The 56754-nt window shown below is 43.5% G+C and overlaps 1 protein-coding gene and 1 pseudogene across 2 annotated transcripts; one reads left to right on the forward strand and one right to left on the reverse strand.

Annotated features, from left to right (window-relative positions):
- The first annotated feature begins 9776 nt into the window (after positions 1 to 9776).
- On the forward strand, positions 9777 to 52857 carry LOC143473533 (uncharacterized). Of its 2 annotated transcripts, XM_076970570.1 has the most exons (4): positions 9777 to 11071; positions 37861 to 37931; positions 46613 to 47818; positions 50804 to 52857. In XM_076970570.1, exons 3-4 carry the CDS (start codon positions 47447 to 47449, stop codon positions 51959 to 51961), a joined length of 1530 nt encoding a protein of 509 aa, XP_076826685.1. In that variant the 5' UTR covers positions 9777 to 11071; positions 37861 to 37931; positions 46613 to 47446; the 3' UTR covers positions 51962 to 52857. The 2 variants fall into 2 exon arrangements, with proteins under 2 accessions (XP_076826685.1, XP_076826686.1); XM_076970571.1 differs by lacking the exons at positions 9777 to 11071; positions 37861 to 37931 and having other exon boundaries at positions 45319 to 47818.
- Positions 40369 to 40581, reverse strand: LOC143474435 (U2 spliceosomal RNA; annotated as a pseudogene).
- Positions 52858 to 56754: the final 3897 nt, after the last annotated feature.

Raw genomic sequence — 56754 nt, forward strand, 5'->3', positions numbered from 1 at the left:
CACTCAGGAAAGTTAAAACACGCCAAATAGTTAACGCATTGATCCAGTTAATATCTAGGGTGGGTATCCCAAGAGAGGTCTTAACAGACCAGGGAACAAACTTTACATCTAAACTGCTCAGAGACGTTTTCACGCTGTTAGGCATTAAGGGTATAACGACCACCCCATACCATCCTCAGACCGACGGGCTCGTTGAGCGCTTTAATAAAACACTTAAAAGCATGCTCAAGAAGTTTGTTTCAGAGACTGGTGCAGATTGGGACCAGTGGCTGCCATATCTCCTCTTCGCCTATAGAGAGGTACCCCAAGCCTCTACAGGATTTTCACCATTCCAGCTTTTATATTCCAGAGAAGTGAGGGGCCCAATGGATGTCCTGAAAGAAGCTTGGTAAGGACACGATGGAGAGCAGAAGATCAATGTGCTCTCGCACGTGCTTAAGATGAGAGACAAGATGGTTCAGCTGACTGAGATGGCCAGAGACAACATGGAGGGAGCCCAGCGACACCAAAAACAGTGGTATGATATGGTCGCAAAGGACAGAGAATTGCAACCAGGCAATAAAGCACTTGTTCTTCTCCCCACATCTGACACAGGTCTGTTGGCTAAATGGCAGGGACCATACGAAGTACTGCGGAGGATAGGTAAGACTACCTATGAACTACTTCTCCCTGAGAGGAAGAAATCAAGACAAACCTTTCACATTAACATGCTAAGAGTGTGGCGAGAGGGCCAGCTGAATCCAGCGGAACAGTTATGGGTGAGAGCAGTTGGAGAGGAGGAAGAGCATGAAGAGCAGTATTTTCCTAGTATAGGAGTGGCCAGTACCCCTCTTGATCTGTCACACCTCAACACTCAACAACAAGAACAGCTTACGAGCATAATTCCACCAAACCTCTTTAAAGACGAGCCGGGCAGAACAAGCATCATGCAACACAACATCCGTCTGCTGAAACCGGATCCACTCAGACAGACGAACTGCAGAGTGCCAGCACGCCTGATTCCAGACTTAATGAGGGAAGTACAAAGTATGCTAGAGTTGGGAGTGATAGAACCGTCAAAGAGCGAATGGTGTAGTCCTGTGGTGCTGGTACCCAAGAAAGACGGGGGCCTGCGATTCTGCATAGACCTCTCTAAGCTCAACGCCGTGTCTGCTTTTGATCCGTACCCAATGCCAAGAGCAGATGAACTGATTGAAAGGCTAGGGAGAGCAAAATTCCTTACAACACTGGACTTGTGCAAGGGATACTGGCAAGTGCCACTCAGCGATGCAGCCCGTGAACTGACTGCCTTTCGAGTGCCGTCTGGTCTGTACCACTTCGTAGTGATGCCATTCGGTCTGCATGGGGCGGGCGCTACGTTTCAACGCCTCATGGATGAAGTGCTGAAGGGCACCGAAGGGTTTGCGGCTGCCTACATTGATGATGTTGTGATATACAGTACTAGCTGGGACGAGCATGTGCAACATATGCAGGTGGTCCTACAGAAGATTGCAGAGGCAGGTCTGACAGTCAATCCATCTAAGTGCTGTCTAGCAAGAGACACTGTTTCATACCTGGGTTATGTCCTAGGGGGTGGTGTAATACGTCCACAGGTTGACAAGGTGGAGGCGGTCAGGAGTACGCCGGTTCCAACCACAAAGAGGCGGGTGAGATCCTTTTTAGGTCTGGTGGGCTGGTACCGGAGATTCATCCCGGATTTCTCCACTAGGGCGGCGCCACTGACCAACTTGACCAAGAAGGACATGCCTCAGAAGGTAAAATGGACAAAGGAATGTGATATTGCTTTTAACAATCTCAAACAGTGTTTGTGTGCAGAACCAGTTCTGTGCAGCCCCGACTTCGAGAAGCAGTTCGTGGTCCAGACAGATGCATCGGGTCATGGCCTGGGGGCAGTGCTGCTTCAAGGCGATGCTGATGCACGGAGACCAATTCTGTTCATTAGTAGGAAGCTGTTTCCGAGGGAGATGAACTACTCGACAGTGGAGAAAGAGGCTCTAGCCGTGAAGTGGGCCCTCGATTCTCTGAAATACTACCTGATGGGGTCTGATTTCATCTTAGAGACTGATCATCGTGCACTGCAGTGGATGCAGAGGATGAAAGACACCAATGCACGGATTACCCGGTGGTATTTGTCTCTACAACCTTTTAAGTTTCAGGTGCGGTACCGGAAGGGGACTCAAAATGTGCCTGCAGACTTCCTCTCACGTCCCTCTACCGAGTGACTAGCTGAAGGGGGGGGGGTGTGTGATGGGGTCAGAGACTTGACCCATCACATGGACTGCACTCTAGAATATATACATATGTATGCAGATTAATAACTCACCAGCTGTCCTGTGTCTTCAGGGGAGGAGGACCGTCTTCCAGGGCTTCCCTGGTGCTGGCCGGTAGAGCCCACGGTCGGCAGTAGAGGGGGGGAGACGGGTCCTACCGATCCTGTAGGAGGAGGACAGGGGAAGACAGATCATAACCATGTAGAATGTGATGTTCAACAAATAATAGCATACCATGTTCACGCATATGATAGATGTTCCAACAGGCGACGCGTGTGGTCCCGCTCCAAGGTGATGGTACGGTCTAACAAGGTTGGGGGCGGGGCTATCCGTTTAAAAGGCCGAACTGAAGACCTATCGAGAGGACTTCCCGGAGGGGTAGCGAGTGTGCCCCGACATATTGCCAGAGACTTTTTATTGCACAGCATTTTACTGATGTTTTATTGGATCCAAGGGGTTATGTTCACATTTGTTGCACTAATTAAAATCTCGGGTGAAGTCTACTACGGAGTCAAGCCTGATCTTTTCGGGGAGAACCCTGGCCTCTCAGAGTGTAGATCGTGGAGTCGCGTCTACCCCAAGGCACATCCCCACAGTCACACAGCAGTTACGTGAGTTGATAGGGGAACTTGGAAGTCAGATTGGTGAGACTATTGCGAATAGAATACTGTCCAGTCAAAGTCCAGTTACTCCTACCTCCCCTGGATCATCCAGTAAGGATGGCTTTGACGTTGTTAACACCTCTCCAGACGCCTCTAGGGTCAGTGTGGTAGTTAGGTCAGACATTAAGGAACCACCTGTGTTTAGGGGCGACGAGAGTGACAAATACACTGTCCAGGAGTGGATAGATGTAATGGAGCTATATTTAAAGAAAAGTTGCTGCCCTGATACAGAGAAAGCAAACACAATTCTGAGCCATCTCTTAGGCAGAGCTAAGAACATCGTGAAAGTAGGTCTAAAGAGTAATTCTTCGTCTAACACAGTTGTGAGTCCCGACAAAATGTATGATGTGCTGAGGCGTTACTTTAGTGACAGCCCTGTGTCGTGCCTGCCTTTAGCCGATTTCTATGCCACACAACCAGAGTGCAAAGAAAGTCCAGTTGATTACTGGGTGCGCCTGAACTCCGCAGCAGAACGTGCTAATAGTCATTTACTGTGCAGTGGGAGTAGGATGGGGAATATGAATGCTGAAGTAGCTATGATGTTCATTCGGAACTGCCCTAGTCCTGACCTGTCCAGCGTATTTAAGTGCAAGCCAATGACTAAATGGTCATTTGAAGAGGTTCAGGAGGCCATAGATGAGCATCAGAGGGAACATTGGTCACGCAAAACTCCCAGTGTCCCAAAGCCTCGCACACTCCAAGTCGCTACGGCTACAGCTGTTGCTAGCCCAGAGGAGACCACTGAAGCAGGATGCACAGTTCTTAATGCTACACAGTGTATCCCCAATAACATCTCTAAACGCAACGATAATGTGGCATCTGACTCTAATACATTAGAGCGTGTGCTCAGCATGTTGGAAAGGGTGCTTGAACGTACCAACCAGCCAGTTCGCAACTCTTCAGGGCCCCATGCGACGTCATGGACTCGCGGGTTAGTCTGTCGTGTTTGTAGTGACGCTTCCCATACCACTCGCTCACATTGTATGAGAGAGAAGCGATGTTTAACCTGCTTCGAAGTAGGACATCAGCGTAAGGATTGCCCCAACATGGTTTTACCAGCTCCCCAGCTTAACTCTGTGTCACATAACCAGGGAAACTAGCACACTCACGCCTAGGGGGGAACAGCGTGGGTGATAAAGATGAAACCCTCGATTGTGGAGATGACATGTCACTGTATGAAAGTTGCTGCAAATCTGCATCTGATAAAAGTGAAATTCTGTTCCAAAATGTGATGAAGTTAGAAAAAGCTGACAGTCTGTTTTACACCGATGTGCTTGTGAAAGGTCAAGTCACATTGCGAGCTCTACTAGATAGTGGATCTATGGCATGTACCATGAATGAAGAAGCGGAGCACAAGCTCAAGAGCTCAGGGATTGCACTAGAATTCAGTGAAGTGGATTCTGACGTCACACTTGTAGGCTGTGGTGGAGTTCAAGTACGCCCAAAGTGCATCTATCAGATAGAGATGGAAGTTTATGGATATACAGTCAGTGTACCTACATTAGTTGTTCCTGGGCAGCGTGATCATGTCATTCTGGGCACTAACGTTATTAAGTACATCCTCAGTAATCTCAAGGAAACTCCCAACTACTGGCGTGTTCTCAGCTTGGCCGAAAGTTCAGGAGAACCTGAAATCGAACGTTTCTTAAACATGTTGTCTGGACTGCACAGGTGGAAGGGCAGAGAAATTCCTGACACCCTAGGTACGGCTAAACTTACACAAGCTGTCACTCTTCTACCTCGACAGGAGCATCTAGTATGGGCCAAGCTACCCTCAATCGCCCCGGTTTCTGTGGGAAGTGCTGTCCTCGTCGAACCACCCAAGTCACAACCGCACAGGAAAGATATCATGGTTGGTAGGGTAGTGGCCTCAATGAATGCTGATAGGTGGGTGCCGGTTAAGATCCTAAACCCAAGTGATAGGCCAGTCACCTTAAAGAGAAACTCGAAGGTGGCTGATGTATCTCCATGCTTGGCTCTCGAGGATCTTGATGTGAAGTATAACCAGTCTGACCGTAGTGAAGTAATAGTGTCAAACCAGAGGGTGGATGGTTCCATGGCCGACAAAACTCAACCTGCTTCTAGTTTTCATGACAGACTGAGCCAGTTCGGTTTAGGTGATCTCGATGTTGACTCGTGCGAGGTGTCTACATGCTGGAAGGAACGGCTAGTGCAGCTGATACGCAAATATGAAGGTGTGTTTTCAAAGGACAAACTGGATTGTGGCAAAGCCAAAGATTTTCTCCATCGCATACGTCTGTCAGATGACCGGCCGTTCAGACTCCCTTACCGTCGTGTGCCTCCTGGACATTACCATAAGCTCAGACAGGTGCTCTCAGAAATGGAGGAGCGTGAAATCATCCGTAAGTCTTCCAGTGAGTGGGCCTCGCCGCTTGTGCTGGTTTGGAAAAAAAGTGGAGACCTACGTATCTGTGTAGATTATCGGTGGCTGAACACCCGCACCGTGAAAGACGCTCATCCCTTACCACACCAAGCCGATTGTCTAGCCGCTTTGGGGGGCAATGCAATATTCAGTGCGATGGACCTCACTTCTGGGTTCTATAACATTGAGATGGCTGAAGAGGATAAAAAATTCACCGCTTTCACGACCCCTATGGGATTGTTCGAGTTTAACAGATTACCGCAAGGTCTGTGTAATAGCCCGGCAAGCTTCATGAGGCTCATGATGGGTGTATTTGGTGATCAGAATTTCCTCACCCTTCTCTGTTATTTGGATGACCTTCTTGTATTCGCACCTAATGAAGACGAGGCTTTGAGACGGCTCGAAATGGTCTTTGCCAGGTTGAGTGCCCATGGACTTAAGTTAGCTCCTAAAAAGTGCCACTTGTTGAGGAGAAGTGTGAGGTTCCTGGGGCATGTTATAGATGAAAATGGAGTGGCAACGGATCCTGACAAAGTCAGGGCTATTACTGCCATGACAGAGGCTGATCTCATGATGGAGGATGGAGCTAGCCCGTCACAAAGGAAAATCAAGGCATTTTTAGGTATGATAATGTACTACCAGCGGTTCATACCAAATTGCTCTGGCATAGCAAAACCACTGTTTTCACTGACTGCTGCACCGAAGGGTCAGAAGATCCACAGGAAGGGGGCTGCTGCTTTCAAGAAGTTGAGTCCGAATGATTGGAAGCAAGAACATAGCCAGTCCTTTGAACAATTGAAATCTGCGCTATTGGAATCTGTAGTGCTCGCACACCCCGATTTCAGTCGACCATTCATTCTGTCTACAGATGCTTCATTGGACGGCTTGGGTGCTGTGCTGTCTCAGGTGACTGAGGGAGAAACAAAAGCCCGTCCCATTGCTTTTGCCAGTAAGGCCCTCACCCGTGCCCAGTGTAACTACCCTGCTCACCGTCTAGAGTTTCTGGCTCTAAAGTGGTCCGTCTGTGACAAGTTCAGTCACTGGTTAAAAGGCCACTCTTTTACTGTCTGGATGGACAACAATCCGTTAACCTACATCTTAACGAAGCCGAAACTCGATGCGTGTGAGCAGAGGTGGGTTGCTAAATTGGCTCCGTACAATTTCAGCATCCAGTATATCCCTGGCAGTAAGAATGTGGTGGCGGACGCCTTGAGTAGACAGCCCTTTACACGTAGCCGCGTCAGCCAGAGGTTGGTTGTTGAGCCCTATAATGTGCTCTTGGACGAAGCAGAGCATTACAAAGAGGATGTGGTCCAACGCACCTTTCTGGTCAGTACGCAGTGCCAGGTGGTTAAACCTCCATCTCCCTGCCAGGAGTTAACCTGTTGCTCGCTCTCAAGTGATGAGGTGTCGGCTATCCTGAATGGCCAAACTGGGTGGAGCACAGGGCCCAAGGAGAGAGTTGCGCTATGGTTGTCTCAGGATGTGCACAGTCTCCTACCATCAGACCAAGGCGCTTTGTCAGTATTTTCACTGAAGGAGCTTCAGGATAAACAGCAGCAGGATCCTGTTTTGTCTCAAGTTCTTTCGTATGTCACACGTGGTACAAGGCCATCAAGACGAGAGAGGGCAAAAGAGACCTTTAGGACGTTGAAGACTCTGAAACAGTGGGATAAGTTGAAAATGCTAGATGGAATCCTGTATCGCTTATGCAAAGACCCCCTGTCGGGCAAAAAACGCCACCAATATGTCGTTCCAGCCTCCCTCGTTAGTCAGGTTCTGCAGGGTGTTCATAACGACGCTGGTCACCAGGGCCAGAGTAGAACACTCTATTTGGCCAGGCAGAGATTCTTCTGGGTCGACATGGAACGAGAGATTCGGGAGTATGTCAAGCACTGTAAACGGTGTGTGGTGAGCAAGACCCCCGAACCAGAAGGACGAGCCCCACTTGAGAGTGTGCGAACTACACGACCCTTAGAATTGGTGTGTATTGACTTCTGGTCTGCTGAGGACTCTCATGGCAAATCTGTAGACGTTCTCGTGGTCACTGACCATTTTACCAAAATGGCCCATTCATTTGTTTGTCGTGATCAGTCCGCTAAGCAAGTAGCACGTCAGCTGTGGGACAGGGTGTTTTGCTTGTATGGGTTCCCTGAGCGCATCCATGCAGATCAGGGTGCAAATTTTGAAAGCCACCTAATCCAAGAATTGCTACAGATTGCTGGAGTAAAAAAATCAAGAACAACTGCCTACCACCCGATGGGCAATGGCCACGTTGAGCGATTTAATCGCACGTTGGGAGGTATGATCAGGGCTTTGCCCCCGAGAGCTAAGCAGAAGTGGCCACAAATGTTACAGACTTTGACCTTTATGTATAATTGTACAGCACATGAATCTACTGGCCATGCCCCATTTTTCCTGATGTTTGGGAGAATCCCTCGTCTGCCAGTCGATGTAGTGTTTCACAATGTAGGAAGGGACAATGACATTGTTGACTATGATGGCTACATCAACAGTATTCGTGCTGACCTCCGGGAGGCTGCAGCTCTTGCCCAAGCCAGTGCAGATACCAGTCGACAGCGCCAGACAGAGCTTTATAACAGGAGGATGAAAGGCTGTGACATTGAGGAAGGCGATCGCATATTGCTGGCCAATAAGGGTGAGCGAGGACGACGGAAACTGGCGGACAGGTGGGAGTCCACACCTTACCTGGTAGTCTCGAGAGATCCTAAGTGCCACACTTATCGGGTGAGAAACATCAACACTGGCCAAGAAAAAGTGGTCCATCGGAACTTGATGCTGCAGGTCAATTTCCTGCCCTTTGACACAGAGGTTGAAATAGAGCCATCTTTCGGAGACTCAGAGTCAAGTCATGAACAGGCTCAAGGATCTTCTAGATCGTCCATGGTGTCAGAAGATGCCTCTGATAAGGGAGAAAGGACTGCTAGTTGGATAGCAACACTAGGTGACACTAACCCCTCTGAGTGTCCATGCACACCTGAATGTGGAGAGATGGAACGTCACCCCAGTAGTATGGACTTAGAATCCACTTCCAGTCACTTTCAGATTAGTGAGGATGATAGCCAAGGCATTAGGCCTGCTGAGGTCGCTGAGGCTAGTGCTGAGGAGAATCCAGGAAAGACCAGCATGATATCCACAGATAATGCTGCTTCATCTGTTACTGGAATAGTGACCCAGGTTAAGACACGGGCTGGTAGGCTGGTGAGACCCGTGAATAGGCTGATACAGAATATGACGCAGAAAGCAGTGCACAGATCAGCCAGAGATTTAGCAAAATCTTTATTGATTTAGGGGGCTCCCAAGAAAAATAAGTGAAAAGAGTGATGGTTTCCTTGTGTGGGGAAAAAAAGAAGGAGAAAGTCATTTGAGTCATACCAGTGGGTGGTGTACAAGGCATCCCCTTAGTGAGGTGGCATTAACGAGTCTGATCAACTCTTTATTGCCCCTTTCCCTAGTAGTTGGGACACACGTGTTGCGTAATGGTATTTTGTGGTTGTAGAATAATGACTTTTCTTAGTTATCCTTCTAATTTGTGTGGTATGTAACCTGTTCTGTGCAAGCTTTGTGAAGTTCAGGGGGGAGTATGTAGCCGTGGTAATATTTTTGAATATGTGAATGTCTATTTTTTTTTTTATGAACTTCACCAAGCTTTGTTTTACAATCTCGATGTTAGGTTAAAACTTTAAAAGAAAAAAAAGGTTTTTGTATATGGTTCCCTTTGGGGGTTCCCCCTTGTTTGTTTTATGTGGGGCGGCAATTAGTGCGACACGCCTGAGCTATCCGGTGCTTTCGCGGCAAAATCGCCAGTAGCATTGTGAATGCTGAACTGGTAAGCAGGTGTTTTGCGCTCTCCCATAAATTTCACAATTTAAAAGTGTAGAAACATATCTTTTAAGTTTAAGAGATAAACTACGCTGTGAGAAGTTATATCGCTAGTTGCCTCTCTTTCTAAACTCTTAAGTTAAACCGAGTTAGACGATGCTTTTAACATTGGAGTCGAGTCATCCATTGTTTTATGCCTCGTGCAGGCGGGAGAGAGAGCGAGGGAGAAGCAAAGCCTGTGTGTGTGTGCGTGTGCGCGTGCTGATTCTGCCCCATGTCTCACTCAGGTATGTTTTCCTGTCGAGAAAAAAATGGAAAAATTTGGAACTCTTTAAAATATGTTTATATTGTGACTGTGTATTAACACTGCTGGTTTATATTAGTAAGTTATATATAGGGCCTTTTCTCCTTTCGGCTGTATATGTAAAAAAAAAAAAAAAAGAAAAACGGTAGTAGCATTGTGAATGCTGAACTGGCGGGAGAGAGAGTGAGGGAGAAGCAAAGCCTGTGTGTGTGTGCGTGTGCGCGTGCTGATTCTGCCCCATGTCTCACTCAGAGAGAAGCTGAATCGAATAAACAACGCAGAGTACCGTATCCCAGTGTGTTGTGACTTCTTCGCCCGCCCGGAGCCCATCGTCCGGTTAATGTCTGCTACACATGCTCATGTGTAGGGCCCAATACGGCCTGTACCAGGTTAAAAGAATCAAGGGTTAAAAAGGAGGGTTAAAAAGTCCTTTACCAGTGGCTTATCGGGACAACATACATGTATATTAAAATCTCCAACGATAAGAACATGATCATAGTTAATCATAATCCCAGCAAGAAACTCTGAGAAGTCATTTAGGAAGTCCTTGTTATATTTGGGGGGGCGGTACATGACAGCACAGAACACTGGGTTACCGTGTCTCATCTCAAATGATGTAAGCTCAAAACTGGAGAATGAGGACTGTTGGAAACATTGTTTACAGTTATAGTTCTGTTACTTCTGTTACTTTAATATTGAGTTACTTCAACACCTAGTTCTGCTTTACAGATCGGCATGTCCATTTTACTTACTAAAACACATCTAATAGTTCGTGGGTTATATCCTGGTTTAATCCGCATCGTAATCAGTACTCTGTTTAGATTTCACGTTAACTGTTTACAGTTTTCGACTTTAAATTAATTCATCATCAAATCCGTCAGGTCTGCCGGCGGTGGGGGCAGTCTTCAGGAGGAAGGCAGAATACTAACTCTTTATTGCCCCTTTCCCTAGTAGTTGGGACACACGTGTTGCGTAATGGTATTTTGTGGTTGTAGAATAATGACTTTTCTTAGTTATCCTTCTAATTTGTGTGGTATGTAACCTGTTCTGTGCAAGCTTTGTGAAGTTCAGGGGGGAGTATGTAGCCGTGGTAATATTTTTGAATATGTGAATGTCTATTTTTTTTTTTATGAACTTCACCAAGCTTTGTTTTACAATCTCGATGTTAGGTTAAAACTTTAAAAGAAAAAAAAGAGGTTTTTGTATATGGTTCCCTTTGGGGGTTCCCCCTTGTTTGTTTTATGTGGGGCGGCAATTAGTGCGACACACGCCTGAGCTATCCGGTGCTTTCGCGGCAAAATCGCCAGTAGCATTGTGAATGCTGAACTGGTAAGCAGGTGTTTTGCACTCTCCCATAAATTTCACAATTTAAAAGTGTAGAAACATATCTTTTAAGTTTAAGAGATAAACTACGCTGTGAGAAGTTATATCGCTAGTTGCCTCTCTTTCTAAACTCTTAAGTTAAACCGAGTTAGACGATGCTTTTAACATTGGAGTCGAGTCATCCATTGTTTTATGCCTCGTGCAGGCGGGAGAGAGAGCGAGGGAGAAGCAAAGCCTGTGTGTGTGTGCGTGTGCGCGTGCTGATTCTGCCCCATGTCTCACTCAGGTATGTTTTCCTGTCGAGAAAAAAATGGAAAAATTTGGAACTCTTTAAAATATGTTTATATTGTGACTGTGTATTAACACTGCTGGTTTATATTAGTAAGTTATATATAGGGCCTTTTCTCCTTTCGGCTGTATATGTAAAAAAAAAAAAAAGAAAAACGGTAGTAGCATTGTGAATGCTGAACTGGCGGGAGAGAGAGCGAGGGAGAAGCAAAGCCTGTGTGTGTGTGCGTGTGCGCGTGCTGATTCTGCCCCATGTCTCACTCAGAGAGAAGCTGAATCGAATAAACAACGCAGAGTACCGTATCCCAGTGTGTTGTGACTTCTTCGCCCGCCCGGAGCCCATCGTCCGGTTAATGTCTGCTACACATGCTCATGTGTAGGGCCCAATACGGCCTGTACCAGGTTAAAAGAATCAAGGGTTAAAAAGGAGGGTTAAAAAGTCCTTTACCAGTGGCTTATCGGGACAACATACATGTATATTAAAATCTCCAACGATAAGAACATGATAATAGTTAATCATAATCCCAGCAAGAAACTCTGAGAAGTCATTTAGGAAGTCCTTGTTATATTTGGGGGGGCGGTACACGACAGCACAGAACACTGGGTTACCGTGTCTCATCTCAAATGATGTAAGCTCAAAACTGGAGAATGAGGACTGTTGGAAACATTGTTTACAGTTATAGTTCTGTTACTTCTGTTACTTTAATATTGAGTTACTTCAACACCTAGTTCTGCTTTACAGATCGGCATGTCCATTTTACTTACTAAAACACATCTAATAGTTCGTGGGTTATATCCTGGTTTAATCCGCATCGTAATCAGTACTCTGTTTAGATTTCACGTTAACTGTTTACAGTTTTCGACTTTAAATTAATTCATCATCAAATCCGTCAGGTCTGCCGGCGGTGGGGGCAGTCTTCAGGAGGAAGGCAGAATACTAACTTTAAATTCATATTAATTAATTAAGCTTGTGATCAATGGGTATTTGTATGCATCAGAAACCAATAGGATTTATATGATTTATGGACTGTAGTCAACAAATGCATTGTCATCAACTTTTTGTATACCAAGAACATTTTCTGGAGAAATGGTTCTTTATGCCACCCTACCTCTTTCTTCATTGTGCAGACTAGAGGAGACTGTTGTTCCATGCAAGGAGGGACCTAATCTGCAAGGCTGTGTAGGCATTCCCTCTCTGGAATGTTCTCTCCCATCTCTTTTCATAAATGAACATTTGGTTTCCATTTAATTTGAATACAAGGTCCCATATTAAGTTTTTGGTTTTATACAAGAACGAACAATTACTAATGCACATCAAATGCAGAATGCCTACATGTGCAAACACTATTACTTACATTTAAAATCATTTAAACATTTCATAAAAACATTTCATAAAAATCATAACATTTCATAGCATCAAGACAATAGGTACACCATTTAAATGTATTTATATTTAATAGTATTGTATGGTTCGCTAAAGCGAAAACATAGGACTAAATGCTATCCTGATTTAAGTAACCAACTATAGCACAAAACAATTACAATAACAAAAGCTAAAAGCAAAAAACACAAATATATTATGTATCACTAATTTTATTATCTTTGACAAACAAAGACAACTTCAACAACAGACCCTTTTCTCTACTTGTTTTAGCAATGACCTCCTGCTTCAAAAAAGCAATCCTGGTAACAGAAGTCCAGCCAGTCCACAGTGGAATAAAATCCCTGCACTTCTCCTCGTTTGCCTCTTCCCCCGTAACCTGGTGGATATGCCTTGAAGAGGGACTTGCAATTCAGGCATTCAGAGATGCTGTAGTTTACTCTGTATTCCTTGCAAAATTCTCTGGAGATTTTTTTCCAGTTGACAATGCCTGTAGTAGATGATAGCAGTAAAGTAGAGGTAGATGTTTCATGCGAGTTAATATCACGTATTGTTTTGATTACATTATAAAATCTACATTCATTGCACTTACTATCCAGCCAGGAAAAGTGGGCCTCTCGCTTAAATCCGGCGTCACCAACAACATCCCTGAATCTTTTGCACATCAAAAAGTTTCATGTATGCAGAATCACCCTCTGCCAGGATCACCTCTTACAGTATCTCTGACAAAATCTCAACAGGGACCTAGAGCCGAGAGCAGAAGAGAGAGGGAACATGAATTTGCACATACATACAGGTACAGCTTCATAAATTAGAATTTCATTGACAAGTTATTACAGTAATTCAGCTGAATGTGAAACTCATGTAGATTCATTACAGAGTCTATGCCAAGTGTTTATTTCATCAACACAAAGTAATTTATTAACTACCACCATGGTAAACACATCGACCATTGTGAGACTCAACGTCCTGCGTAGCAGTAATGAAATCTGAAGGTGTAAAAACCTTAGTCGCACAAATTGGACAGTGATAGAGAGAGAATTTACTGCACTGCCCATCCAACACAATACTTTCAGTTGTTTTTGTAATACTCGCGTGACTCTGTAGATAAGAAAACAAACATGCACACATCGACATTAACCTAAACCGCTCATACGTTTAACATATAAACAAACAAGGCTAACATTACCATTTCATCTTGGCGAACACCGCAATGTGGCTTGTACAATATTGTGAACTAAATGCAACAATTAACTGTATGTGACAAAAACAAAGACATACACAGCAATGAAAAATACATTAAACTTTGGAGACATTTTGTTTTACTTACGACCATCTTGTCCGGCAAGCAAATGACTTGCAAACAACTGTCGGAATACAATGGCCTGCCACAAATCATACCGCAAAAACCTCCAAATCTGAATATGACCAATAACAATGGATTTAAGAGAAGGCACACCCATTTGGAGTTAAGGTAGACCTATTTGGAGTTTAGTCCCTCCTATTTGGAGCTGATCCAGCCTGCAGGAATACGTACTTGGTCAGGGCTGGCTTGGATGCTGTTTCCCCCAGCCGTTGCTAGGGGCACCAGAGTCAGTCCCAGGCTAAACAGGCATAACCGTATGTTCTCAGCCAGTCTCTGCTTTCTCTGTGATTGCTTCTCGTTTGAAGTTGTCTCGCCACCTCTCATGATTTCTCTTTACTTATTCGAGTATCTATCTCCTGCGTCACTTCCTGACCCATCTCAAGTTTTCCGAATCCTGTATTTCTTCCTATACGTTTTGCCTTTATTTTTGGGAAGGGTTTCATTTTGCTGCGGTGTTTTTTGCCTGCTGCCAGTTACATCCCCGGTTTTGTTTTCGTGTTGCATTTATCCGTGTTTTTTAGTTACTATTGTCATTTTGTTTCTTTTTCCCATCTCTCTACGGTTGAGTGTTTATTGTTTTGTTTCTATTTACTTCATGCCCTCATGGTTTTGGTTTCTATTTCTATCTTTTGTGCGTTTAGTCTTCCGCGTTGTTTTGTTTGTTCTGGGTCACTGTGCACGTTTCCCTCTCGCTAATACATTTGACAAATGACATTTGACGCTAATACAAGTGTCAAGCGTCTTGCTCTTGCAAGCCGGCACTTGGGTCCACCCTTCTCCATTATTTCATGCGGTGTGTACGTTCCCGCCTTGCACACGAGCTACATTGTCAAGTTCGGTCTTCCCTGGCATTCGGTAAAAACCAAAATGAACCCATATTTTTGCCTTAAACAAAGACTGGACAGGTTGAATCTCTTTCCTCCATTTGTTTTGAAACTTTTCCACGCATGAGTGTGTCCCAGAACCTGCTGCGTGAGGTCTCGTGTAATTTTGTAATTACGTAATGCGAGACTTCACCACGACTTAATAACTATTTTATAAAACTAGTCTTTATAATTTGTAAATCATTTAGCAGCATCTAAAAAAGTTAAAATGGTTTCTAGCATAAGCTACATTAAGAACAATTAATATTTATTTTTCTCTTAAGTATGCCTGATATACTCTTATTACACATAATTAGCATTATCACAGAATTATCTATCTATCTCTGAATTATGCTTTAAAGTTAATAAGTGAATAAAAACAATGATCAATGTCTTACCTCACTTTCAAATTGCATATTTGGTGTTGTCCGACGTACGTCAGCAAAGTAGATTTTATATGGCCCTATTTTTGCTAGGAGTACATACGCATCTTTGCCTTCCCATACCTCTTGTATCTGTAAAATTGAAAGTAAATAATGCATTTCCATTTAAATGGTTTAACACAAAGCAAAGAAAATGAAAAACGCTATCATGAATTCTTGGTGAATTTTATATACATAAATGCATGTTTGTACTGAAACTATTAATTTATCAGGATTGGCTTCTAATGAGATGGGAGCTGCAGCGCCGGGAGAGACAGCAGGGGCTGCGGCGTCTAGAGAGATGACTGTTGATACTATGGGGCCTGCAGTGGCCAGCCACTTTCTGCAGCTCATGTGGAATACGTGGAGTCTCCTCCTGATGATGCCGCAAATGATCAGTATTAATTTTAGGAATTGTACGACTACTGCAATCCTCAAGGTCTGCACTTTCTATTCAAGTGCTGTGATGTATGAACCCAAGTAGTTTAGGTCCAGCTTGCCTCCTTTTCTCTGCTGGCTTCATACATTCAGCCTCCACACCTTGTCCCTCACACTACATTTGGGAAGCGATGACTTCTGCTGCCTTTTCTTAAACTTTTTCATGGCTTTTCTCCAAGTTTCCCTTTACATTGGACAGAATGTCATTTAGCTTTAGGGCTAAATGACCTCTTCAGAGCCCACTACCTCTTCAACAGTGCTGTCAATCTGAAAAAATATTTTACATTTAGCAATTACATTTAAATGTAATATTACAGTGTGCTTTTTTTGGTATCAATATTTAATTTTAATTTAAAAAATGTGAGACATGTCTAACACTGTAATGTTCGGGGATCTCTGAAGGATATCGGGCCTCTCTCCCAAACATAAGAAAGTAAGGAGAGCACTTTGTTGTCATTTGCTTTTTTGTTCTTATTCTGAACATCACTGCATCACGGTTCTTGTCTCAGCCGTTTGGTTTCTTCACCACCAATTTGCAAAGGGCTTTAAAGAGATCAAATTGAACAAAGGTTAACCATGTCTTGTACAACAGTTTTTTTATATGTTTTTGTATTTTATGTTTGTTATAACCATACCTCTTTCTTTCCACAAATACCAAACAAGATAATTTTACAATAAATATGAACTTGCACCCAGTAAAAAATGTAATATGCATCTGTATCGTTTGATTTAAAAGATGCACATCATACCTCTGAATTACTCCATTCATTCTTTCCACTAAACCATTAGTCTGTGGATGATATGGAGCACAGAGGCTCCTTTTGATTTGTAGAATTTTACACACGTTTGTTGACCTGAAAATGCCAGTTACAGAGGTAATAATCATGTAACAAATTATATCTGATAATGCAGAATACAGCAATATATATACATTTAAATTTTTAATAAATACATTGTTCCAATTACTGATTGACATATAGAACACTTACATCATTAACAAACTCTTTCCCCTGGTCAGTGAGCACTCTTTTAGGCGTCTCAAACTGGTACACAAATTTCAGCAAGCAGTCAGTGACCTCTCTAGCTGATTTGGATTTGTTGGGGTATGCTTGTAGCCATTTGGTCAAATAGTCAATGATGACACATATTTGTTGCCACTGTCAGTCACTGTAAATGAGTGGAGAATTTAGAGTATTTGAGTGCATTTATATGGTAAATGTAGCTGATCAAATCAAATCAAAGTTTATTTGTATAGCGCTTTTCACAACACGTCACAAAGCGCTTTACAGGATTTACAAGGTTAACAATACTATGGGTCCAGAACCCTAATGAGCAAGCCTAAGGCGACAGTGGCGAGGAAAAACTCCCTATGATGGTGGGGAATAGGAAGAAACCTCGGGAGAACCAAGACTCAAAAGGGAACCATCCTCCATCCTCACACACATCACACAATCAGACTAAGTAAAGGTAAAAATGAAAGTTCTGGGTTTTGATATTGTCACTGTAAATGTCTTGATGAATGCCAGGCTTTCATTCCATGTCGGAGCAGCGATGCTGGTATTGTAGGCTCCGACTGCAATGTTACTCTCCAGGTGAACCTCGGAGAAAAGATATGAGATGTAGTAAATATGTAACAGATTAATCAAAGGCCAAACTAAACAGATGAGTCTTTAATCGAGTTTTAAACATTGAGACTGTGTCTGAGTCCCGAATAGAGGCAGGAAGATTATTCCACAATTGTGGAGCTTTAAAAGAAAAGGCTCTTCCACCTGCTGTGATCTTTTTGATCCTAGGAACAGTTAATAACCCTGCATCCTGCGAGCGAAGTGAACGCGCTGGGTTATATTGTTCAATAAGTTCACTAAGATAGTCTGGAGCTTAGCCATGCAGCGTTTTATATGTTAATAAAAGTATCTTAGTCAATGCGGAATCTAATTGGCAGCCAGTGTAATGACGATAGTACGGGACTAATGTGATCAAACTTTTTAGTTTTTGTTAAAACTCGTGCTGCTGCGTTCTGCACCAGCTGGAGTTTGTTTATCGATTTACCAGAACATCCAGTTAGGAGACTGTTGCAATAATCTAAACGATATGAATGCATGGATTAGTTTTTCTGCATCACTAGTATTTAATATGTTTCTAATGTTGCGCAAGTGAAAGAATGCTACCCTAGTTATATTATTATGTTTATCGAACAAGAGATCTGGGTCTATTGTGACGCCCAAGTTCTTTACCTCTGCGCTGGGGGTTATAGTAAAAGAATGTAGATTCAATGCTACATTATGTATCTTGTCTCTCACAGCCCTAGACCCAACTATTATTAATTCTGTTTTATCGGGATTTAGTGCTAGAAAGTTACACGCCATCCAATGTTTTATCTCTTCTACACATTTCTCAACTTTACTATTTGCGCCTAAATCATCGGGTTTTGCCGGTAAATATAGCTGAGTGTCGTCTGCGTAGGAATGGAAACTGATGTCGTGCTTATGCATAATCTCGCCTAAGGGTAACGTACAGTGTGAATAGAAGTGGTCCTAGGACTGTCCCTTGTGGGACACCATATTTAACCTGCACAGATTTAGGTTTTATTATAATAATAATAATCTTTATTTGTATAGCACCTTTCATACATACATGTAACTCAGTGCTTTACAGTATAAATAAAAGAAACATTAAAAGGAGATAAGACAAAAAGAAAATGTTAAAAGAAATTAAAGATAAAAATATTAAAATAACAAAAAGTAAAAAGTAAAGTAAGTAAGATAAAACTATTAAGATAGAGTTTCTTAACTAAAAGCGGATCTAAACGGGAATGTTTTGAGACTGCTCTTAAAACTATGCAGGGATGAAATGCCTCTGAGCTCTTCAGGAAGAGAATTCCAGAGCTTTGGGCCATAGTGGCTAAAAGCACCCTCGCCAATCTTTAATCGGCTTTTAGGAATCACCAGTAGATTACTGTTTGACGACCTGAGAGACCTGACTGGAACATATCTAACCATCATTTCACTTAGGTAAAGAGGGGCAAGACCATGAAGACATTTAAAAACCATGACTAGAGCCTTAAAATCTATTCTAAAGCTGACAGGTAACCAGTGCAGTGAGTGGAGTGCAGGTGTAATATGATCTCTCTTTCTCCTGCGGGTCAGAACCCTTGCAGCCGCGTTCTGAACTCGCTGTAGGTGCGAAATAGAGCTCTTTGGAAGAGCAGATAGAACAGTGTTACAATAATCTAGCCTTGATGTGATAAATGCATGGACAAGTTTTTCACTGTCAGCAGGAGAGAGCATATCTCGGACCTTAGCGATGTTTTGAAGATGAAAGTAAGCTGTCTTGCATGTAGTCATGATGTGTGATTTGAAGCTGAGCTCATTATCAAAGGTGACGCCCAGGTTCTTAACACATTGTCTGGCTTTCAGATTCATTTGATTTAAATAAGTCTGGACATCATTCCTTTGTGAATCACTGCCAAGAACAAGAACCTCTGTCTTCTGTTTATTTAACTGCAGAAAATTGTCAGACATCCATGTCTGTATATCATCTATGCAGTCAAACAGTGAGCAAATTGATTTTAGGGCTTTAGGTTCTAGCGAAATATAAAGTTGAGTGTCATCTGCATATTGATGATAACTAATACCATGTTTATTAATGATGTGTGGTAACGGAAGCATATATAGGTTGAATAGTAACGGCCCAAGAATTGATCCTTGGGGGACGCCCCCCAAGTTATTTTTTGACGTGTGGAGGAAGAGGTACCTAATGCTACATAGTAATCACGCCCAGTTAGGTACGATCTAAACCAGTCTAAGACTAAGCCACTAAGGCCTACCCAGCTCTGTAGTCGATCAAGAAGTATTTCATGATCAACGGTGTCAAAAGCGGCGCTTAAATCTAGCAGAAAAAGGACTGAGTTTGCCTGCATCCTTATTCAATCTCAAGTCATTTACTACATTAACTAGGGCTGTTTCAGTGCTGTGGAGAGCTCTGAAACCAGATTGAAAAGTGTCATTTATTTGATTTACTTTGACATAGTCATTCAACTGGATTGACACTACTTTTTCAATGATTTTGCTAAGAAAGGAAAGGTTAGATATAGGTCGATAATTATTAACACTTACACATTGGAAGCGGTCAGTCAAATATGATCTAAACCAGGAGAGTGGGACTCCTTTAATACCTACTGTGTTTTCTAGTCTATCCAGCAAAATGTTGTGGTCTACAGTATCAAAAGCTGCACTAAGATCTAACAGTATAAGGAACGAGACGAGCACATTATCGGCCGATATTAGTAAATCATTCACTACCCTGAGTAAAGCTGTTTCAGTGCTGTGGTTTGGTCTAAATCCTGATTGGAACTTTTCATGGATACTATTTGATTGGAGATAATGGTTTAACTGATTGGAAACTGCTTTTTCTAGAATTTTAGAGATAAATGGGAGATTAGAAATAGGTCTATAGTTATATAAATAGGTCTGTTTTTTAATCAAGGGTCTAATTACGGCGCATTTTAATTGTTTGGGCATGTACCCTAGGTTAAGGGAGGAGTTAATCATATTAAGTAAGGGCCCTGCAATGGCTGGGAGTAGGTCTTTGTAACGTTGCATGCGCAACGGAGCGAGGAGACGGACACAATCGCTGAGATGAGCGAGATTTAATACAGGGAATACCATAATCGGAGTCGATGGAACAGGCAGGGGTCATAACAGGCAAGTAATCCAGACACGAAACACGAACTGACATCTTGAGACAAGAACAGGGAAGACTTACGGACTAGGGATCAAACAGGCTGACAGAACAACGCACGAACCGACGGAATGACAAAATAAACAAAGCACGGAGAAACAGCATGGACAAAGTAGACAAAATCACGAATACCAGACTGGGGAATGACGGGACTTATATACAATGACATTAAACGAGGGGCAGGTGACGGTAATAACGAGGGGCGTGGTAATAAACAAGGAAACACGAAGACAAACGAGCGGGGCGGGATAACGGGCAAGGAATAACAGAAAACACGAGGAACAGACATTGGAGTGACAGCGGGGAGAGGGGGGCGTAGCCCTACGTGACAGTCTTTAAATAGATGGGTTGGAACTGGGTCGAATATACATGATGTAGGCTTAGACGAATTAATCAGTGTTGTGAGCTCTTTTTGCGATATAGGATCGAAGACATTTAGCTCAGTAATATTTTTGGATGCATAGTTACTAATAACTAAACTACTGGGGTTGGATTGGAGGTTAGGCTGCGATGTATTATGACTCTGTAGTCGGATATTATCTATTTTATTATTTAAAAAGTTTAAAAATTCATCGCTAGTGTGTGTAAGTGCTGTATTAGAACTAGTGTCGTTGATAACAGCCAAGTAGGCAGCGTCGCGGGCGGCCTCGAGCATGGTCTTCTCCTGGGTGAGCTCCGCTTGCTTCTCCAGAAGACGCTGGATCTGCCGACCCAACTTGTCCAGCTCCGAGCCGAGCTTGACGAGAGCCCGTTCCTCAGCGGTAGCCATGAAAAACAAGGGAGACAAAACAGAGGGAGAAAGAAAGAAACAGGGGGAGAAAACAAAGGGAGAAAGAAAGAAACGGGGAGAAAACAGAAACGAGATAAAATAATTAATGTCGGTAAGTGTATTACACTGATTTAGAATTGTAGTGTTTAATGTAAGTGTATTAGGCTATAGCTAAGCTATGCTAATGTGATACGTGAATCCGCGTTTGCGTGCGAGCGTGCTGCCGTGCGCCGGTGAAACAGGAAACAGGAGTGTCGTCACAGGTGATCCGAACAGAACAGATGGCCCGAACAGAACCTGATAAAATGATACAACGTTTGTAGATATGTTACGAGTACTTCATAGTGTACTTCATAGTCAAGGACGGATTAAGGATAGTCTGGGCCCCTGGGCAAAGAGTTGCACAGGACCACCTCCACCCCCGTCATCCACTAATTCATCAAAATTAAGCTGTCTGACCAAATCTGATTCAATGGCCAGAAGTGAGTTCAGGCGGTTTTGGCACATCCTAATCCTGAGTTCATTCTTAATACGAGCCAGTTTGAAGAATGAACGCTCCCCTTCACAATTTGTGATGGGCACAGTAAAAAAAAAGTGCTATGTAGACATTTGGAAAGGTTGACTGTAAATTCAAATGTATCATGGTTTTGAGCATTTTACTAGGATGTTTTTCTTTTTCTGTTATGAATTATTTCTTTTGTATCAATTCATCAGCCAAGCTCATATTCAGATCTGAAGGATATGCTGCAGCGAGTGAGTTAGTCTTTAAAGTGAGCTCACTGTTGGACATATTGTCAGGCATGAAAAGAACATCAAATAGCTCAGTTAAGTGTGTGTATGCATTCACGGTGGTTGAGACAGGACACAAGTTTGTCAATGACAACATTGAAAGTTTTGATCCGAAACTTGTTCTTTCCATTAAATGCTATGTTAAATGTAGCTGTACATATGTCAATATCATGCTTCTGCAGCTGCAGGCTTGTGGCTTTGAACCTCTGTAGTATTGTGTCCCAGAAGTATGCCATGAAGGCCATCTCCAACGTGTCCAATTTGTCACAGAGTGCAGAGGCTTCACTTCGAGTTATACATTTCTCCTCTATATCTTTAGACATATCATTCAATGCCTCTCTCAGTTGTGCGTAATATTTCCAAAGAGCCTAGGTTGACTCAGCTCGTGCACTCCATCGAGTACCTGACAGTGATTTCAGTGTGAGTTTGATATCAGTATCACAGAAAACCTTTCCCCACCTGTGTGTAGATGATGCACAAAATGTGTACATTGCCTGTACAAAGTAAAAAAAACATCCAGCTTCTGGGCTACTGTCAACAGCATTGACACCAACTAAATTCAATGAATGTGCTGCACAGGGGACATAACAAATCAAAGGGTTTCTTTGTTTAAGATGAGTTTGAACTCCATTGTACTTTCCCGACATGTTACTTGCATTATCATATGACTGGCCCCTACAGTTGGATAAGTGTAGGCCCAGATTCTCCACCATAGCAACGACACACTCTGCCAAACTGTCCCCAACTATGGTTTTCAATAGGCTACATGTCCGTCATTATTACTAAACCTGAAAATAAAAGTAAGTTGGTCCACATGAGCAAGGTCTGGAGTGGAGTCAACTATAACAGAGAAGTATTTTGAATCTTTGATCTCATTAACAATTGTCTGCTTTGTTCTCTGTCCCATCAAATGGATAAATTCTTCACACACTGTTGATGATAAGTAGGACACAGAACCTTTTCCCTTACCTCCAAACCTTTGGAGGTTCTCAGCTAGGAATGGGTCAAATTTGGCTAAGAGTTCTATGATGCCCAAAAATTTACCATTGTGGGCTGATCCTAATAGCTCCTCATCTCCCCTGAAAGCAAGTCCCCTCTCCCCCAAAAACTGGATGACTGCAACAACTCTTTTCAAAACTTCCTGCCAGTATTGTCTTTCTGCATCAATTTGTTTGACAATATCAGAAACAATTGTTACTGTGCCTCTGGAGCGATTATATAATGCTAGCATGCAAGCCCTATGCTCCACACTCCCCTCATGCTCACCAATCCGCTCTGAATGTTTCCAGTCAGAAAATCCATGAACAAAAGTATTGTGCTTACTGGAAAACAGTTTGCAAGCAAAACAATACACACAGCCAGTTGAAGGAGAGTAAAGTAGCCACTGCCTAGTCACAGTTTGCCCATTGGGTAGAGAGCAACTGAGTAGAGCATTTGTAAAGCTCTTACTGGTACCCTCAATGCCTCTATCCCTGACTGAGGCTGGGTACTTAGCACTTCTGTTTTGAAATGCAGTTTCTCCTCTATTAACAAGAATCGACTTGGCTTGGTCGGTAATGGTGCAGGGCCATAAAGCAGGGTCGTTGACCGTTTCACACCAGGAGTTGGGGTCCTTGCCCTCCTCATTTGAAAAACGACACTCATACGATGCAGCTGGCTGGTCTGATTGTGGGTCTGACACACCTGCAACTTTCCTTTTATGGTTTTTCTGCTGCTGGTCTGTGGTAGCCTGGCAGGGCTGGCATTCCTGCTCTGCACCTGACTGGGTCTGCAAAGGTACATAGTCACTGACAGGTGACACTAAGCCAGTGGTGATCACATCTTCATTGCTAGAACTCTGATCACTGCTAACATTAGCAATACTTGTCTCACTCGTATCCAGCGGTTTCTCAAAGAAGTTTGAGGTCAAAAGGTACGCTTTTCAGGAAATCTGCCTGATTTGCTTCCTTAATCTTTTTTGCTTTTCTTTTTGAGGCACCACTTTTTTGTTTGGGATCCATGTTATTAATGGCAAGTGTTTGCAGTCAGAAATATTGATCATTCAATGAACACAGAAAGGTCAGATTTTGGCAAAATCTGTAGATCTCCTGCACCCCTGTTTATTTGGGTCACACTCTGGCGATGTGCAGTCCGCATCTGCTTCACATCCACCTTAATGTCTGACCACTTTTTTTTTTTTTTTTTAAACACTCTTATTTCTGACCCCACAGCATTTACAGCATACACGCTGTCCCACTCAGACCTTTTGCGCTTTGCCGTTATGCCGGAGGACAGCGTGCCAAACAAATATTTTTTCCACGCCTCTACCTCATTAAGCAGCGTCTCCACATCACATTTGTTGAAGTTTCTCTTCTTTCCCCATTTAGACATAGTTCATGATGGATCAGAGAGGAAACTCCACCGGTGCAGGGCAAATTTAAATGAATTTGCACATTTATAGGGGGGCGTGTCACAGGAGGAGTTGGCCACTTTTTTGATTGGGATGTACAAAAGAAATGTGCATGGATTCTGGCATACGCAGTTTGATACATCCGCCCCCTCAGGCGAAGTGTCCCGCCCCCTTAATAATAAGACCCAATTATTCAGGGTTCAGGGTTTATTTACCTCTGATCTATATTTATGATTCAATTGCAAACAGCAAGCGAAAAGGTCACACCATAACATGACCTGTGACATGCACACACCACACACGCCTTGTGAACACGGCCCTTCCACAAAATTACTCCATACTGCAGGTTAAAGAACGTAACCGGCCAAAATACAGAACATCATGCTATTAAAGTGACCTCAACAGCATCTTGTATGTCTGATCACGGAATCCCTGTGATCGTGGTACTTGGGCATAGTGTGAGTCAAGAAAGTATTTCTCTCTCAGCTGGCATAAACCACTGTGCCTAGACTGTACCTAGTTTTGTACTGTGTCTAGTTCAAAACAGTAATTTCCAATCTGAAAAAGGAAAAAAACATGTATATACTGTGGTAAACATTCAGTTGAGTCCACTCACGGTAGACTCCATGTCTTGGGACAAGCCTGAGGTCAGAATGTCTCCCCTTGTCAAACAGGTTTTTCCAATCCTGACTATGAGCTCATTTGCTGGCCTTTCAGAGTCCAGGACATAGGACAGCTGAACACACAAAAATGTATTAGTGCATGTTTGCAACCTCTGTTTCAATTATTAACCAGAGGAAGTTAAATTTACCCATACCAGTTTCTCTTGATTTGGGTGATTTCCCAGTGTCCATGAGCTTCTACAGGCTTTTATGTTGCCAAATTTTGAGGGCTGTCCACACTGGACATTTTCTGATGGTGCAGCAATATAATTAATCACAATGTTTAACATAAGAACACATTTAAAATATAAAAAGAAAACTAATTCATCAAAAAAATACTATTGCATACCCATGTCAGACGAAGACCAAAAAGATCTTTCCTGCAGCACATCAGTGGAGCAATGACCAATAGATGACCCAAAGTGTCAAGAGACAAAAATATATAGTAGCACTATATCATATGCTGCCACTGTATAATAAACTAAATAAACAATGTTATACTCACTCAACACAGCTTGTCCTACATTCAGGACAATGTTGTTCATGTAGTGGACTTGAAGGCCTTTTTGCAGTTGCTGCTCCAAAAGTTGCTTGTTTGTACCAGTGTTTTGATGTTGAATTATGTTCCTCATCATAAAAACGTGTAATGGTGCGATGTTGTTTAGAAAATAGTTGTTCCTCCAAAAAGCTGCTCAACCACCTGACTGTTTAGCGATCCCTGCAGATCTGGTACGAGGTTAATTCTTCTCAGTATATCCCGTTGATCCTTGGTGTTGGTTTCATGAAATTTATCACAGAGCAAAATGGCAGGAGGATCCAGTTGTAGGATGGCTTTCAGGGTCTGGATTCACTTTCTTTTCAAGTAACCATGACAGGATTACTTCGAGTTTTCCTTTTTGAGCTGTTGTGATATTCTCAGGGTTACATTCTGCCAGTCTCCCTTTGTTTGGCTGAAAGGGCATTATATCAGGAAACCGAAAGTTGGTATGAGTGGTGAAACCACGGGCAAAGTCATACACTGATATGTTAGGAAGGTGCTTCCATGTCATGAGAAGATCAGTAAAGTCCCGAGGAGAAACTGCCCTCAAATAGAATTTTAGGCTGTATACAATGCCATGGGGGCATGCAAAAACAGCCCAGCCACCTTTAAAAATAAAACAAAAAAAAGATATTAGTTTATTTTTTATTTTTACATATCACACTATAAATAAATTAAACCGTTACACGAGGTACCCCAGATTTTCTGGAAGACTGTCATAGGTGTGTCTATTTTTCATTTCATGACTGAGTCTCAAAATAAGGTCATCACGGGATCCCTTCAAATCAACGTTGCATGCTTTGCACAGCTTTCGGACAATGCCGACCTTTAACAAATTAAACGTTAATCCAAAATTAAGTACATTATGTATTTTGACATTGTCGCACACATGTAAAAATAAAAAAAAATGGAAAAATACCTTTTCTCAGTTTTCTCAATTCATCCACAAACCGCTCCTCAGTTACCATAACCAATTCACTTTCTACTGTGGATTTGGCAGAGGACAATTTCTGGTATTCAGTGTTCAGTACTATGTCAGACTTCCTTGTATGTCTTCCAATCCATGGAGACCATCTATCAAAACTAGGATGGATGGCTAGCTGATTTTTTTGAAGTGAAAATGCATTAAATGTCATTACTTTGTACAAATCCACATGCAATCATTTCTAAATTAACTGAGTCCCTACATTAACTCTTCAATGTTCTCCTTTAAACTGCTCAGGAGGATCCTTGATGTCACTTACTGCAACAAGAAAAAAAAAGAATATTACACAAGCTTGTTTTATTCATCTACATATTATTTTGTGTTCCAAGGTAACACTTCTGTGCAAGTGGCATATCAGATAATGTGTAAGAGAACCAAATGAAGATTTAATTTTACCAGCCATGCTGAATGCTCCTTTTTTTGTGGAGGTCCATGATCACAACAGGTGGATAATAGCCACAGTTGACACATGAATATACATAAACATGGCTTGTCATGGCCTCAGACTGGCAGTATGCATGAAGAATGGTGTACCTTGAAGGAAGCCTTACTTCGCGTAATCCTTCCAATGAATTTATGGCCCGTGAAACAGATACATGATTGTAAAAACAAGAAAAATGGCAGTGAAGTACACAAAATATAAATTAAGACACATTCATCTCTCGGATTAAAAATAAATAAGACATGCAAATTGTGTGGAAGGTAGATGCACAACTCTAAAGTTAGAACAGTATGGTCATTAAAATTGTGCAGTCCTGCCTGCCACTCCTAATATTGGTATACCATGTGACACTGAGGGCATGTCCTAAAAAAGGTTGACGCATGTAAAGAAGAATATGATAAAAAGAGAAATCATGATTAACTCATCTGCATTTAAATAATTATTTAGATGTAAAATTTCACCTACTGTCAACGATTCCACCAAGGTCCACTATTCTGGCCTGAACTGTAATCACTGGGTTTTTCCAAACTGGGATGTTCTCTGCAAAATATACATCTTGTTTCACTGGAATTAGCTCTGTGGGATACTCAGGCAGTGGTTTTATCTCAAAAGGTCCGCTGGAAGAGGTGCTGGAATCTTCTCTTTGTAAATGTACTGCACAACACGTTCCAAGTTGGTCTTGATTGGTGGATAGACTGATCCTGATGTTTCATGCAGGGAAGCTGCACTTGTACTCTTGAATAAGTCTTTTTTTGTTTTGCCATTTCCTAATGCTTTTGTGGATACACAAAACTCTTGGTTTGGCACATGGACAATGCCAAGTGTTGGCATCTGTGTTATAGGTAGGGTTGCAACGTTTTGAGTTGAAAGGCATCCTTCTAAAGGTGGCACACAAACAGCTGATCCAAAAGCCAAGATATGCATGCGAGAAGATGTCTAATTGCTGGTGCATCCCTAAAAGAAGCTTTCGTGAACACACAACATGTTCTGCTTATGTACGAAGACAAAAAGCCAACAACCAAAAAGCTTTTGAAATTACTAGAAGCTTCTCCTTCCACTCAAGCAGAAAACCAGAGTTGTCTTTTCCTGAAACAGTACATCAGGGGATTGGATGATATTGGTCTGAGAAGGATGCTAAGGTTCATGACAGGATCTGATGTTGTCTGCGTTGACAAGATTGACATCATGTTCACATCTGCAAATGGACTTGCACACCGGCCTGTAGCACACACCTGTGGCCCAGTTCTGGAACTGCCATGGACATATGCCTACTATCCTGAACTTTGCATCGAATTTGACAGCATACTGATCAATAATACCTCATATGAATTTAGCATTATGTAAGTTTACTATGATAGTTATCTCAACTGATAGTAACAGAAGGAGGAGGTATTCGGGTATGTATGTTTGAACATCTGAACAGAAATGGTTTAAAAGTTAACAGTTCTATCAGCATTTTACTGTAATTTTTTTTACTGTTATAGTGATGCCAGTCATAAAGTGTCTTATCGGCTTGAGAGCTGTTGTTGAACACATTTTTAGACACTGGAGCAGAGCATTTTATCATCTGTCAAATTTAAACAAAGCAAGCCTGTTGCCTTATGTTCATGAGTATTGTATGTTACTACAAAAGTAAATTGGACTGACTTATATACAGTCTCATTTTTTCATTGATTAGTGACAGACCCTAATACTATATGCTGAGAAACACAACAGCTTTTTGTGCCTAGGTTTATTTCACTTTTATGAACACAAAAAAGTGATGAGGTTGATGGAAGCAAACACAAAAATAAACCTCCATGTTATGTTGATGCATACCCCCTTGTGCTGAGAAACATAACATAACCTTGATTCGAACACTACCATGTTAAACAATGCCCTATCACCTATACATTTGACTATTTACCTGTCTAACAACACTTTGTAACAACGGTGGGTAGGGACAAACACATCGCGTTAGAGAGAGCAAGGGAGAGGTGGAACCAAGTGCCACAAAACGACAGAACTAAAAGGAGCACCTAAATAGACGCGGACTTCTCAATGCGCAAAAGAAAACAAAGTAAACCAAGGACGCCAGGGGAAGTAGCTGGCTGATAGCAATAAAAGCTGCTCAAACAAAAAACCCTTCCCACACAAAACAGCAACGGGATAGGAAGGCCCGAGACCCCGCGGGCCCAGAGCGACAGCCCTGTCACGACGGAAGTCGCAAATAAGAGAGCGGTCGACAACACGAGAGGCGGGGACCCAGGATCGTTCCTCGGGACCGTAACCCGTTTTTACGTTCGCATTGGCGATTATCAAGCCGTACCGTCAGGCTGATCAACGCTTCAAGATCAGACGGAGGGTCGCGGAGAGCTAATTCGTCTTTCAACTCCTCAGTCAGCCCTTCCTGAAACACGGACATGAGGGAGTCCGAACCCCAACCGCTTTCAGATGCCAACGTACAGAACTCTATGGAGTATTCTGCTACGGACCGTTTTCCCTGCCTGAGACGCAGAAGTCGCTGGCCGACAACCCCGCCTAATGAGGGATGGTAGAAGGCACCTTTCATGGCCTGGGAGAAGCTCTCGTAAGTAGCACACACTTCACTTTGTTTTTCCCCATACGGGGGTTCCCCAAGCCAGGGCTTTGTCTGTGAGTAGGGCTACTACGTAGGCTATTTTGGTGTGCTCGGTAGGGAAGCGTAATGGTTGTTGCTCGAATACAAGCGAACATTGTAGAAGGAAACCTCTACACCCTTCGGGATCCCCTGAATAGCGAGCCGGGGCGGGGAGAGCAGGCTCGAAGTGACGCGGGACTGCTGCGGGTTCGGCTGGGCTTGCGGGAGGCTGATCCCGGTGAGCGGGAGACGGGTTCCTCAAAGCCCGAATGGCAGTGGTCACGTTGTTGAGCTGGTCCATGATCTGGCGGAGTACCTGGTCATGGCTGCCCAACAACTGACCCTGCTGGGAGAGGGCCACTCTTAGTTCTGCTGCTTGCCTAGAAGCGGCTGGTTCCATGTCAAGGCTGATTCGTGCTGTAACGACGGTGGGTAGGGACAAACACACCGCGTTAGAGAGAGCAAGGGAGAGGTGGAACCAAGTGCCACAATACGACAGGATTAAAATGAGCACCTAAATAGACACGGACTTCTCAATGCGCAAAAGAAAACAAAGTAAACCAAGGACGCCAGGGGAAGTAGCTGGCTGATAGCAATAAAAGCTGCTCAAACAAAAAACCCTTCCCACACAAAACAGCAACGGGATAGGAAGGGAAACAGGTTGAGGAAAACTTGAGGGAGGTCAGTAAGCGACGCAGGAGATAGAAACTCGAAAAAGAACAGGGAAAACAGACAGGAGAGATAGGTGACGGGACACCTAAAGACGCAAACGTAGCAACAGAAAACAGGGAGAGGCTGAGAACGCAACGGCATAACCAAAACGAATCAGCAATTATCCGTCTCCACAAGCTTCCTTAAGAAGCCATGGCAACAGGTGAGACAGATCATTGCTGATTGCGTTGCTGGAGCCTAGAGCCAGCCCTGACTCGGGTGCCCCTTGTGGAGGTAGATGGTACGGCATCCGAGCCAGCCCTGACTCGGGTGCCCCTTGTGGAGGTAGATGGTACGGCATCCAAGCCAGCCCTGACACACTTATTTCATATATGTATTCAGGTCACAGCACTGCATGCACAATATATCATATGCAACAGTATTTAATACTAGAGACATGTCAAGTATTTTAACTGCAGATTTAGGGCAGGAATTCATGAAAGAATTTATCAAGTAAAGAACAAACACATGATTATTGTGCTTTAGATGTTCACCATTCATTATTCTTAGCACCAGGGTATCTGCACATTTTTAAATCTCAAATTCAATGACTTTTAAGACCTTTTTAATACCTCTCACAAGAAAAAATAATACTATTACTGGGGATGCAGGTGTGTTCCACATCGTTGACGGGAGGGTGGCGAATGAAAATTGTTGAGGGGGGGGTGCGGTTGGCGAACGAAAATTGTTGACGTTGTTGAGGCCGTATACTCCAGCGCTAGGAATCTAGCACTAGGACCCTGGAGCGGTTATTTTCTGCATGGTCCTAGCGCTAGATTCGGCAAAGTTCACATCGCGCCAGAACAACTGAACAACACACACTTATAATAATTTAATGCCTCCCCTCATAAAATTCCAGACATTTTAAGACATTTTTAGGCCTTGAATATGGAAAACTAAATTTAAGACATTTTAAGACTTTTTAAGGACCCGCGGGTACCCTGTTAGCACTAAAGATACAGCTATCATGGGATAATGTCCAAGTCTTTAAGGATGCATGCTCTAAGGAAAAGATACAGCTCTATAGCTTCATCAGCTGTGGTAGGTGAGTGTAAGAAGTTCTCTGCCATTATAAGGCAGCACATGTCAAACATGGTTTCATCACAAGGACACTGGCCTCTCTGTTGGCATTCTTCTTTGAAAGCCTCCACGGCTTCCTGGGGGACCTGTTTCAAGTAATCTTGTCCTCCAAATAGATGAGAATCGGATGTCCGCTTGGAGCTATTGCATTCCTGCTCTTTTGGATGACATGGGTATTCCACAACTGTGCAACTTGCTGCAGTTCCTCCTATTAAAAAACAATATGGAAATTATTACTTACAGTATAATATTGACAGCTTTTTGAAATCCCACGATTTGTCTATTCAACAAAGCACAATCCCAAAATCATTAGGCCTACTGGTTATATAAACGTGTATTTTAGATAGGCCCATATTTTCTATTTTCTCTTTCTAAAGCATTCAATGACAGGCCAATGCAGGCCTTCTTTTGATTGATGTTATGCTGCTTCCTGTAATAGTAAATGATGATGACTTTTATGATTATTATTATTATTATTGATGTTATTATTAGTATTATTACTATTATTATTAAGTTGAACATCAAATCAGCAAAACACACCTGGATGATGGACAGGCAAGTAAACAAGATAAGCTGCTTGTCCAAGAAGTCTCCAGAGAAACAGTCTTTATCCTTAAGTTCCTGAAAACGATTCATCCAGTACTGGGCATGATGACTTCTTAAAAACGCCCACCAGCTTTCAATCCGCTGATTGTGATTACTGGACCCAGCGATATAACAGTTTCTGCGATTGCATGCGACTGCGACCATGCTGCGATTGGTACTCGCTTTAGTTTATCATAAGAATCAACATGCCACATATAATTAGGCCCAGGGTTTATGTACACGCGTCACATCAAGCGATTTCTTCGTCTTCTTTCAACACCATTGGGGTCGAGAAACTTTAGCAAATGTCTCACCGTACTTTGTGTGACAACATATCCAGCTTGGATGCAGTTGAGATGGTGGAACTTGTATCCGTTCAGCCTCCCGTGTCCACCCTGTTGATCAATGAGAAATGATGCAACATCTAGAGTGTCGGATTAATTCTTTCTTCGGTACAACCCCATGCTTTTCAAAATCCTTCGGAGAGTACGCATACTGACAACAATACCATCTACAGTGCTCAACAACTGTAGAATTTCACCATGCCTTAAGCCAGTGGTTCCCAAAGTGGGGGGCGCGCCCCCTAGGTGGGGCGCGGAGCTATTGCAGGGGGGGCGCGGAGCTTGAAAGTAACTGTGCGTTCACACCGAAAGCGATAAAATCGCTCTCCGTCGCCGAGTCGCCAGCATCGCGTCGCGTGGGGGCGTGTCCAACAAACATCACGCCGGTATGCAGCACGTGACAGATATGCAAATCACGTTTTTAAAGCAGGACGCAGTATTTATGTTAATCTATTGATTACAGGACACACGATTATAAAGGAGTGCGTGTATAAAACATAGTGTGTGTATAAAACACATATAGTATATAAACCTAAAATGTTTATGTATTTTTTTACTTTTTACCCCAGACCCGAAAATCAAACAGGAATTTAAAAAATCATAACCAATAATCGGGTATACGCGAATTTATTGCAGATGTTTTTTTAACAAATGAACAGTATTCCCTCCAAAAATAAACATTTTGTACTGTAAATAAACAGGGACACATCGTAAAGTACGGGACATCCAGAGACAGCCACTATTAATCTCTCCTCCATTTTGCAATCGGAACAAATAATCAGTAGGAACCAAAGTCAGAGGTGCGGTTTCGGAGGAGGGTGCAAACATACTTTCTGATTGGTAGTCGCCGCCGCGCGTCACTGCTCATTTGCATAAAGTTGAGCCAAGCTCAACTTGTTCGCGTCGCTCGAATCGCTCACTTCGCGTCGCGCCGCGTCGCGTCGCTGGGTGTCGCTCACTCTCATTGAAAATGAATGACTTCCGGTCGCCGTGTCGCTCTCGTCGCAAAAATATTCTCATCTACTAAAGGGGGGCACGGCAGAAAAAGTTTGGGAACCACTGCCTTAAGCCAAGCTTGAAATAGAACTGAATTAAGTCATGCAGACGAGCCATGTTCCTTGACCTAACTTGTTGAAGTGTTGAAGTGCTGAATGGCCTAATATCATGAAATAACATGATAAATGTTTAAAAGTATACAGGAAGTCTCTGAAATTGCCCCTCTGATCCATTTCACCTGTGCGCACAACTGCATGTGTCATGTTTCCAGTTAGATTTGAGGGCTAAAATGATGTCGAGCCAGGCCAAAATTTTATTAATATTATTTTATTAGTAATACCAAAGTAATATTTACCACTGAAAGCAAGTAAATTTAACAAAGCATATATTCAAGTAATATTTATTCATAATTGTCAGTGTATTTAACTACAAATGTTTCAGTAAATGTTACTTTGCAACACATTATGTACATGAATTATACAATTAGATTTTACTCAGTGTACTTTAGTAGATTTTACTACAACAATGTAGCACCACATTCTGTATTGGCTTTTTTATTATTTACGTAATAGGACTCATTTTTGAAGTTCTTTAATAATGCTTAACTGCCATATATTTTTATTACAGTATTAATTTCTGATATAAAACCAGCAATAAAATGTTACATGACGGTTTTAGCAAAGCATTGTGCAACATTTTGTAAAGAAGCAAGAAAAATTGCTTCTTTTATTGCAACAACACCAGCTCAAACAAGCAGTGCATCAAATTTTTTTTTGACATAGTTTATTGTTACTCAAACATGATTTACATCACATATCATGTATGAACATAGAAATTTTTTTCCATCACATTTGTACATGTTTTGTCTTCACACACCACATGGGCACCAATATAACCATACATTTTCTGTCTTTCTTTTAGAGGTCTTCCTCCCCTTGGCTGGGGAGGTAGCAAGACGGCCCCACCGGATGACATCATCATCTTCCCCTCCCGCCCACATGACCTCCACAACATGGGGATGGCCGACTGCATGCCCATCATACAAACAATAAAATACATGGTGGATAAAATTAATAAATAGATGAATAAAAGAACAAATAAATAGGTGAAAACATGATTGAGTGTATGCATAAAACATGAACAATAAAAAATCCTACTAATAAAACATGCTTCATTTGTCTTGCTTAAAACACAATCATAGTTCTGCCAGGGAGTACTTTTTAAAAGAATTTTCCTCCTGCAACGACCTGCTAAAAGAGATAAAACATGAACATTCATTAATCTGTTTAACAACTTCCTCCCCCCATCGCGTCCAATCACTAGGGTAGCCCAGAGAGTGCTGGAGATGCAGTCCCCCGCTCTGTCAGCCTGCTGGCCCAGCGGAGATCCTCCCCTGGCCTGCTGTCCCTTTCCAGAACCCAGTTTCCTCAAGGAACGTCGGCGGGGTCCGGGCCTGACTCGGGGTGAAGGGAACCTCCCTACGTGTAGCCTCGGCCCCCTCCTCCGAATGACTACGCCCGGCGACCCCCACAGCGTCGATGTTACCCCTTTGCAGTAGAGCGTGCGGGGGCACCGTAACGCGTTTCCCCACCAGCAGGTTTCTTGAGGTCCACAGTGCGGTCTTTGCGCAATTTAGGGTGAGCCAGAGTGCTGCAAATTCTTTTTTTGGTAACTTCTCCACCCCTTGGCCCACCCCGTGCACCGCTAGCCGGGCACCTTGCAGGTGGACCTCACCTGCTGGTAAGCTCGGGCATGACAGGAGGCCGAACTTGGCCCACAGGTCCCTCGCCACCCCACACTCCCAGAAGACGTGCCCCACTGTCTCCAGTCTGCCGCAACCCGGACATGGACAGATGGCAGAGGCCGCCATGCCCCGGGAGTGCATGACCGCCCGGACTGGGAGGATCTCATGGGCAGCCATCCATGCCAAATCCTTTTCCTTGTTCTGCAGAGCGGGGTGTGCCACGTTCCTCCACACCCTCTGAGCTTCCTCTCGGGTGAGGCCTGGGATCTGGCTCACGTCCTGCCGTTCCTGCACACAGGCAACAAAAGCTTTTGCATTTAATAAAATTTCTTCCCCCACTGTTTCCATGTCATGTTGCTTTAAAAATTTCTTTATAAAATTGTATTCCCTTGGCATCTTAAAAGCTACTGGTGTCCTTAAGTCAACTTTTAAAAGTTTTAAATGTCTGAGGTATGACCCCATCCAGAACCACACTAATTGTGCTGCTGGAGATGGTTTTGGTGTGGTCAAGGCATATCGCATATGTAAAGCCACGAAGTTACTCCCAAAGAACAGCTGTGGGTCTGGTAGTCCTTTGCCTCCCTTCTCCGGCTTCTTCTTCACCACATCCCGTCTCAGCCTCTCCCACTTTGACCCCCATAAAAAATAAAAAATGGCACGATCCATGTCCAGCAGGAACGACCTAGATGGGCTAAAAACAGAACATAATAACGTCAGGGGTAAAATCACTGCTTTTATGGTTAAAATCTTCCCTTGTATTGTCAACTGTCTCTGTCCCCAGAACCCTAGCCTCTGTCTTACTTTCCCTATCATGCCCGTCCAGTTTCCTTTCCCACCCCCGTCTCTGTCAAATTTTATGCCTAAAACCTTCATTTCTGTGTCCTTAAAATCAACCCCTAGTTCTGGTCTTACTGTCCCCCATGGCCCAAAGAGTTGTGCTTCTGACTTTTTTCGGTTCAGTCTGGCTCCAAATGCCTTGCCATACCAGTCTGCCAAGTCAAGGGCTCTCTGGGCTGATACTGCATCTGTGCACAGAAGTGTCACATCATCCATATACAAAGTACAAGTCACATTCAACCCTCCCGGTAATGCCAGTCCTTTGATCCAGGAGTCCCTTCTCAAGGCCTGTGCAAGCGGCTCTATACTGGTCACGAACAGGAGCGGGGATAAAGGACACCCTTGACGGACTGCCGAGCGAACTCTTATCGCATTTGTCAAATGTCCATTTATCATTATCCTGCTCTCAATGTCATTGTACAGCAGACCAACCCACTTAAGAAACCTCCCCGAGACTCGGTCAAATGCTTTTTCAAAATCTAAATTTAAGACTAAGCCGAAAATTTCTCTCTCTCGCATAACAGATGGAGTCTCGTATCAAGATCAGGCTGTCCGTGATCCTCCTCCCCGGCACTGCACAGGCTTGATCCAGGTGGATCACGTCCTCTAAAACAGTCGTCATTCTAAAAGCTAAAATTTAGCTTAAAAGCTTACAATCACTGTTTAAAAGAGTGATAGGTCGCCAATTCCTTATGTCTTTTTTGTCCCCTTTTTTATATAGCAATGAAACTGTCCCTAGTCTAAAACTATTTGGTAATCTGTCTAGGTCAGTGAATTCATTAAAAACCACTAAAAGATCGTCTACTAAAATGTCCCAAAAAGTAACATAAAACTCCACCGGGAGCCCATCAGCTCCCGGTGACTTACCTTTGTTGGATACCTTGATGCTTTTATCTAATTCTGCCCTTGTAAAATCCTTCACTAAAACCTCCTGACTTTTTACTTTATTTTCAATAAAACCCAATAAAATCTCCATTGCTTCTTCTTGTGTGTCTTTACAGCCATACAACTCCCCATAAAAGTTCTCCACTATAGCATTTATCCCATCCCACCGTTTTTCTGTTTTGTCTCTGCCAGATACTGTACTGCTCCCTATAGGCCACAACAATATCCTCCTCCGCCAGCACGGAGCAGTTCAGACTCCACAGTCCTCCTCCTATTGTCGCATCAGTGGGGAGTGACAGGGTGCAGGTCAGCATGACGTGATCGGAAAAAAACATGGGGGTTAATGTCGCATCTCTGGGTGGGCAATCTCTTGTTAAAATATAATCAATTCGAGAGGCTCTGGTACCATCACCACTAAACCAGGTGAAGCCCTCCTCTCTCGGATGCATCTGATTAAAACAGTCCACTAATTTAAAATCCTATATCAAATCACTAAACCTCGTGGACGAAATGTCTAATTTAAAATTCTCCCCTGCATTTTTCCTATCTTTCTTTTTTAAAATGCAATTAAAATCTCCCCCCACCACTAACGGCACCCTCCCCAGCATGTGGGGCTGCAGTTTTTCCCACAAGTCCACTCTTTCATGTTTATCATTTGAACCATACACATTTAAAACATTAAATTCCGTCCCCATAAAAGTCAAATGTACTAAAAGGGCCCGCCCACTTTCCACCACTGTGTGACCCTTCACCTGTACACCAGCATTTTTTATTAAAACCACCACTCCATCTGCCTTGTTGTGGTTCAAGCCGCTCCATATAGATGGTCTTCTCTCCCACTTTTCTTCCCAGACCTTGTAAGACTTTAAAAAAGGTAATGCACATTCCTGCAGTAAAATCACATCATCCTCTCTAGTTGCTAAAAACCTTAAAATGCTCTCTGCCCTCACCTGTGATCTCACACTTCTTACATTTATAGTGGATATTTTAAGAGTCATTAAAAGGTATAAAATTGAGCATATCAGTAACCCTGCGTGCATTAATTGTGGCAATTTATAAGGACATGTTAAACCTAAAAGAGGGTAAATGACAAATCTAACGATAAAATCCGAATTCATTCTCTTTTTAAGACAGGGGGTCATCGCTCTCCCTCCCAATCCTTAACCCTTTCCCCCTTTCTTCTCCCCTGTCTCAACACTCTCACTTACCTGATCTTTCTGTTTAGGTGTGGATGTTGTCACTTTGACGTGGAGGAAGGAGACCTCGTGTGGAGATCCAGTGGCCCACCTACTTGAGGTATGATCTCCTGATGAAACCATCTGGCCCCTCCCCACTCTGGTCTTCTTCTCTCTTTGCTCTAGTGGTGATTCTGCACTCCGCTTCACCACTCTAGTCCGCCCGCGTCTTCACTGGTTTCTGATTCTGAGACAGTCTGAAGCTCGTTTGAAAACTCAACAATCATGTCAGACATTCCAGACCCAGTCATCCCCTCTCTCTCACTCAGCGCCTCCCTACTTCTCTGTCTTTTCCCACCTAAATCCTCCCCATTACTCTCACTCACCCCCTTCTCTCCACCTCCACCAGCAGTGCTAAAAACTTCTCTTAAAAGCCCATCCAGAGCACTTAAGTTTCCTTCCCCCCTTATCTCCCCCCCACCTGCCTTTTCCCCTCCCTCTTTCTCCCCTACAACCACCAGCAGTGCATCAATTTTTTTTTTTTTTTTTTTTTTTTTTCAATACTTTATTCGTCATTTCACAATCCAAACAATACAATAACCATGAAATGTTTCCATTAAAATGTGACATTTAAAATACACAACAACTCAGACACATAAAACATCAATATCAAAAGGTGAATACATTGAAATGGCTAAGATCACATCAATTCTGTGGATTTTAAAACTTACTGTCATAAAATATAAATTTCAATGTTGTCCCCATATGGGGGCCTATCAGACATCAAAATCCGATAACATGAGATTATCTAAAACATTTCCCACTGTAAGACATCGGGGTGCTGGAACTGGCACCCCCCTCAATTCATCCCCCAAGCTCACTCGTCCATGGATACCGGGATCCTCCTCTTCTTGGGAGGAGGCGGCCCCTTCCTCATCTATGTAGATGGAGTCCTCAGACACCAAGTCCACCAACGCAATCCTTTGGACCTGGGTCCTCTTCTTTTTCTTTGGGGGAGAGGGGGGGGAAGGAAAGCCGTCGTCATCCGTCCGGGCAAGTTCCCCCCCTGGGGTACCGCCTACCTCCCAGGTCCCTTTACCCAGCATGCTCCTCGGTGAGCTACTCCTCGGGGGGGGGGTGAGGGGGGGGTGCTGGACGCCGCCTTCACACTGGGGGGGCTGGCCCCCCTCTCCTTGGTGTGTTGCTGCTCCATAGTAGGGGTCAAGCCCGTCTGTCCCTTCGGCTTGGGGGTGCCAGGGGGAGCTATCCCGGACTGCCCGGTCGGCCTGGACCTTTCTCTCTGGGGAGGGGGAGCACACAACAAATGAGTGGTTCTCGGTGGTATTCTTACCTCCCCCTCCACACGCTGTTCCTCTTCACCCGGGACTGCAGTTTTCTTTGCCCTTCTCTTCTTCCGTCCCTTCGCTGGTCGTGGCCCGGCCGGGGCCCCTCCGGATGGCCCTGCAGCATCCTCCTGTTCTCTTGGCGGCTGTGGCCCAACCGGGGCCCCTCTGGAAGGTGCCGGAGCCGCCTCTTGTTCCCTCAGTGGCTGCGGCCCGGCCGGGGTCCCCCCGGTGGGTGCCGCGGCGGCCTCTTTGCCCCTACCCTCAATCACCGCTGTTGCATAGGATATTCCTCTCTGAGGGCAGGAGCGCTCCACATGTCCCTCGCCGCGGCACTGCCTACACCTCTGGGGGCCTCTGCAGTCCCGGGCCATATGTCCCGGGTCCAGGCACTTAAAGCACTTCAAGTCCGGGCAGTCCTCCATTTTGTGTCCATGAGCCTGGCACCCCCGACAGTATAACGGCTGACCCCTGTAGAACAGATAACCATTGTTCTTAGTCAAGGAGAAGAGAGCTGGTGGATGCAAGAGCCCCCCCTTACCGTCCGTTTTAAAGGTCACCATAAACTGGCGGCGCCCGTTCCACACCCCGAGCTCGTCCCGTACGTACTTCTCCCCCGGGTGGACCTCCCCGTAGGCCTGGAGGAACCTGCGGATTTGCTCCGTGGGGACATACGGGTTGAACATGTGAGTGGTGACCAGACATCGGCCTTCCACCCACAGAGGCTCAACCACGAAATGCCTCCCCACGGGATGTCCCTTCAGCTCATCCCTCCGCTCCAGGACACGCTGGTACACCTCAGCAGAGGAGAAGGTGACCTCAAAGTAGGCCAGGGGCCCGTTGCGCTGGGCACAGATCAGATCTCCAGTCGTGGTCCCCAGGGCGTCCAGCAGCACCTCCCGGATGAAGGGGATCCTCTCCACGAAAGGCATCCCCTCCTCCCCAGGGACCCAGCGGAACCTGGCCGTGTTGAGCAGGCCTCCGCCTGCTCCCCAGCCAGGTCCCTCCGAGAAGGCTGCCGTCGACCCCGAGGCCCCGACCGGCTGACCGCCGCCCAGCCCCGGTCCCTCAGGCCCCCCCTCGGCCATCCTCCTCTACTCTGCCGAGAGACCCGGAGCAGAGAGAGCCCGCAGTTCCTCCGCCGATCACCGGGGGAATGTTCAGAAGTCCACCCGGGATCCTTGAAGCCGGCGAGATGAGCCTAAAAACAGGAGGAGGAGCTGGGCGGTTCCCAAGCGGTGGTCGGTGGGCAATGCCACCAGACCAATTGCTCATTAGGTTCCGCCCAGACTCCTCCTGTTAAAACACAAGCAGAAAAACACAATTAGTAAAACAGCATTAAAATCCACAGGTATTAAACATGTAAAGCATAAAATCTGATAAGAACAGATACTACACTTGATCTTAGCCAAAAGGCCGAGAAGCGATGCATCAATATCGCACGAGAGAAAAACTTTTCACTCTTACAAACACCTATATAAGGCACAACCTCACTCACCTCTAAATTCTAGCTACTAGACACGGTAACGGTGCCTTAGATGAACTCAAGTGGCATTCTGGGTAAGTGAATGCCCCGCCCCCTACTAAACAACAATAACTTCAGCAGCTAAACTACATAACTAAGATGTTAACACGGCGAAGCCTTTCCAAATACACACTTGAATCTAAAGTACATTCAAATTATTATATGTACACTGTTAATACTTTAATGGTGACCATCTGTATTTCTGAATGTAAATTCCTAATCCCAGTTAGCATAAGTTACCAAGCTAACTACTTCTGCCAGGCAGGTAAATAACCCGAACTGGAAATAAACCAGTGCCGGCGCCAGGACATATACAGTGAGGGGACGTCAGAAAATTTGGAGGTGGCGAACGTAAGTTGTTGAGCGCTTGGGTGGCGGCGTGTGACAATTGTCGAGTGGGCGAGTGGGCGCCGTGCAGCCATTGTAGTAAAATGTAAAATAAATGGATCTTATTATTTACGTTGAGGGGGCGGGACACCTCGCCTGATGGGGCAACGCCCCCTTCCCCCCCCCCCCCCCCACCCCCCCGTGGCGCCGGCCCTGAAATAAACTAACATTGCCTCAGTTAAGCTAATCGGTTGGTTCATTAACAAGGCAGTCACATCTCACATAGGTTAAATCTCCGCTGTGCTCTGCTGAAAAACGTTTGACTTGCTGATGTCACTGTGCATGCGTGGATCCTGCAAGTGACCTTTTACTTGCTGTTTTCAGTTTAGCTTCTCACAAAAAGAAAAAATTACAAAAACGTAAATTTTACTTTGCTATTTAGACAAAAATTTACAAATGTATTTGAAGACAAACGATTACAAAGAAACACCAAGTATTGCATATAATTTTATGTGAAATTCTTAACACTAGAAGTCCCAGAGAAGGGTCTTTCAACACTTCTACTATCGGAACCCAGAGAAGGGTCGAGAGAACTGAAGGATTTTAGCTAACACCCTATTATCAGCTGTAAGCAGGCACTTTTGTTCTGTAAATAAGGCCATTACTGGCGCACCACAGGAGGGGGCATGCTTCAGCTCACAACTAATTGTTGTTTTTCATTGAGTTTAGCCATTTAGTTTCTAGTTAGTTCTATTCAGTTTATTGTATTTTATAATATAAAGGTTATATATATTGTATTTAGTTTAGTTTTATCTGAGCAACAAAGCACAAACAATAAATTATTTTTTTATATATTAAATAGAAAATTAGAAATTTTATAGCCAGGTACATGTGAGTAATTACCAGAAGCATTTGTGTCTAAGTCAGGAGGACTGAAATTTCAGCATGAGAAACATACAAAAGAACAACTGTTATGTTTCCATGCTTTTTTATGTTCCATGCTTTTTATTATTGCCATAAAATTATACAAAAAATACAAGGAATAAAACAATTCCACACATATTTACAATAGGCTGCAGTGCAGGGCTGTGTGTTTGTGTGTGTGTGTGTGTGTGTGTGTGTGTGTGAGTGGCATGTCCTTCTTGTGTGACTAGCACTTCAGCAGTCACTCAGCAGTCTGTCAGAACATGCCTGGCACTGCCAGGGTATCTCCCTGGTACATTTGCCACACGTGTATCTGTAGCAGTCGACACATCTCACATTTGCACAATTGTTCATGAGTGTTCTCATCAGAGCATTCACATACAACTATCTACCCAGTCTGCCAGTCCCTCATTTGGGGAGAAAGCTACAGTATTGTGGCTATTCCCACTTTAGTGACCCCATTTTGTTTCTCTTTCACTCAGACAATAAAATATCCCAATACAGTGAGGACATGCACCTAAGACGAAAATTTCAGACCCCTCCATGATTAAAAATTGTCTAAATTGTCTAAAGTGGGGAATAGCCACAATAGTGTAGCTTTCTCCCCAAATGAGGGAGTGGCAGACTGAGTGGATAATTGTATGTGAGTGCTCTGTTGAGAACATTTCAACTTTATTGTATATATTTCTAAACTTACATCATGTCCTCTGTAGCTGCTGCTCTCAGCAAGGCCCTCTGACTGCCTCTCTCACCTTATGCATGTCCCCTGCACAACAATGCAGCTGGGGGATGGGCAGACACACTCAGGACCAGCTTACAGACTTTTGCATGACCTTGTTTGAGGTGGATCAACACAATTAATTTGGTAATTTTTTTCAAAAATTGTTATTTTGAAACCACTTATCTTTTTTAGAAGAAAAACATTACTAACATTACTACATTTCTACCTGAGCCTGCCAAAAGCCAGTGCTGAGGTATTTTGGATCATGAGGCCATCCTTTGTCATGCAGCCACTTCTAGGTAGACGGGGGGATGGGTGATAGTGTGAGCTATGTTGATCCATTGACTCAGACGGAGAAGAAAAGACCCTTTCAGAGAAATCTGAACTTTAGCTATTTTGACCAATAATCATGTCACCTTTTGCAGTGAGAAAAAAAATCCAAAATTAGTACAAAGGAGGCAGACTTGAGATGTTTTGGAATTATAGTTCAAATAATGTCTGTGTCAGTTTTATAATAAAGAGAAAGATGACTGTAGCCACCTACATGTGGATGAAAATTCATGTCACCACACATTTCACTTACTCTGTTGACTGAGAAGCAAGGATAGCAAAGGTTTCCAGTACACAGCAGGCTTTGGACATGATCCTGGAGGGGCCGTGGGTGGGTGGGGTTCCCTGGTCTTTCTCTGCCTGCCTCTGGCCTCTGGGGCCTTGCTAATAAGTACATTCTGTACATTTATCCTATGTTGCACTTACATAAACACACACACACACACACACACACACACACACACACACACACACACACACACACACACACATACATCAGTCATTTGTGCTGTATGTCTTACTTTCTGCTCTTCATTTAGTAGCAGCAGTTTTTCTGCTCTTCTGTCTTTTCCCTTTTTACTTACTCTCCCCCTCTTTTCTCTCCTGTCCTGTATGGTTCACCTAACCCCAATTGTTTTTATCACTATTGTACTGTATTATACAGAATTGTTTTCTTTTGATCCTTACATGAAAACAAAGTTGTCCTCCAAAGGTGAAAGGGTGGAGGTGGGCCAAAAAAAAAAGTTTGAAAAGCCCATATGAAGCAATTTTCAAGCCTAGGGTCACAAACGTCACACACAACACACGGGGGGGGGGGACTTTTTCAAAAGCCGGTTTTGGTCCGCCCCAGTTTTTACGGTTAAAACCAAATATTTAAATAGCGACGAATCCATGCCCCCCCCCCCCCCCCCCCCCCAAAATTATGTCCGTGTGTGGTGGGCAGGTGCGGGATTAAAACAAACGATTTTTTGGCCGGTGCGGGCGAGAGCGGTACTAAAACAAGCAGGAGCGGGCGGTTGCGGCATTAAAACAAGCGATTTTTTGGCAGGAGCAGGATTAAAAAAGCAATCCCACTTTAAAGATAAGGTGATAAAAAAATAAAACTGGGAAACTGATATATGAGACTATATGGTAATTCTACTATAAATATTACTGATTATACTGCATATTTGCTCTGACTAGCAATATATAAGTATGCCATTAAAAAAATGCAAATAGTAATGCATAAACAAAAATGAAAACAGATTGTAAAGTTCTAAGTTCCGAGTTGCTGATGAACAGTGGCCAGTGGAAATGACTTTTCAATATTGCTATGAGTGAATAATTTAAATTAAATTAATAAAAAAATCTAAAAAGAACCTGTCAGGGCAGGCCCCAGCACTGCCCCGCCCATGACCACCAGAGGGCACTCGCGGTCTACGTCACGTAGACGCAATCAGCGGAGATGACACTCAGGGTCGTCGGTTCGATTCCCAGACCTGAGGCCATGACTGAGGTGCCCTTGAGCAAGGCACCTAAACCAAACTGCTCCCCGAGCGCCGGGCTAGGGCTGCCCACCGCTCTGGGCACGTGCGATCCACAGCCCCCTAGTAATCACTAGTGTGTGTGTGTGTGTTCTAACTGCACAGATGGGTTAAAAGCGGAGGACAAATTTCGATTGCGGTGTAAAAATCACAATTGACAAAATTCGGCACACACATACTGATGGTTGCCCGTATTTCATCTGAAATTATTGTTTTTCTTGCTGTCCCACCCCTTCTTCCTCCTCTTCCCCTTACTCTGCCTCTCTGACTCTGCCTCTGTTTCTATCCATAGTGAAATATCTATCAGGCCTCCTTGTACTGGTTTATAGTGGGTTATTCACATCATTAGCCACATGTGTGATCAATTAAGAGTGACTGTGTTTAAGTTGTGACACTTGTGCTTTATTTGAATTTCACTTTTGCTACCTGTGCTTACCATTGTGCAACCCAAGTGCATTACAGTGCAAAATGTGTTTTAGTTTGTGAAAATACGTTTGTAAATTGTCTTAATAGGTGAAAAGTGCTTAAGAGTCACAACAGGTTGACCCTTTTGTCAGAACAACTAGGTGAAATGTGCTTATGGTTCTGCGAAATTTCAGGAAATGGGTTTAGGACAGTGTTTAGAACTTTTGTTCAGACAACAGAGTTTTGCGTTTTAGCAACTGCCCTGTTTTATAAGAATATTCCAGTGGATATAATAATAATAATAATAATAATAATAACAATAATATAAAAAATAAAAAACCCACCAAAAACAAGGTGCTTGTGATTTGTGAGCAAATAATATATTTTTCTTAATTGCTTTGTAAGTACTTTTCTTCAGATCCATTATGCATTGTGAATTTTGTTGATTTGTTCTTTTTTCACACAAAAAGCCACAAAAAGGGTGAACAAATTTTTTTCAATCACTAAGTGAAAAACAAGTCAGCATGGTTGAGAATCAGGATAGTGCACCCAAATGCAGTATGTGGAAATTGACATGTTTTCTGAATCTAGTAGCACGGAGATTGATGACGATGCTGAGAGTTACCAAAATGATTTACTAAGCTGTTTAATTGACTGGGCTGTGCAGTTCAGCATTCCTCTTGTTGCGTTGGGTGCTTTGTTGTCCATTCTGTGAGTCAATCATCCATCCCTACCGAACGATCCAAGACCACTTACAACATTGAAACACTTGCTGGAGGGTCATTTTATTACTTTGGCATTAAGGCTGGGCGATATGGAGCAAAAATAATATCTCGATATTTTTTAGCTGAATGGCAATATACGATATATATCTCGATATTCTTTCTTCCCAAAAGGTAATAACAAAGAGGCAGTAATAAGTCAAATCTACGTCCCAAATGAGTTGCGCGAAGAAGAGAGGCAGGACAGGGCGGAAGTTGTTAAAAGAGAAACTCAAGTAAATTCACTATTCACAGTGTTGTGCGTGAGTTCAAAAGGACGCGTTCATTGAACACGCTCATTTTTTCGTGAACGTTGAACTGAACGAAACACATTTTTTAATAACTTGAACGTGAATTAGTTCACATTATGTGTCATGAACGGTAGACAACACTGTAAATGAACGTTGGAATTTGTTTCCATTGAAAACTGAGTGACATCTGTTTTCTCTTTTGAAACGCAACAAGAGAACTTTCCTCCCTCTTGTATTCTCGCTTGTGCCGCTTAAATCATGCATCACCAGACAGAAATGGTTTTGACGGTGTGTGCGCAATGCATTGTGGGCAACGTAGTGTCCGCATGAGAATAGTTAACATACTGGCTAGTTAATAACATACTGGCTTCCGCACGACGTTACCCGTGATGAATTGCAGCAGAGCGGGGTAGGCATAGCACGTATAAGAACGTATAGTGATTTCTAGCTTGTACTTGTCACGTCTGGCTCCGCCCCCTTCTAGTCTCGTTGTTTTTATGTTTTCCTTGTTCTTGTTACGACCCTCTGTTTCAGCCGTGTTAGCTCGTCAAGTTTTACAAGTGTGTGTGTGTGTGTATTGCCTATGTCCAGACTATACTTTGAGGGATCATTGTCGTTTCTTTAGCTCCTAGTTGGTGTGTATATGTCCAGACTATACCTTCAGGGATCATTGTCGTTTCTTTATCTCCTAGTTGGTTGGTGTGTATATGTCCAGACTATACCGCTTCTCGGCCTTTTGGCTAAGATCAAAAGACGAGACGGGGATCGACCTTTGAGGCAGAAGCCGTTTTACGGCGGAAGGCTTCAAAGGAAATTTATTTTCTACACTACGAGTGTGTTTATTCTAAAGGTCAACTACAAGGTAAGTCGGTTCCTTTTAACAGTTTTAGAGAGACCTTTTATTGTAGGGTTATCTGAAATCTGTTCTTAAATCATTCTTAGACTTGTTTTTGATCTATTTTACAACCTTTTTTAGTCTGTTTTTAGCTATTTATTAGACTTTTATCAGAGCCACATTGTAAAAGTTAAGCAGAGGCACCACAGCGTGCGTTTTCATTTAAAAATGGGAGGAGAAGAAAGAGAACGAGTTTCACGGCTAGATTTCTCACGAAAGTACATGCAAAAGATTTTGGGGTTTAGCCCAAATGCTTTTAATTGTATCATTGCATTGCCCCAGAACAAGGGGTTTGACGTGAGCTTTTGTTCAGGAGCCCTGCTAAATGATTTTTGGGTAAGATGGGAAAATGCAAAGGAAAAATTTGACTTGTTTGAGATTGAAAAATTAACTGACCACACAAGGAAGGTGGTAATAGTAAGAATGTTTAATGAAACTGTGTGTGCCGAGGATATTTGTGCATGGTTGAGCAGGTTTTGTACTGTGATGGGAGATGCTGTGAAGGTGGTGGACGATGACGGCGTTTGGACCTGTGCCTGGAGGATCCCCATAAAACAATGGGAGCTCAAATCAGGTTATATGGGTTTGAAACACTTGCCACAAACAATTGTCTTGGGTGAAAACAGGGGATATGTTTTCTATCAGGGAATGCCAAAGACGTGTAGACGGTGTGGGGAGATGGGGCATTTTGCTGATGCATGTGACAAATTATTTTGTGGGAAGTGTAGAGAAATTGGGCATACTTTTGAGAAATGTCCCAATGGCAGAATGTGCAACCTCTGTGGAAGCTCAGACCACCTCTACAGGGATTGCCCAGACTCTTTTGCCAACAAGCTTAAGTCCCAAGATGGCCGCCAAGCATGGCAAACAGGGAAACAAAATGGCCGGGGAGAAGGAGCAGGAAGTGGAGGAGGAGCCGGAGGAGGAGCCAGAGGCGGGGCCAAGTGGAGTGAGGAGTAACCCCCAGCCTCCCCAGCAGGGGGCAGATCAAGTGGTAAGTGAGGTAAGAGAGGTAAGTGAGGTGAGTATAGGAAAGGGAGGTACAGGAAATAAAAATAAAGAGGGGGAGGGGGAAGAACAGGCTCAGGGAGGAGATGATGGGGAGGAGGAAGGGGAGAAGGAGGTGGAAACTGTAAATGAAACTATGGAGACAGTGTCAGAAGAGAGCAGTGGAGAAACAAATATTCTGGTTTCTCTCCCAAGTACACAGCCCTCAAAGCGGCCTGCTGAATCCCCTTTATCGGTTTTAAATGAGAAAAAGCACAGAGAGGCGACCCATATGGACGATTCGAGTCGATCATGGTCTGGAGGGTCCTTTTTAGAGATTCACCTGAAATCCTCCACACCACGCACACGACAGGAAGTATCATCAGAGGAGTCGGAAGTAGGAAATGCTGATTTATTCAGACTCTCTAAAGTTTTAGCGATAAAGGAGGAGGACATCTCCCAAGAAATTGGTTGAGGTATTTTAAAGTTTGAATAGAGTGTAAATGTCTGAAATGTGTATGAGGGCAAGCATAGTGGGTGTAATGTTTTTAATTTACCTCTTGCTCATGGAGCTGACCATCTCCACAATCAATGTGAGAAGCGTGCGAGCTCCACTTAGAGCACAGAGTATCCTGTCCTTTTTAAATAATATGAAAGCAGATGTTTTATTACTACAGGAGTGCGCACTCCCTTTTTTGAGCTCATATAGAGATTGGGAGCAGCGATGGGCTGCGGGTCCCTCTCTCTGGAGCGGGTCGCAATACAGCAGGGTAGATGGAGTGGCGATTTTAATAAGAAACCCTAGGATACTAGTGAAGGGCAGCACGGTGGTGAGAGATGGGCGGGCACTTTTAGCCCACTTGACCTTTTTAGGGGTGGATTTTACTGTTTTAAATGTGTATGGTTATAATGATAAACAGGAGAGGGTGGGACTGTGGGAGGATTTGCAGCCCCATTTGTGTGGGAGGGGTCCCCTGATTTTAGGGGGGGATTTTAATTGTGTTTTATCCAGTCGGGATAGAAAGAGGAGAGATAACAGTTTTAAATTAGATATTTCTTCTAATAGATTAAAAGACCTGATAAGTGATCTTAAATTAGTGGACTGTTTTAAGAAACTGCATCCAAGGGAGGAGGGCTTCACCTGGAGTAGTGGTGATGGTACCAGAGCCTCCCGAATAGATTTTTTGTTTACAAGAAAATGCCCGCCCACGGATGCAACATTGGCCCCCATGTTTTTTTCTGATCACCAAATGTTAATGTGCACTGTAAGTTTCCCCACTGATTTGACGATAGGGGGAGGGTTGTGGAGGCTGAACTGCTCCCTGTTGGAGGATGAGCACATACTGGAAGCCTATAGGGAGCAGTATAGCCTCTGGCAAACACTCCAAGACTTATACGACACACGGGCACAATGGTGGGAGATGGTGAAGGGACGGACCCAGACATTTTTTAAGAGAAAAGGGAAGGAAAAGAAAGACAAACAAAATAGACGTATGAAGGGGCTGCAAAAAAGGTTACAAAGGTATTTTAATCTTTTAAATCAGGGTTTTGATTATACAGAAGATGTAAACGAAGTAAAGGAAGAAATGAAGCTTTTAAGTGAGTTAAAGAGTAGGGGTTTTATTGCAAGGTGTAAAGAAAAAGAGATAGAGTTAGGGGAGAAATGCACCAGATATTTTTTTAAGAAAATAGTGGCACGAAGCGAAGGCTTTACTGAGTTGAAGGAAGACGGGTTAATTGCAAAGACAAATGAAGAAATTATAGGGGTGGTGGAGAGTTTTTATACTCAGCTATATGGGGAAAAAGTGACAAACATGGATGTCAGGAGGGAGGTGGTGGGTTTTTTAAATAACACAATACAAGACCCAGGGGTTTTAGAACAAAATTTTACTAGAGAAGACTTAGACAACAGTCTTAAAGGTTTTAAAGTAGGTAAATCCCCAGGGGAAGATGGACTCCCGGTGGAATTTTATAAAACCTTTTGGAATGTTTTAGCAGAAGATATTTTAGTGGTTTTTAATGAATTTTCAAACTTGTCCATTTTACCCAAGAGTTTTAGAGCAGGGACAGTCTCACTTTTATACAAAAAAGGGGATAGGACTGACATCAGAAACTGGCGACCAATCACATTATTAAACTGTGACTGCAAAATTTTTAGCAAGCTTTTAGCTCTTAGGATGTCGACAGTTTTACCTGACGTGATCCACCCGGATCAAGCCTGCGCGGTTCCAGGGCGTCGAATCACGGACAACCTAGTACTGATCCGGGACTCCATCTGTTTTGCGAGAGACAGAAACATTCGATTGTTAGTCTTAAATTTAGATTTCGAAAAAGCCTTTGATCGGGTCTCGCACCAGTACCTCTTTGAGGTGCTGCAAAAAATGGGTTTCCCTGGGAGATTTTTAAAGTGGGTGGGCCTGCTGTATAAAGGCATTACCAGCAGATTCATTGTAAATGGGCACATGTCAAAAGCAGTGAATATATGCTCAGGAGTGCGGCAGGGTTGCCCCTTATCCCCCTTGTTGTTTGTGGCAGGCATTGAACCGCTTGCAGAGATCTTGAGAAGGGACAAATGGATCAAAGGACTGGACCTACCAGGAGGACTGACCGCGACATGCTCTCTTTATATGGACGATGTGACACTTTTGTGTAGGGATGTTTTATCGGCACAGAGAGCGCTAGAGCTGACAGAATGGTACGGTAGAGCCGCAGGCGCCCGTTTAAATAGAAATAAATCAGAAGCACAACTGTTTGGGCCATGGCAAGGGGAACATGTGGATTTAGAGGTGGATTTTAAGGTTACGGGTTTTAAAATTTTAGGAGTACATTTTGACAAGGACGGACTGGGGAAAGATAACTGGACAGACCTGCTAGGGAAAGCAAGGAAAAAATTGGGGTTTTGGGGGTTAAGAAAACTGACCATGGAAGGAAAGATACTAATAATCAAAGCCGTGATTTTACCACTGTTTTTATTGACATGTTCTGTTTTCCCCCCTCCTAGACATTTTTTGCTAGGTCTGGATCGGGCGGTCTTTTATTTCTTGTGGGGGTCGAAATGAGAGAGGTAGTGAAGAAAAGTAAAGAGAAGGGAGGAAAAGGCCTCCCGGATCCTCACCTGTTCCTAGGCAGCCAATTCATCTGGCTCCATGTGAAGTATGCACTGCTGACTGAATGGAGAAAAAACAAAGCGGCGGCAACGTCAAGGTTTTGGATAGGGTCTTACCTGAGGAGCCTAGGCCTGCTTGCCTTGGACCTAAAGACCCCAGTAGCTTTTAAAATGTCACAAACACATGTTTTTATTCAAAAGTTTTTAAGGAAATATAACATAGAGCAATCGGGTGAGAAGGTGTTGACTAATGCAAAGGAAATTGTGGGTTGTGTGCAGGAACGAGAGGAGGTGAGCCGGATTCCAGGGCTCACACAGCGGGAGGCTCAGAGGGTGTGGCGGAACGCAGCACACCCATCCCTGCCCAACAGAAATAAAGACCTGTCGTGGCTCGCAGCCCATGAGGTTCTCCCAGTCCGGGCGGTCATGCACTCCCGGGGTATGGCGACAACAGCAACGTGCCCGCGGCCTGGGTGTGGCGAGCCTGAGACCGTGCGGCACGCACTCTGGGAGTGCAGGGTGGCGAGGGACCTGTGGGCCACTGTCGGCCCCCTGAAATGCCCAAGCCTGCCAGCAGGGGAGGTCCACGCACGAGACTATCGGTTAGCGATAAGCTGGGTGGGTCAGGGTGTAGACACGTTACCAGCCAAGGAATTTGAAACACTCTGGCTCACCCATAACAGTGTGAAAAGTGCCTCATGGACCTCCCGCAACCTGCTGGTAGGGAAGCGAGTGACGGTGCCCCTGCACGCTATGCAAGCGCTGGTAACATCGTCGCTGCAGGGTGCACCGGGCGAGTCTATTTGGAGGAGGGGGCCGAGGCTCCACGCAGGGGGGTCCCCGTCACCCCCAGCCGGGGCCCCTGCCGACGCCCCTGGAGGGAACAGTTTGCCTGATCAGGGACAGCAGGCTAGGGGAGGACCTCCGCTGGGTGCAAGGGGTGGGGTGCGTGCACCGGGCTTTGTGACACCCGGGCCTCCCCCCTCTGTCTCCTCGTCAATTAGTGCGGCTCAGAGAGGGGATTTGATGAACAGAGACCTACCCACACGTTGATTGCTGGTTTTATGTTGTATTGTGCCTTGCATGTAATGTTTTTGTATTCATTGATGGTTTTTACTGAACCCAAAGGACCAGACCTTTTCCATGTATTGTGTACGTCCTGGAGGAAACAAAAAGACAAAGACAATTTTAAACCTTGTATTTTAAATGGTTTTTATTCATGTACAAACTTATTTATTTATTCAGTCATTTATTTATTTATTTATTTATTCATGCATGTACATACCAGTTTATGGTGATATATAAAATGTCTTAAAGAAATGCATACATAAATACTGAATGTAATGAAAATGTTTTACGTATGTGACATAATAAACACACTTTGAACCAAAAATGTCCAGACTATACCTTCAGGGATCATTGTCGTTTCTTTATCTCCTAGTTGGTGTGTATATATAGCCTATGTCCAGACTATACCTTCGGGGATCATTGTCGTTTCTTTATTTCCTAGTTGGGTGTGCACTCACGCCTTATCTGTGATTCGTGGTTTTGATTAGCTTCGTGTTTGTGTATGGTTAAAGTCTCTGTTCCATTTTCAGGTTCGTAGTGTTTTAGGTTTTCAGCTCATGTTTGGTCTCCGTGTTCTCTAACGTGATATTGTGCCTGGCAATACATGTATGTTCTGTTAGACTTCATGTTCATGTATGGCCGTTACTTGCTTCCCGTGTGTTTGTTCATTTCAGTGTATGTAACAATTAGTTGTAGCCTACTCTTGTTTGGTCTAGTTTTGTACCCTTGTCATTTCCGCTGCCTTTTAGTGTATTAAGCGTTAGTTCTCTATTCATCATGCCACGTCATTCGCGGTCCACTCGCGTGTCGTCTGCAAATGTAAGATGTGAAATAAAATCTAATGAGATTGTACTATCTACTTCGCATTTGTGTCCGCCCCTTGATTGCACAACAGCCAAATCGTGAAAAAAGTATTTGAATATCTCACGAAAAAAAGTAAAATGAACTGAACTTTGAACTAGTTCATAATTAAAATTGTGAACTGTTCATGAAATACTTCCACACTACTGAAGTAGCTCCTCGTTTAGGAACTAAATCATTCACAGTGTGAGCACTGCTGCTCTCTCCGCTGTTGGCCATGTTTATTTTGCGCGCTGCACGCACAACCTGCATCCTTGCGTCATAATGTCGCGATATAGCGAAATCCTATCGAATAAAGAAATGTACCGGTATTTTTGTGAACGATATTATATCGCCCACCCCTATTTGGCATTGTAAATTTTCTTGAGAGAAGACTTCAGAAATTGGCATCTGTAGTTTCAGAAGGACAGATTTTCAAACTGCAGTTGAATGTTGATGGCCTCCCTATATTTGAGTTACTCCCTTCAGTTTTGGCCAATTCTTGGAATTTTGCAGGACTATATGAAAAATCCAGTAATTATAGCACTTTTCTGGTGCAATTCAAAACCCTAATTATTAGTGGAGTATCTATAGCATTTAGTCTGTGAGCTGAAAAGATTGTCTGAGGGATTTGTTCTTAATGGCAATATGTTCATGACTGAGTACAGTAATATGTACTGGCACCAGCCAGGGCCTTTATTAAGGGCATAAAATCACACAGGATATTACGGTTGTGATAAATTTTCACAAAGAGGAGTGTATATAAGTCGTCACATGAAATTCCCTGAGACTAATGATTCTTTCAAGCTGTCTGCCAATCCATAACATCACCTTCAGTATTCACATTTCACAGAAATTTATATAGGAATGGTTACAAGTTGCTTGCTGAAAGAATAAGATGGAAAACAGAGCTTCGGCAATTTTCAATGTATACAGGCCCAGTGGTTGTGAGAGACATACTGTCTTCTGAGATCTATCAGAATTTCATGCTGCTCTCAGTACATCTTGAAAATGAAATGTGAACTGTGCCTTATTTGACAATTGGGAATTTACCCCCCAATCGAAATTTGTCCTCCGTATTTACCCATCTGTGCAATTCGAACACACACAAACACTCACTAGTGATTTCTAGGGGGCTGTGGTGCACACATGCCCAGAGCGGTGAGCAGCCCAGCTCGGTGCCCGGGGAGCAGTAGGGGTTAAGTGCCTTGCTCAAGGGCACCTCAGTCATGGCCTCAGGCCTGGGAATCGAACCCACGACCCTCCGGTCACAAGACCAGTTCCTTACCACAGGACCATGACTGCCCCTCAATCTTAGCAAGTCCCCAGTGCTGCTGAATACTAAATGACTTTGCTAATTCTCTGTTGATGTCCTATGTTGGCCATTTTGGTCAACTGTATGGTCCTGGGTTTTTATGCTACAATATACATGGATTAACTCAGTGGTTCCCAAAGTGGGGGGCGCGCCCCCTAGGTGGGGCGCGGAGCTTGGAAGTAAAACGTGCACATGTGTCAATATTAGGGATGCACCGATTCCGATATTAATATCTGAAACAATTCTAGATCGGGTATCGGTAACAATGTGACCGATCCATAAAAACAGATCTATTCAGTCTAATTCTATGCTTGTATTGCTTGCTTTTCTGAGTTAGTTCAACCTTAAATATCCACTCTGTCCCGGATAGGAGTGAACCTGGACAGTTAACAGGCGAGTGAAACACGAAGCACACAGAGGAGAGGTCAATCACTGACTCGTACTCGCGCTGGTGCTATTACACTTAGTCCGTTTATTTGCTGGTTGACCACATTAAACCTGGGCTCCAGCACTACTTGACTGTTCATACATGAACTGGTGAGTTGTCCAAAGCTCATTTAATGCGTTACTTACAGAAATGAAATAAAGATAAAATAAAGAGCAGTGGTCTGAGTCAACAATATTCCACACGTGCACTCAACTCGCTTCCTTAAAGAGACAGTACACATCAGACCCTCCAGAAAGTTGCGATGTTGCGATTTGCAACTTCAACGCAACTTCAAGCAAACCCCGCGAATTCAGGGCGGTGTTGCAACTTCAGCCAATCACCGCAACTTTCCCGCAAATTTGACCAATCACTGATGTTGTCTTGATGTGACGTCGACAAACTCCCGCCTTACCTCCGTATATACGTTCAAGAGGAGCAGACTGAAAGCAGCATGAGCGACGAAAATAACGGCAAAAAGATCGGGAAAAGCAGTATCCCGGTACACTACATGAAAACGGGGATAACCTGTCCAGATCCGACCCGCGAATTGATTATCTATGGCCCCCTGGATGATATTTAATTACTATTAGAACCGGCTCGCAGGCCACAGCCGCCCGATGGTGTTTTGCACCCACAAACACTACATTCCCCACAATGCAACGGTAGCCCGCGAAGTCACTGCAGCGCACGCAAGCGGCGAGGGTCTGAGATAAAGTTTATAAGTTTAAACTTTGAACTGAGATAAAGTTTAAAGTCAGAGATAAAATTTATTTATCTCTGATCCATATCTATGAGTTACTAGTTCGCTCTGGCGCCAACCACTGGCGATCGATGTCGATATAATACTTAATTTGTGTCCATTTTACAGGCCGCCCGGTAACAACTTACGTTCGCCCCCCCCCCCCCAAAAAAAAGGTTCAAATCTCACTTCAAGCGATCTTGAAAAGTTGGCAACCCTGAATAAATAGGTAAATAGATAATTAAAATGGACTACTAAATAGAGGAAACCATACAACATTTACTCCCTATTGTAATGTACTCACAAAAAAGCAAAAACACACCGCAACTTCCATCGCAATTTTTTTGAAAAACACCCGCAACATCAAACATTTTAGCCCGCAACAATCACAAAAAAGGCCCGCGAAATCCTGGGGGGACTGACACATATTTCTGGCCGTTACATGCTTTGTGCTCTGCGTGATGTCTGCGCTTGCAAACTAGCCGCATATGAATTGCTGTTTCTCTTATTTCATCTCCTTATTTATTTTAAATTATATTTAGAATTCTTGAACCGTTTAAAAAGTTTCAGGTTCTTTGGTATTATTTATTTTACATTCAATGTTATATTCATAATTGCACTGACTGAACAAATGCAAGTTGTGTTGTTTTTACATGTTTTTGTGTGTGTTTAAGTGTGCTATACTGGTGCAGAGTTTTCAATAAACTTGTAATTCAGTATGTCTGTGTTAAAAAAAAATGTTTTAAGTCGATTCAGCACAGTTTTACTCTATCGGTCGATACTAAGCCTCAGATATCTGAATCGGTATCGGAAGTGAAAAACGTGAATCGGTGCATCCCTAGTCAATATGGGGGATGGGGGGGGCGCAAAAATATTTTCATCTACTAAAGGGGGGCACGGCAGAAAAAGTTTGGGAACCACTGGATTAACTCATCTAATTGATGATGTCAAGCTCCATGGACATTTAGATTGTATATCTGGATTTCCATTTGAGAATTGTTTGAGGAAACTAAAAAAACGACCTCACGGTCCGTTGTCTCAAGTGATTCACAGACTTGCAGAGCTTGATGGGAGTGATTTAAGTACTGATCTCTGCATACAACCTAGAAGAACTTTAAGAGGGCCACACTTTAATGAACCTGTAGCTTTATGCTTTGAGCAGTCAGTTCAAGGAGTTGGAATTGGAGGGACTGGTTATCAAGACTTCTGAAGGGAATGACTGTTTTGCAATTAACAAGAAATTTGTAGTAGTTCAAAATGCACTTTTGTTTAAAGTGTAAAAGTGTAAAAAAAAAAAAGTGTAAAAGATTTTTTTGACTATCCTCTTGATTCAGGAGATCTGGGAATATTTGAAGAGTTTGGTTCCAAAACATGCTGTTTAAACGCTGTTTAAAAAAAAATGAGTTAGAGCCAGAATCAGAATGGTATGTGACCACTCTTGAAAAGCCAATATTCAA

Source organism: Brachyhypopomus gauderio, chromosome 13, assembly GCF_052324685.1.
Source record: "Brachyhypopomus gauderio isolate BG-103 chromosome 13, BGAUD_0.2, whole genome shotgun sequence".
NCBI classification, from domain to species: Eukaryota; Metazoa; Chordata; class Actinopteri; order Gymnotiformes; family Hypopomidae; genus Brachyhypopomus; species Brachyhypopomus gauderio.

Bases quoted from the DNA above. Each gene is read 5' to 3' on its own strand.
- LOC143473533 (XM_076970570.1), top strand. From the start codon at position 47,447: ATGTTTTCTATCAGGGAATGCCAAAGACGTGTAGACGGTGTGGGGAGA. The intron at 47,819-50,803 runs GTAAGAGAGGTA...CCCCCCTCCTAG, and splicing joins CAGATCAAGTGGTAAGTGAG to ACATTTTTTGCTAGGTCTGG.